This window comes from Haemaphysalis longicornis, unplaced genomic scaffold (genome assembly GCF_048455015.1).
Source record: "Haemaphysalis longicornis isolate Haplotype H1 unplaced genomic scaffold, Haemaphysalis longicornis Haplotype H1 scaffold_10, whole genome shotgun sequence".
Taxonomy (NCBI): Eukaryota; Metazoa; Arthropoda; class Arachnida; order Ixodida; family Ixodidae; genus Haemaphysalis; species Haemaphysalis longicornis.
The window spans coordinates 128705976-128775011 of record NW_027526204.1 but is presented as its reverse complement, the minus strand read 5'-3'; the positions used below and the strand labels follow the sequence as shown (position 1 = coordinate 128775011).

General features: G+C 47.1%; 5 protein-coding genes across 7 annotated transcripts in view; 3 read left to right on the top strand and 2 right to left on the bottom strand.

The window, feature by feature from the left end:
- LOC144159311 (small ribosomal subunit protein eS12-like) overlaps nucleotides 1-1432 on the top strand; it is a 3103-nt gene extending 1671 nt beyond the window's left edge. Inside the window, exon 4 of the mRNA XM_077690718.1 lies at nucleotides 1215-1432. Within this exon, the coding sequence (XP_077546844.1) occupies nucleotides 1215-1382 (168 nt within the window). The 3' untranslated portion in view covers nucleotides 1383-1432. The remainder of the gene's footprint in view (nucleotides 1-1214) is intronic.
- A 12191-nt stretch (nucleotides 1433-13623) lies between these two features.
- LOC144159307 (nuclear transcription factor Y subunit gamma-like) lies at nucleotides 13624-26651 on the bottom strand. Of its 3 annotated transcripts, none has more exons than XM_077690711.1 (12): nucleotides 26150-26338; nucleotides 25415-25447; nucleotides 24458-24571; nucleotides 22781-22852; nucleotides 22567-22680; nucleotides 21755-21892; nucleotides 19522-19632; nucleotides 19253-19351; nucleotides 17905-17967; nucleotides 15522-15641; nucleotides 14550-14687; nucleotides 13624-13956 (listed from the first exon to the last, which is right to left on the bottom strand). In XM_077690711.1, exons 1-12 carry the CDS (start codon nucleotides 26168-26170, stop codon nucleotides 13807-13809), a joined length of 1173 nt encoding a protein of 390 aa, XP_077546837.1. In that variant the 5' UTR covers nucleotides 26171-26338; the 3' UTR covers nucleotides 13624-13806. The 3 variants fall into 3 exon arrangements, with proteins under 3 accessions (XP_077546837.1, XP_077546838.1, XP_077546840.1); XM_077690712.1 differs by having other exon boundaries at nucleotides 19522-19605; XM_077690714.1 differs by lacking the exons at nucleotides 25415-25447; nucleotides 26150-26338 and adding an exon at nucleotides 26487-26651.
- A 15-nt stretch (nucleotides 26652-26666) lies between these two features.
- Lsm3 (U6 snRNA-associated Sm-like protein LSm3) lies at nucleotides 26667-27525 on the top strand. The gene is made up of 4 exons (XM_077690716.1): nucleotides 26667-26827; nucleotides 26945-27052; nucleotides 27135-27230; nucleotides 27361-27525. Exons 1-4 carry the CDS (start codon nucleotides 26807-26809, stop codon nucleotides 27442-27444), a joined length of 309 nt encoding a protein of 102 aa, XP_077546842.1. The 5' UTR covers nucleotides 26667-26806; the 3' UTR covers nucleotides 27445-27525.
- On the bottom strand, nucleotides 27518-28974 carry Dus4 (Dihydrouridine synthase 4). Its single transcript, XM_077690715.1, has 7 exons — nucleotides 28805-28974; nucleotides 28615-28736; nucleotides 28472-28547; nucleotides 28362-28403; nucleotides 28158-28298; nucleotides 27883-28091; nucleotides 27518-27798 (listed from the first exon to the last, which is right to left on the bottom strand). The coding sequence occupies exons 1-7, from the start codon at nucleotides 28897-28899 to the stop codon at nucleotides 27518-27520; spliced, it is 966 nt and encodes a 321-aa protein (XP_077546841.1). The 5' UTR covers nucleotides 28900-28974.
- Nucleotides 28975-29175: 201 nt separating this feature from the next.
- On the top strand, nucleotides 29176-65284 carry Fws (Conserved oligomeric Golgi complex subunit 5 four way stop). Its single transcript, XM_077690710.1, has 19 exons — nucleotides 29176-29235; nucleotides 29357-29496; nucleotides 29665-29777; nucleotides 29839-30029; nucleotides 33915-34045; nucleotides 36193-36364; nucleotides 37292-37401; nucleotides 39301-39378; nucleotides 43489-43570; nucleotides 46828-46990; nucleotides 47679-47843; nucleotides 48994-49207; nucleotides 50404-50466; nucleotides 56141-56244; nucleotides 57124-57255; nucleotides 57453-57621; nucleotides 58402-58545; nucleotides 59318-59397; nucleotides 64424-65284. Exons 1-19 carry the CDS (start codon nucleotides 29190-29192, stop codon nucleotides 64539-64541), a joined length of 2415 nt encoding a protein of 804 aa, XP_077546836.1. The 5' UTR covers nucleotides 29176-29189; the 3' UTR covers nucleotides 64542-65284.
- The last annotated feature ends 3752 nt before the right edge of the window (nucleotides 65285-69036 follow it).

Below are 69036 nucleotides of genomic sequence, written 5' to 3'. Positions count from 1 at the left end.
CATTGGTGTCTCCTTCTCTACCATGTCACTTGTTTCTAAACACAAGCCACTGCTTTGACTTCATAAAACCGTGGACGATGCCGCCTCATTCTCAAGCTTCTCGAATATCCTACCAGCAGGAACTGAATCTGCCGTCGACAAGGATGCCATGTTTTATTTTATTATGTTTTGATATAGAACCTATGCGACGCATAAACCCGAAAATCTACAAGTAATGCTCTCTGTTTCACGTGTTCTGGCTAATAATTTAGTAGCATTATCAATCCAAGGTTAAGGAACAAGAACTGTTTATTTTTGAATAGCTTAGCATACCTGCCAGGTTTCTCAAATTATCTGGGAGATTCCCGGATTTTGATGGTTTTGTACGATCGAAACAAAAATCTCCCGAATACACACCCGTGTTTGGCTAAACCTTTCTCCCAGTCTAGCCACATTGCGCTCGAGCTCCCGACAACCCAATCACATCCTACACCACTGGACATGGTAATAACTTATAAAGCACAGTTGGCAATGCGCGCAAATTGAACTGGTCAGTACCACAGAAATGCTGAATGCAAGAGGCAGTTCAGCATGGTAAAACAAAATTGCTCCGAGTTCCAAGCATCAAGTTATGGCACAATCCGAGCTCAGTCCCGTTCTTTTGGCGAAGTGTAGCAGGAACGAACATTGTTATGCTCGACAGTATTCCCAGGCTTCTTGAAAAAGGCAGCGTGAGCCACGTCTAAGATTTAGCAGCTGTCCAGTGGTGTAGCTCGTTAATTGTTTTCACGAAATAGTTCAGCTCCTACTCTGTTCTAAATTAGAAATGCATGTAAATGTAAATTATTCCATTCTGTTGCTACTAATTTTTCTATACCTCTCACCTTGGCCCCCCCGGACAGATCTTCCTAATGCCATCTCGGCGAACCTGGCAGGTATGGCTTAGGTTGCACCCAGCAAATTGTTTTTGCTGAACTACTTACGGTGAGATGACGTGGTTCGGCTCTGTCGCCTTGACTGCACTTCCACAGAAAGTTGTCCCCGAGTATAGTGGAGGGCTGTTGCGTGTGTGTGCGTGATGAGAAACAGACTCCCTCTCCTGAAGAGAGAACCCTGTGTGGAATTGTTACCCCCTGAGTTTGCACACACACACGCACTGTGCACGAAAGCGCCTCTGCCCTGGCTCTACCCACCCTTGTTGACGATGCCTCGTGGTGTGTGTTGCCCCCCGCCAGGTGGACAGCAACAAGAAGCTTGGCGAGTGGGCCGGCCTGTGCAAGATCGACAAGGAGGGCAAGGCCCGCAAGGTCGTCGGCTGCAGCTGCGTCGTGGTCAAGGACTACGGCAAGGAGACACAGGCGCACGACGTGCTCACAGACTACTTCCAGTCCAAGAGGGGATAGGCACCGCATGGGCTGGGTCGGCTTGCATTAAACGAAAATGCGGAACCATGCTCCCGTTTCTCGGCTACCAGGCTTCATCACGATACACGTTGGAAGTCGTAGAACGTTGCTCCTTCTTTTTGGGTGTCTGTGTGCCAAAGCGGGAGCAACCAGCTACAAACGGGTCGTATATCTGCACTTTTCTAAGCTGTGGAGTCCGGATTTTATGGCAGCAGCTGCATGGCCGTGCTTTTACCCACATAATGCAAGGTTGGCAGTGTGTGGCAACGCAGAGTACAACATAGCCAACTTTACCTTTTGGTAAAGTTGTACTTCTGTCGAATCGCATTGTGGGTAGGTGCTGTGTGTGAGCATCGTCAAGGAAGTCAAATCCGCTGCACGTAAAAAGTAATAGTTTGAAGTTTAACCCACTGTGATGGCTGAGATAATGCTGCTGAGCCTAAGGCATCGCAGCTATTTATCTGATTTTGTTGAGATATGGGCTCATGTTAAACATCTCCAGGTGGTTCGCAGTTAATCTGGAGTCCCCCACTCCAGCGTGTCTCTAGTTACCAACCACTGAAAATTGAATATTGCTAAACCGTTGGTTAGGTGATTTTGTCTGAGAAAAGCTGTGTCAAAGTCTTGTAGCTGAGGCAGCAGGAATAAAAAATATTTAGGTGAGTGAGGGTTAAAGCCCCGAGTATAAAGGGATTGAAAGTGTGTCCGACATGCAGGAAGCGTCTCTTTGGGAAAGGTTATGGAATACTAGAGGAGGTTAAAGGGGCCCTGAAAGACGTTTTGAGCACACTAAATGAACTAGCGCAATCGTTAGATTGGGTCGTCAACGTCATCTGTGCCAAGTTATTACTCTTTTACGCGCAGCGGAAAGCTCACACTTTTGTTGCAAAGTTTGTCACTTTTTTCTCACCCTTCCCTTCGTGTTTTTGGATGCCGCCGTCTTCACATGTCTACGTCATCAATTCCCACATGTTCGTCATGAGCTAGACATCTTGATATTGGGTGACTTTTTCACACACTTCCGGCAAAGAGATGAATCATTGCTCAGCGTCGGCTCGCCGGCTGATCTGCCTGCGTAGTGCCGGAGTGCTTGGGACATTTTACGACTATCCAAACAAGTGTAAACAAACGCTTAACCGTTTGTATTGAATGCAACACGGCCATAACACGACATGAATATTCCCTTACCTGAGTACGTTCTATAAGAAAGCGTTGAAGCCCCGTGGCACTTCTTTCGTGCAATCGCAGAGAACGCCCTGAGCCGAATGCCCGGGTTTGGCACATACATTTTATTCAACTTCAAAACAATCCAGAGAGGCGTTTCGAACGAACACGTCACAACGTGTCGCAAGTCTGAACCGCGATTGACAGACGATGGGTTGCCTCCTGCCTGTCGTAAATTCAGCACTCACCTCGCGCGTCGTTTGCGGGGACGAACAGCAAGTCGCTTAACTCTGGCGCACAAGCCGAGATGGCTTTTAGCCACGCACACTGCACATGCCCCATGCGAGGCTGAGTCGTACGTTGCTCGAGAAAGATAATCGAGACCATGGGAAGCACTATCCACCCGCAGAAGCACAACTTGCATTTCATCGCGAAACAAAGGCGTCCACAACACACCATCGCCTCCTGTAATGTCAAATACATCTCGCACTTCCCAATGGGAGTGAGTGGTACGTCTGCAGTGCCCACATGTCGCGAGGTGGGGCCCCGAGCTGAACAGGGATCACGAAACCGTAACTGACTTCTAGAGTGGTTCGTGCCTTGTTGCCAAGGCAACCGATGTTTGAGATTATCAAAGAAATGGCGCTCGCTCCAGCGCTAGAAAGCTCAGAGCCGCGGCAGAGCTGTTTTGCCAACGTTGCTCTCCACCACGCGTCGCCCCAAGCTGAACTGGTCACGTGATTGAAGCGTTTTATGCACGGGTTCTGTATTGGTTTAAAATGTCTTTTTCACATGCCGCCGGCAGGAATTACCACCGCCGCAAAATAAGACCCGGCACCAGCGGAGCCACATCTGATATGGCGCTTTTTGGATAAACAGTGCGTTGTGTATCAAAGGGAACGAGCGCACGATCCTCCCCGTGCGGCTGCGAGTTCGCCGCCGATAGCAACTGCAGCAACGTACACCGGGAAAGGCCACGCCGCTGCACGCATGCGGCCAGATTTTTCATTCGCTTTTCCAGCCTTGAGCGGAGTGCGAAATTCATGGTGTCAACAAAGCTTTCCAGTTGCAGACGGCTGTCAGAGCGCAATAGCAGAAGTACGTCACCGCTGCGGAGTGCAGCATCTGGGAGGGAAGGCTTGCGCGCCGTCAACAGCGAAGAATAAGTTGAAAGGAGGAGGAAACGCGGTGCGACGATAATGCGCGGTTTTTGATTTACAATTTCTCGGCTAATACGCATCGCTTTAACAAAATTCTTGCAGGAGGAGATTGCTGATGCATTGTTTTATTTGGTTACATGTGCATCCGTGCATCGGTGGAAGGTATTTCAGGACCCCTTTAATATAACTGATCAATTACCATGCAACAGTGGCTAAGTTGCGCCACTGAGCCCAAGGGCTTGGGTTCAATTGCCTGTTGCAGCGGCTGCTTTTCTAATAAGAGGCGAAAAGCAAAAACACTTGTGTGTTGAAATTTTGGTGTACGTTTGAGAGTCCAGGTGGCGAAGCGGCTGCCAGGCAGCAACCACCAACGTTATTCTAGTAACGTTGGCAACCACCACACCGTGGGCAGCACACAGAACATTCTTATTTTTATTTTATTTGTGAATACCCTCAGTGTGAATACATTGAAGAGGGGAGTGGGGTACGAAATACAACAATAACAAAACTTAGCAGCGTAAGTACAAAATATGTAAGAGTAGACATTGTACAGTGGCTCAAATTGCACGTACATGAGATAACAACAGCAAAAGGTGTTTATACAACGCACGCCGCTTTGTTAAAAATAGGTTACACAACGGTATTATGAAGAGCAGCATTAAACAACTCGGAATGAACGATTGCAGCAATGTCACGGGGAAGGTGGTTCCAGTCTTTTGACGTTGACGGGATAAATGATTTAGAAAAAGTTGTTGTACGGCATGAAATTTGGCCTACTTTGTGGGAGTGGTCAAGACGTGAAGACAGATATGACGGCGGGGTTATAAGAAAGTCGTGAAGGGTATCATGATAAAAGATTTTATGGAAAAGGCAGAGCCGAGCGATTTTACGACGCGTGGTGAGCAATGGCAGTCCCAAGTTCAATTTCATTGTAGACACACTGGATGCTCGCTGATAATTTGAAAGAATGAAACGCGCAGAGTTGTTTTGTATCATTTCTAGTTGATGAACAAGTATTTCTATGTGAGGATCCCATATTGATGAGGCGTACTCGAGTTGGCTGCGGACAATGGATTTGTAAAAAAGTAGCTTGATAGATGAAGGAGCAGACTGAAAGTTTCGTTTAAGATAACCGAGCATGCGATTTGCTTTGTTTGTGATAAAATCAATGTTTTTTCCAGGAAAGTTCGGTTGTTATATGAAGCAGGGTTCGCACAGGTCCTTGAAAACCTTGAAAACCCTTGAATTTTGAAGTATAAATTTCAAGGCCTGGAAAGTCCTGGAATTTTTAAAGGGTCCTTGAAAACCCTTGATTTTTCTGGAGGGAACCAATGACCCTATCTTTTCACAAGAATTTAAAGTGTTTGTCGTGAATTTTAGGCGTAAAAATGTAAAGAAACATTGTAACAATTTAAGTTCCAATGTATTGCTTGAAATTACGAGTTTTGGATTCTCATTATTACGAGGGAACATTGGCAGCAGCACTCCTCAGTAGAATTCATGTCACGATACAATCCCGTGAAAGCCGGCTTCTGTTCTCTATCTTGCATGTTCCATCTAGTCTGTGGACGGCTCCATCTGCGTTTCATGGTGGACGTGTACATAGTTCATCCTGCCTTGCAGCAACACTTGCCGAGATAATTTCAGCTGATACTCTTGCTGACAAAGCAGGAGATGCAGGCAACATTAAATCAGTTTTGAAATCAAACAACCTCACCAAAACACCAAGAAAAAAGAAAAACCTCTAAATACCAACTATGAAATAAAAAATAAAGCTGGGGGAGCATTCATGAACACATAGCACCTATCTAAATGTGCATTAATGTTCTTGGGTATTCGGCAATAACAAAATTTTGCATTGTGTTGAGAAAGTTATAAATAATCCCAGATAAAACATAAGATGGGGACCTTGAAAATGTGTTTCCTGGTCCTTGAAAGTCCTTGGATTTTTGCTTTTGAAGCCTGTATGAACCCTGATGAAGGCCGAGATATTTGTACGATGGGACTGATTCAAGAGCAATGTGATCCAGGTGATACGAGGGTGGGATTGTCGAAAGACGTGAAACGCGCATGAATTTACATTTTTTAACGTTTAGCTTCATCTGCCACGTGTTACACCAGTTGGAAATGGCATTGATGTCACTTTGAAGAGCATGAATGTCGTCATTAGTTGTTATTTCTCGGAAAAAAGCACAATCATCGGCAAATAAAGAATCGAAGAGGTAACGCAGTTAGGTAGGTCGTTTATGTAAATAAGAAAAAGTAAAGGGCTGAGGACTGTTCCTTGAGGGACGCCTGATATTACGGGGGCAAGCGATGAGCTAACGTCGTTAGCTGTGACAAACTGTTGGCGATTAGTAAGGAAACTTTCAAGCCACTTTAATACGTTAGTTTCAATTCCAATATTGCGGAGTTTTAGTAGAAGTAACCGATGAGATACCTTATCAAAAGCTTTTGCAAAATCTAAAAAAATGCAGTCTGCGAAAGAACGACGGTCAAGAATAGCATGAAGTTTGTGAGTGAATAGGAGCAGTTGCGTCTCACAAGAGAATGTTTTGCGGAAGCCATGCTGGGATGGGTGAAAAAAGGAGTTGGACTCGAGGAAGTTGCAGATGTGCGAATATATTATATGCTCAAGAATTTTGCACGGCACGCTAGTGATGGAAATGGGTCTGTAGTTTAAGGGTGAATGCTTATCTCCAGATTTGAACGCTGGTACCACCTTTCCGATTTTGAAATCATCTGGTAATTCGCCGGTGTCCAAAGATTGCTGAAAGATTTTAGCAAACAGAATGGAACAACATACATTGGTGTTTTTTAGAAATTTAGGACTTATACCATCAACGCCAAACGCTCCCGATGTTTTAATAGAATTAATAATCTTAGAAATACCACCGGTGTCAATTATTATTGGATACATAGGCACATACGTATTGCGCGGAAACTCTGGTAGTTGCGAACATGACGGCTTTGTAAACGAATCAGAAAACACACTGTTTAATACGGTTGAGCATTCTTTGTCGCCAATTGGTTCACCTTTAGGGCTTGTAAGAACTATTCTATTGTTTTCGGGGGGGTTGAGAACATTCCAAAATTTTTTGGTGTTATTAAGCAACATGCTTGGTAAGGTGTTTTTAAGGAAATCCTTTTTTGCGGTTTGAACCGCTGAAACATACGCTTCTGCAGCTGCGCGGTACCAAGTCCACCGGTGTTGGCTTTGGGATTTTTTCGCCAGGCGATACAAGCGTTTTTTTCTGTTTGAAAGCCGTCGAATATGGGCGTTGTACCAGGGCGCGTTAGGGTTGTACGAGATTACGCGTGCAGGAACGAAACGGTGGGTCAGCTCAAGGATTTTGTTTTTGACTAAACACCAGTTATATTCTACAGAGTGGTTCTCAAAACCTGTCAAATACGTCGTCAGGAAAGTGTGTAGCTCGTCATTGATTTTGGCGAAATCCGCGTTCCGGTAATCACTTAAAATTTTGGTTGTTCTAGTAAGCTTTTTTACTGGAATTGAAATAGAAAAATTCAGTAATGAATGATCACTCAACTTAGGCATGAACGTTATCGGAGAGCACAAGTCTGGGCAAGTTGTAAGAACTAGATCTAATAAGTTTGAGCTTGTGGGGGTTGTCCGGGTAGGTTGGTCTACTATTTGTGTTAGGTTAAATGTGGAGCATAAATTTATAAATTCCTCACAAATGGAAGAGAATGGGTTTGAATGTGGCGTCGGTTCGGTCCACGTAATCCCAGGGAGGTTAAAATCACCCAATAGAAAGAGGGGGACTGAAGGATAACGGGTTATTACAGAATTTATGGTGTCGTGAAGCTCTGCGGCAAAAGAGGAGGAGGCATTTGGCGGTCGATAGCATACGGCCAAGATAAAGCGGCGATGGGATAGTTTTACGGATACCCAGACTATTTCTAGATTTGTCGGAATATTGAGGGCGAAGGACTCAAACTGTTTACTTATCGCCACAAGCACGCCCCCACCTTGCCTCGCTTCTCTATCGCAGCGATAAATGTGAAACGTGCTGGGTGTTTCGAAGATTTCAGAGTCACGTATATTATGGTGAAGCCATGTTTCCGTTAAAGCAACGATATTTGCGGAACATGAATGGATTGCCGCGGAAAGTTCTGTACGCCTTTTTAGTACACTTCTAATGTTCGTAAACAGAACAGAAACATCCTGAAATGAGGATTGTGTAGCCACACCCCTCGCCAACCGTTATTGCAATGTGTTTTTTGTGTTAGAAGTGCTGGCTACTGGATCCCAATGCTGGGTGGAGGATATGTCAGAGGATTTTGGCTGTGTTGGTGCAGGGGATTTAGTATCTGAAGCATGAGAAATCGTCCCGGATTCGACGACTTCGGCCATCAACGGATCATACGAGTAGTATTCCCCGTTCAATAATAGTTTTCTGTATTTCAATTTAAAGGAAGGGGTACCGGGCTGGGATTTCGCGAATTCGATTAGCTTTTTGTGAGCTATGCGCGTTCCAGGCGAGTAGTCTTCGCTAACACTCACATCCAGTTCTTTGAGCTTTGGTTTTGCTTGAAAAATTTTATCTCTTGTTTTGAAACTAGCGAATTTCACAATTAAAGGACGACACTTTGCCTCATGAAACTGCCCAAGTCGATGCGCACGTTCAATGCAGCTATCGTCGATGTGAGTATCGGGACATGACGATAAGAGTTCTAATATTTTTTTCTCGCTTTCGGCCCAACTTTCGTTTTCATCGGGAATTCCATGAAACAGAAGGTTGTCGCGTCTGGCCCTGTCCTCTTGCTCATCAACACGATTTTGCAAAAGTACGTTTTGTTCCTGAAGCTCTTTTATCGTACGATCCGCTGACTTCACCACTCCGCTGTTTTCTTCTAGATTTTGAATTTTTTGTTCAGCAATGGTCAGCCTGTTCCCGAAGCTAGCTAAAGAAGACTCAATGTTTCGTTGGCTGTTCCGAATTTCTGCCACACCTTTTTTTAATTCTTCGTGGCTAGCTGTTATGGCCGATGACTGTGCCTGAAGTTGTTTTAGAATTTGTAACATTTCACTGCTTTCGTCTAGTTCGGCCGATGAGTCACTCTCGGAGGGGTTAGGAAGTTTGCTTTTTTGTGAGGGCACCTTCTTTTGAGGACCGGGGTTGGCTTCTATATCCCCAGCCATTAATAAAAGAATGCCAGTGTTAAGGCAGTCAGACAAAACTTCACAAAATACCCGTGGGCACGGGAGCAGCAAAAGACAGAGATTGTCACTCTTTCTAGCATACAGTGAAGTACAGTTGCGCACCTGAACGAAGAACGAGAGTGGATTTTGAGCCATTGCGGCCCGTCCGCTGCAACCTTGCCCACTGGTGAATTCCAAGAAGGACCGCTCTTTTAAAGCTGGCGCTGCTGGGGCTGTTGATGACGATGAAGCGCTCGGGCAAGGGAAGCGAACATCGACGGAAGAAGTCGTAAGCACGATGAATTCCGTCACTGGAACACGGTGCGCAGACTGGAGTGGTTTGGCGGGAATTGTGACTTGCAGCTGGTAACCCACGCAGGCGTAGAAGGGCGGCGTGCCAAAAGTCAGGATCGGCAGCATCACCTGAACGAAGAACGAGAGTGGATTTTGAGCCATTGCGGCCCGTCCGCTGCAACCGTGCCCATTCAGTGGCGTCGGCATGCACAGTATGTGGGTGATGCCGAAGTTTTGTGAAGCAAGAGCTCTTTTTTTTTTTTTCATGGCGAGAGGACTCTGTGAACATGCACATTGTTGTTGCTCTTTTTTTTTTTTTTTGTGGCGCATACCCACTTGGGGGATTGGCCAGGATCGGGAGCGTTATTGGGGCTAATGTGCCCAATTTAGGAAATATATGTTTTGGAGAAAAAGAAAGGTTGATCAGAATAATTGCACAACAGATACAGGCATTTGTAGAAGAAAGCACGCTATGCAGGAATTTGCAAGAAAAGGCTCTTCTTTCGTCTGTGTACAAGAAGAGCGGCTGACAGGGTAGGCGCCTAGTCTCTGAGACGTAGGTGTGGACGGCTGTAACCAGATTCCTGTGAGTAAACCCAAGCCAAATGGCACCAAACGACAGTAAGAGCGGCATTGAAAGGGTAAGTCCAAGGCGGTGAATTGGCTCCATGAGGTATTTTCTTTTCATTAAAGGTAAAACGTGGCAACGTAAGAAAAAATGCTCTATGGTTTCGGGTTCATCACAAAGACCACAATGACGAGAGGAGGTGAGCCCAGCGCGGTGCATATAGAAGTTGAGCTGTTGAACTCTACAACGCAAGCTAGTTAAAGTAACCTCGCATTGGCGAGATTCGCAACATCGGGAGTTCCACGCATATGCCAAATGGGCGTAATCATCAAAGGAAGTGGTGACGCCCTCCTGCCACCTCGCCAGATGATGCAGACGTATCCGTGCTCCACCCAATATGGAGGGAAATGGACAGACGTCGATCGGAGGGCCGTCTAGTGATGACTATGCTAATGATTCTGCTTCTTCATTCAGCAATAAACCCTTAATATCTGAGGAGGTAAGTTTTTTAATGCTATGACTATTGCCATAAACTCTGCGTAGAACATTGGGGTGAAGCCCTGTAGGCGAATCGAAAGCGATCAGTTGAGTTGTGGACTGAAAATCCCCACACCCGCTCTCTCCTCAAGTACATTTTCTGATGGCCCCTGCCCTTGCTTTTCCCCCTATCCCTCTCTTCATACAACCCCCCTCCCTCCCCCTTGGAATGAAGGTGCGGTTAGACGCTCATTTGCAGATGCATGAGGCACTAAGAATGGAACGAGCTGTTTTCTGGGGTTGTATCAGGAGTAACAGCTTTCGCTCTAAAACGGGTATGCTGAGTTGGTTCTGGTGGACACCACTGTTGTACCTGAGAGATGTCCCTCACGCTGGGAAAAGACTGGCCTCAAATCAGCATGCTTTGCTGCTGATGGTGAGCAGGGCAATATTTTCACCGCAGCTTGGTAATAGTCCTCTACTTCAATTGCGTTGATTTCTTATTTCACCCTCGACCTTCAGCTTGGTGCGCCAGCTAGCTGGGCACTAGTGACAGCACTGGGATGCCCATCTTGCTGTATGTCATGAGTATCATTGCCTTTATAAAATATGCAATAGTCTTGACGCACCACTTTATTGCATCAACACCTCCACGCAGTTATCACACGGTCTTGGGTGACTTGCAAAACACTTGCAATAACATACATAGCGCTCCAGACGACTCGGCCACGGGGCATGATCCCAGTTTGACACGACGTTCCAACACTGGCATTTGTCATTTCTTCGAGTGCTGTAGTTGTGCCATGCATGGCTCGCTGGGTAGTATTCATGTTTTTCAAGCGCAAGACGCAAGTTGTCGCCAGTGGCCCCTGTATCAACCTCATGAAAGACTAGTCTTGAAAATTTCTTGAAATTTGTGTGACCTATTTGCTTGGGCTGTGGGGACCATGTAGGTCCCCATGAAAGCCGCCCAGCGCCATTAAAGCTAACTGCCCGGCGCCGCTGACACTGGGATGCTGCCCTGGCAACAAAGCGTGCGTGCTGGCTTCGAGCGCTAGGCTAGTTGGCTGGCATTGGGCATTAGGGTTGGTTGCCTGGTGCCGCTGACACAGCAGCAAAAGCCGGCTAGTGGCCGGCTTCCCTGTTAGATTGCTCTGCTTAGGGCTTTTCTGCGGAGGTCTGGAACCGCGCAGGTTGGACAAAGCAGCTGATGTTCCTCGACCCCGAGACAGGCGAGCCTCCCCTCAGGAGACGGACCAAGTTGGCAGCCACGGACAGCTTAACGAGCTCGTGGGGACTCCGTCCTCCGCCCAATCTCGGGACAGCCTGTCCAGTGCATGTTCCATATTATGACCGAGCAATAAAGCTTGGTTTGTCGACATCGCTTGGCTCCGAGCTAATCATTGGCACCTCCTGAACCCTCAGCGGCGTCCTCGCGATGCCATGTGGTGGGTTGCGGCTTTGGCACTCGTTTTCTAGTTTGTTAGCCAAGTAACACGGTCCATTTATAGTCGCGAACCCCACATTCTGGCGCCCAAGGGCCTCCAGAGTTCCACAAGGCAAAATGATACCGGTGAAGTACTAATGCACCAGTACAGCAGTTTGACAATCAGCCTCTGGAACTCCTTCTTTTCAGTTGATTGTGGGGGCGTAGCCATCTCATAGCTTGCATAATGAAAGTAAATGGTCTCTCATTCCTCCTGATGATGTACATCTTGAACTTGCTCGTCACACCTGCAGCTGTGGCTAAGGGGTTGTGCTGGTGACCCTTGGGTTGCAGGTCTTGATACCCGGCTGTAGTGGTTGCTTTTTAGATGAAGGCGAAAAGTGGAAATGCCCGAGTGTCGAAATTGCAGCACATTTTAGAGATGTCCAGGCGGTCAAAGTAAACTTGGAGCCCTCCACTTCAGTGCACCTCATAGCCCATGCATAGCTTTGGCGCTGTAAGCCTGAACATTTCTTATAACACTTACCTTACTCCTTGTTGCATTTCGAGCTCAGTGACCCGGAACATAAGTACATGAAATTACAACAGAGCAGAGTTCACTTGAGAAAGCCGGAGTGCGTTTTTATTTACAGTTGCGGCCACTTATAACAATATATCGGATTAACGATGAGCAGCTATGGCACCGTGAACTTTGGTATTCTTTCTATGGTAAAACAAACCACTTATTACAATGCTCCAGTGCCACGATATCGGATATAACAATTGAATCCGGGTATATTGTGCACCAAAAGTGCAACAGTGACGACTCTACGTGGTTGCGCAGCCTACTCAGGTAGTGTCTTCGTAGAAAGCCCAATGCGTGACATATTCCCTCGGGGACTTTGTTTCCGCCAAGGACATTTACCTCAGCTAGGTGAAGCACCTGTAGATGCTCTCGGAAAAGCTTTGCGCTAGCTTCACACGTGGCAAACAAAGGTGACCGACTGTGGCTTGTTTTTTGCAAATTAGTAGTAGTGCGGCCTTGCTGGCATGCGAATAACATGTTTTGAGCTCTGTTCCGTCTTTTTATTTTGCAACCCGCATATAACAATTATCGGTTATAACGATGGTATTTCCTTGGCGCTTGGATATTGTTATAAGTGGACTAGACTCTATTTGATGACGGATTTGATCTTCGTCATGTGGATACTCGCAGCACTGAGCAGGATGGTTTCCCACAGTGTCCACGAACAAGAGGCCTTTGTACTTCTGCAGTTTAGGACTACAGGGAGTTTTTCCAAGTAGCTTCTCAGCCTCCTGGTCAAATATTTATTTGTTATATCCGATATCGCGCACGGCTCTCGCGGTTTCAGTTTCATTATAAAAGAATAAATGTCATTGAAATAAAGCGTGACCAGCCAAAGTTTGCATTTAGTTCGCTATAGCCGATAATTGGCTATATCAGTTTTCGTTATAACGAGGTTCAACTGCGTTTACATTCTGTACATAGCAGCCATGACCGAGCTCATGCAAGGTGCATGTGAGGCACTTCGTCATCATCATTCTTGGGTCAATGCGCTGTGAGGCGTTGCCCACCCGAGTCCTGTAACAATATCGTGGATAACTGCCACTCCCCCCAACCCACTCCAGCAGCATCGCAAAGCCATTGTGGAAAGGACAGCTTCGTGCCTGTTCAGATAAAACCATAGCTAATTAGCTCGGAAATACATTAAATTGCATTCAAGTTCAGTTTTTTAGACTCGTTTGAAGTGCACCACGGTCAATTTTGTTTCCCATCCTGCACACGTTTGGTTTCGCTGTCCAACTGCATTCAAAGTGTAGATTTGGGGCCTTTTCTTTTTTTTTAAACTGTGAAGACGGAAGCTTAACTCAAACGATGAAGTCCTTACATAAGCGAGACACTGTGTAAGCACATCCACAGCCACCGTGGCGGCAGAAGGCCAGGCGAAGAGACGTTCCAGACGCAGAGTTCTGCAAGGTGGTGGGGATGATGGTGGCACCACTTGCTCTCGTTTTATTGCGCAAAACAAGTGGGCGTGCTACAAAAGAGAAAGGCCGGTGGTGGTAGGAGGGAGGGGTCTGTACAGAGGGATATGCCTTTACAACAATGGGGTGGATGGAGCGCCTTCTCCTCCCGCTCGCCCTTCTCACTGGTCCGTGCTGTCCTCTTCGGAGGCCTGCGCTTCCTGCTGGGTCTGGATCTGCACGGTGGCCTGGGGGTTGCCCGTCACTGCCCCGGCCGGGGCCAGAAACACCGACGCTGGCTGGCCTGGGGACTGCTGGATCTGGTACAACGTCTGTTGTACAAGGGAAGAAACAAAGAACACGTCACTCGTAGAATGCGCGCTCAGTACGTCACAGTCCTGTCCTGTAAAGCGTGAACCGCAAAACGTGCCGCGCACGCCACAGGCCCACTGACGCTGACGCGGAACCACCCGCACGATGCGCGCGGTGTGGCCAGTGGCGGCTTCGGCCACGAAGTGGTGTGGGGAGCTTGAGCGACTGCTTCTAAGCGCTATCTAAAATGCCGCTCAGGGCCCACACGAAGTTGCTTGTGCGGTAAAGGAGGTTATAACGTGGGCGAAAATGGTACTATAAAACATCATCTGCGCCGCTAGTGAAAGCGCCCATCCAATATCTGTGGGGGCGGTAAGCCTCTGACGGAGCCAGCCGGCTGTCTCGACTGCTTCGAAACTGCCACCATGAGGCACGCGCCTCCCCATTGGCGCAAGTCGTCAGGCTCCTCCCACTGCTGTGCGTGACGTGCGTCATTTTCTGAGTGAAGCAGAAGCTGCCGCGAGCACGGAATCGTCGAAGTGGGTGTGAAAAAATCGCACTAGCAACACAGACGCGTGCAAAAACGTGCCATGCGTTTCACGCTTACTACTACCTGTGGCTGCTGTGGAGGGGGTGGGGGCTGTGGTGCGGCCTGCTGGATGGGAGCGGTCTGGATGATGATGGGCTGGCCTGTGCTCTGCCCCTGCATCTGCATCCTGATCAGCTGCAGCTGTGCCGGCGTCAGCTGGATCTGCACCCAACGGGGGACGACGAGAAAGGCTCAGGCCACCACGGACAAGAGTCAAAACTTCGCCATCCCTTCCTAGTTGAGAGAAGTGTGTGAAAGCTTTGAAAGTGCCCAAATAATAGAGAACAAACCATGCGACGACTTTTCGCCCACTAAGTAGACATCAACGAACAATATAAATGTACACTGATACGTGGTTTACGAGATAAAGGTGCACTATTGTACTCCTCCTTCATGATCAATGCATTTGTTGTCTCATCTAGAAGCGTTCTTTTTTCGCGGTTATCAAGTAACCATTTTTAAGACAATGGAAGCCGGTTTCACGCACGCGCCGTGTGTCCACAGATCTTATCAGAGCATTTAGGTCGACCAACGGTTCCACAGGAAAATGCATCAATTTTCCAACAGGACACCATTGGTTCCTCTTAGAAATCTTTTTGCTTTAACAACTCAATACTGACATTTCTAGCACGGTCTCAGTCTTTGCGAACTGTCAACTGTGTAAAATATGCTGGCAGGGTTTTGTCAGACTGTCCTGTTCCATATAAAGTTTGCAATGCAATAATCTTGCACTTCACAGAGACCCCCAAGCCACGACGTGCGTAGCAAGCTGCTCAGCACGGCACCACATAATGGAAGAGCAAGCTTTCACTGATAACGTATTCACGGTGGTTTCAACAGGCACGTTCTTCTACAATTGCGAGACAAGAGAGGACACCAAGACCTTAACTGGCCAAAAGCTTGTTTGTTGTATCACCATTTCCCCCTTTTCTGCAATGTGAAATGAGGAGTAAAGAGAGAGAGAGAGAGGGGAGGAAGAGGAGGGCAGCCACGCACGGGTATCTGCTGGATCTCCCCATTGCTGTTGATGACCTGCTGCACGATCTGGATGCCCCCCTGTTGAGCCACTTGCTGAGTCTGCACCGGCTGCTGCAGCTGAACCACCTGCGGCTGCGGCTGAACACAAGAAAGCGGGGGAGTGAGAGACGAGAGGACGTGTGTATACTACTGCGCTGTCGCCTCACAAAGACCTGGGTATAAATAATACCCCTGCCACACGGCAACCTTTGATGTCATTCGCATCGAATGTCCTTCGTTCAAAATGACATTTGTTTGTTGCCGCACGAGAAAATGTAATGACATCCGATCGAAATGATATTACGGATCTAATAAGTCTGCGGAACCCATTCCACTGTGTTCTGCCAGCAAATGCGGTATTATCTCGACACCAAAGACTCTGTGGGAATGCCCACCCAAAACGGATGGCTGAAGGGTTTGTAGTACTATATTTTCATGTGTATAATTTTTAGCAATTTATTTATTCATATGAAACAAGCCGAATAGAGTTGTAAAAAAGGAAAACTGCTAGTTTCGCTACCAAACCAGCCTCAGCTGGTGTGGTAGGCACCAGTCGCCACGTTTGTGTTTATATGCTCCAAGCTGGTGCGACGGCAGTGTTTAATCGTGCTCAATAAGTTGCTGCAACTGTGCTTTTAAAGTGCATTCAAAGCTCTTTCCGCTCAGTTTTCGCAAATACTGAAGCGGTTACTAAAATATTTTCTCAACGCAAATCTTTATCCATCGCAAATGACATTCAGTGGGAATGATAATAAATTTGCTGCGTGGCTGGGGTATAAGTTGAAAAGCAGGAGCTGAAATCACTTCAACGTAACCACTGAACGCGTGTGCGGCTAAAAATCGCGAAGAGCCTACTGGCAACAAACCTGATATAGTCGACTCCTCTTAATGCAAAGTCCACAGGGACTGCGAATAAGTTTCAATTAACCGAACTTCCAGCGCTTGAAAATATTAAATTTTATCGAGAAAGGACAGCAACCTCAATGCTTCTTATTCGAAACAACTTCCAACTGACCGACGTAATGGGTTTTAGCTTCGAATTATCGACCATTTTTTCTTCCACTGGATTGCACGTAAAATTCGCAGTACCAGCAATCACATTCCTTCCAATTAAGTGACTTTGAATTATCAAGAATCGACTGTAGTCACACGGAACTTAAGGCACATTCCCACTGGCGATTTGTCTCGTCGCGCGACGGCGCGCGTCGCGCGATGAGGCCTTGAGGTGGTGTTCGCACTTGCGATGAGCGATGATGCGACTGCGTTCAGCGCAGCTGCTTCCCGACTTGTACGACCTCGTTGGTGCGTCAACCATTCGCAGTCAAAGAAAATGATGTTACGCGACAAAAGCAGGTGGAAATCAAACTAAAACACATGCTACTAACCTGGAGCAATAATGAAAACATTTGCGGGTTTCGGGAGGAGCAGAAAATAACAAACTCAAGAAGGCTCTTTTCAACATATTATTGCACGAAGAAATGCACACGCTTGCTTTCACGCCACAACACCCGCATCACGGCCCACAAATGTCGCTTCTTTTCACAGGCGCAAAGTTCTGACGCCACCGAACTCTACGCGTGTTTACCAGTCGCCGATAGAACGATGAGGCTGCAAGTCAACCTACCGTCTCGCTGTCCACCTAGCTCTATACGATGATTACTTGCTTTTACAATCCATACACGCTTCTCCACACTGATGAGTTCCACGCTATTCGTTGATTAGTGCACGCCAACGCTGAAGCCACTGACCAAACAACCGATGCACACGGAAAGTTGCTTGCCGGCCCGACCCGGCGGGTACAGCGATAGCGGGCCAAGCGCCTGGCCGCCTGGCCGAGCGAGCCAGCGGCGGTGGCGGCGGCAGCTCGTCCTCGCCTGCCCGCCCGCAGCGTTTGCATACCGGATGTAAAGAAACGTTTCGTTTCCGGCTACGTCAGCCTACTCCGCGGCCATGATTGGCTTACCGGTTTTGCGGGGCCGTCGCGCGACGAGGGAATTCGGACCGAGAGCGATCGGCTCCGCCGTCGCAAAACGCCGAAAAGCGACGGCCGGCTCGTCGCTTTTCGTCGCGCGACGAGGCGCATCGCCAGTGGGAATGTGCCTTTATTCATTAGGGAACCACAGTCCAGAAGAAGTTTGTGTCCATGACAAATAGGGCCCGACTGTACTACAGCTACTTTATTATATATCTATCATTCCATAACTAAATGCGCATGCAGCCTGCCCGAGAAAACAGAGTTGGCACTGTTCACTCGTGTGCACTGAAGAGTGCCAAAAAAAAAAAAAAACGCTCAGCATCAACACTTTCGAACCGACTGAGTCGCCTGCGAGACATGCAAGCCTCTTAAAACAGGGTCTCTCACCTGAAGCTGAATTTGCTGCTGCTGCTGTTGCTGAGCTTGCTGCTGCTGCTCTGCCGTGCTGACCTGGAGCAGCGGGACGAGGGAACGGGTGAGGGAACACATGACGGAAAGGTAGCACACATTGAAGAAGACAAACGCTACTCTTTTAAGAAAGGCTAAGGTAACTTCAGAGTCTGTCTGAAACGCACGCAGATGTGGAGGGCGCCAGTGTGCGGGCGCAAGTCCGCGTACGACGTCATCATTGAATTGATGATGCTTAGCAGTCGTCATACCTCCATACTGCCATGTCGCACTACCCCTCACCCAATTGCCCTGCACGTAATGCACAGGACACCATCGCTCATGTTGTACGGTACTGTCCTGAAAACCCATTTCCCGTAACACCCAATGGCAAGCACTGGGAGGAGGCGCTGGGCAGCTCAGACGTGCAGGTTCAGAAAAGCCTAAAGGAACGAGCGGCTCAGGTCACCGGCAAGCTGCGGCCGTCGGTGATTGCGCTCTATACCGAGACTTTTAAGAAATAAAGTATTTTTGCTCTTTCCCTTTCTACGTACCCCCTACTCAGAGATACAAACGGAGCATCACAAATGGTCCTCAACTGACAGTGTTCACTAAAAGATATCAGTGGGGTGAAGACAAAAAAATTAAAGCCGTTCCAGTCAACGTGAAAGCTGTCGGAAGTGCAGAGCAGAGATTTGCCATAGTGGGCTGTAGCGCCGTTATCCGCTCACTGCTACCACGTAATGCAATTCAAATTTCCCACCTTCACAGTGCTCGCACACCCTCTGCCTGAAACTGCACCAGCGGGATTTCTGTTCTTTTTGTGCTTGCTTTTCCTCCCGCTTGTGCCGGCGTTGCACCGCCAATTAATTATGTATATGTTGCCTCAAAAGTACCTGCAGTTTTCTTTGCGCTAAACAACGGGGAGATTTATGACAAGCACCAGTGGTTCACGAGTTTCGAACGCTTATGACTATGGGCCTCCTCAATTATCTGTCCCGGATCGTCCGCGGACTGCCCGAGACGCGCTCCGGCGCTCGATTTTCCCATGTATTCCTATGGGACCTCTGGTCCGGACGCAGTCCTCGGACTGCCCGCGGACCGTCCAGGACTGGTAAATCGAGGAGGCCCTATGTAAACCGCTTGGCTTTCGAAGCCTCTGTGTTACGCTGCAATGCTGGACTGCCGTGTGGGGCGCCACCCCACACGGCGCCCAGAACCAGCAGCTGGCCGAGGTTTTGAAGGTCCTGGCACACGTGGGAATGTATTTTGGTTGAATCACACTGCTGCACTCTTTGATCTACCAGCCTAAACCAACAATGGGGGCAGCAAAGCCGCCCCATCTCACCTGCTGCACCTGCAGAACGGACGGCATGGAGAAAGACTGGCCCGCATTCTGGACTGTCAGGGTCTGCGGGCTGGCACCGGATGCCTGCACAATCTGGATCTGGGACGACGAAAAATACGACAACGGCATTCAGGCCTTGGCACTGTTTTAAGGGGGCACATTAATGCCAGCACTCTGTGGCAAACCCCAAAATGTGTCCTACAAAGTGATGCAATGAGACGAATTCAAATTTCCCGCATTTTTTCCTTTCTCTTCTCTTTCTTACTAACCTGTTGCTGTTGTGCTGCTGGCTGCTGCTGCTGTTGCTGGAGAGCTGCCTGGTGTTGCTGGGCTAGCTGGAAGTAGTACTGGACCTGGGTTCCGACGGAAAAAGACGGCTCCTGAGAGCAAGCCTTCACCATGAGCCATGCTCCAGCATTTGCACGGGAAACACACTGCTGCACAGCACATGTTCGCGACAACTTCCCAACGAACCTGCTGCCCTTTGAAATACCTGCTATGATTCTGCCACCAAAACTGGACATTTGGGCAGTGAAAATTGCGACATCATGGCCGGTGGATACAGGAAGTATAGGCACTTGCTCACCAAACATCAAGCGGCCTGCGTCGACTGGAACAAATTTACCCACATTTAAAAAGAGCACGCTGGCACCTAACAAATTCACCTAACAAATTTTAAATATGCATTCGATATCCATGAACCTGAATAACCTGGTTTACAACACTGCATTGGTTATCAAGCTGCTCTGAATTCCCTGTGCAGAGCGTTTAAAGCAAAAAATTATGATAATGAATATAATATGTCTTCCATAACAAACAAATAAGAAAAGAAAACATTTAAAGGGACACTGAAGTGAATTTGTCAAGCTCCCGTTTTTGCTTGCACTGCGTAGACTGGCTCAAATTAACACACTTTTCATCGTTTATCCGGTTGATAAGTCGGTAATTATTTTATAAAGCGCGAAAGAAGAAAAACTACCATGTGTGGTCTGCGGCGGCCAAGGCTGTGACGACGGGAGGAGATGCACCGTGACTGGACGATGTCCAAGATTAGCATTCAAACAAGTTTCGGTTTCGGTTTTGTAAAACAACATGCTTGACATCCAACGGCATCGTTGGATGTGCATTCTCGATATCTCAGTAATCGCTGTACCACGCTTCTGCCATGTTGTCGGCTGTAAAATGCTTAAGATAAGCCTCCCAGGACGGCTTGGAATTGTAGCAATCACTAGCCGAGGCCTACGCAGTGCATGAACGCCCTCCGCGTCCCCGCAGACGCTCAAATGCCATGCGCTTTTCCCCCATATTTGGAGCTTGCCTCACTCATGCCTGTATCGTAAAAAGCGTGTTCGCACCAGGCCAAGGGTGCGCCGATTTTGGCCTGTGCCCACTGCCCGCAAGCAGTCGATGCTTATGGCAACAGCACACCAATGAGAACTCACTAGCACGTCAGTGTCAGCCTGCGCGCTTTCTGTGAACTCATTCCTGGAAAAGTAAACGTTACCACCCAAAAATGGTGAACTCCGTATATAAAACATTGGCTGAAAAAAAGAAAAAAAAAAAAAGAAAGAAAGAAGAAGAAGGTTCCCTCGGGAATTCGAACTTGTGACTTGGAAAATAGCATACCTAGCGCTCCACACCACTTGGCTACGGACCAGCGCTGCCTAAGGTTGCAAACATAAGGTATATAATACATAACCAGTTTACACTTCTATTCAGTTTTACCGTTTCAAGCAGCTTAGGTGACTATTTGTTGTACAGCGCTCGTGCGGTAAGCGTCCCCCAAATTTCCACAATATCTCACGTCTAGCAATTGCATTTCTTAGAGAAAAACGTACGCAGATGTGTGGTCGTGCTGCTGACCGCTGTGCTTGTTCACTCAGCGCAAAAAATATGCTTCCTGCTCCCTAGTTTTACGCTGTACGGTAAAAGTATCAGTTATTTTATTTCCTTGGTACCTATATTGACTTCGCTGACTCTTCTCCTGCCTTCAAGTGGCCTTAGATTTTCTACTAGCGTACCAGTCAGCGAAGCGTCGCATGTGTGCTTGTGTGGAGCGACCTAGACTTGGAGCTTGATACAGTGTACAAACCAACAAACTAAAGAAACTCACATTCTTCCATTCACAAACAGGTCATGGCTTAGTTTCAACTGAGCGAACGAACTGCGACGACCGGTCTGCAGCCGGCGGACAAAACGCTGCGCCGACCGACTCTGTAGCGCAGTCAAGCCAAGTCATCTCCTCCTGACGTCACACGAAAACGCCGCAGAAAACGGGCGAGGATGCAGAGAGGAGGACAGCATTTCCCAATTGATTTTCCTACTAAATAAATTCGCGTAAACGCACTCAGAGTGGTCGAAACATAGATCTGTGGACTCCGGACTACAATTTGTGCTAGTAATCCCGCAATGTTTACAAATCACTTCAGTGTACCTTTAAGGCAGCGTCACCTAAGCTTTCATGTGACAACTGTCTTGTCAGACTTCTGTCCAGAGACTGACCTGGTCGGCAGGCATGCTGGCTGTTCGCACAGTCTCTTCCGTCCGCTTGGCAGTCGGCTTGAGCTCGTCCCTCGGTACGATGTCGATGAGGAAGTCGAACTGGTCGTACTTGGTTATCGCCATGGCAATGTCGTTCCTCTGCGTTGGCACACACAGTGCTAAGAGTTAGGTCGCAACAAGCTGGGTCCGTTTTACGGAAAAACGTTCCACTAAGCCCGTTCCACAGTTTACTTTCCTTGAATGGCATGCAATCGCGACACATTTAAACAAGGGCCGACACAAATGCAACGTTAAAACCTCTAAGCAGGCTAACCTATGCCCAGTAATAATCAGGTCAGACACAAAGAGATGTCTGAAAAGAAGGATTTAGGCACTTGCATTCTTTCTCAACAATATCACCATGCAATACGCATTACACACAGTTTCATGAAAGTGCCGGCGGCTGTCAATATCACATGTTTGTATGCTGCTTCCGACACCCTCGAAAAAGAAAAGAAAGCTTCCTTCAAAGCCACGTCACGGCATTGTCTACATGGTAATGTACCTGGCAGACTCAGATATAGATAACAATAAAACCTCTCTTGCTTCGGGAATCGCAGTAAAACTGGCACGTCAATAAGCGGCAAACAGAACAGAACTGACCAAGGAAGTCACATAGCCTACACCTTGCCAGCTACTGTTGACTTTGCGTCCTCTGCATATGGTAGGCCTTTTCCCCTGGCGTTGCCAGGAGACCTTTTTAAACAATTCCTTCTAAAGGGGCATACTGCATAGAAGGCCAAAAGTAAACTTCTGTCATCGGAGCAGCCTACCTGCAGTGTGCGTCTTTTGTTGTCCTCCGTGTGCACCCAAGCGCGCAGTGAGAGTTCGGTGATGAAGATTTCCGCAGCCCTCGCAAACAGCACGGGTGCCTCGGCGCTGATCATCTGTGGCAGAACAACAGCACCGAGCGGCGAGTTCGCCACAAGCCGATACAAGCCGGTACAAGCCAATGGACGAGGACATATCTGAGCTGCAACACCTCACCTTCACGTCTTCGTCCAGCTTCATGATCTTCTTGATGCGAGCCAGTGGCAGTTCTTGGTTTTTAAACTCGTTCTGGAAAACAAAACAAAACAAACAAAAAAAAAAAGACGCAAAACGATTTGCCTTCAGTTCTGTTTCAAACAACAAAATATATACATATATATATCTTTTTTGCTTGCGTCCCTGCTCACAACAAGTTTTTTTCATGCTTGCTGCATGTAAAATTGCACTAACTTTAAGTAACAAAAGCTTGATCTGGGCGAGTTGGTACATACTGCTAAAAAAAATTAATCGGCGCTAAAACAGGGACGAAGAAGAAACAATCTTTTTTCAATAAATTCTGGTTGGAAGTTCGGCACCGTGTTGTGTGTTACGTGTTTCTTCTTCGTCCCTGTTTTAGCGCCGATTAATTTTTTTTAGCACTAACTTTAGGAACTTCCCTGACGTGACTCCAACATTTTTTTTTTTGTTTATTGGAACGAAGAACTGGTTGAAGATCTACTCTTTGCAAGCAAGAGCTCAGTGGTGCTCTCCAACAGGGCACTGGTGCATGAAATGCACACTTCCAGTTGCACTGTAGCATCAAGTATTGCTTAAGGGGGAAATTCAGAGGGTGGGAAAGAGGGGTGCGACACGCATTTGTGGCAAGAAGTTTTCGCCACTGCTCTAAAAAAAAGAAAAATTGTGCGTATCTGCTCCTTTCATTGCAAATGTCAACGAAAGGCGATAGTTGACTGGCACCCGTGGCAAGTAAATGCCTCCCTTTGCTTTCCCGCTCACCTCTCATGCTGTTCCTCCCAAGATAACACGCTAGAAGTTTGCTCAAGTCAATTTAAATTTATTGCGTTCCATTGCTCCAAGTCGAGTGCCTCGATGCCAGTGCTGCCGTAGAGTGGAGACAGGCGTGAATCAAGGTACTACAACTTTTATAGAACCATGTCGCCGTACTCCACGAGCGTTCCAAGCAGAACGTAAAACTTATCTAGTGGAACCTTTCGTTGCCATTGCTGTTTGATTTCTTAAATGCTGCCAGGAGCTGCGCTGGCTGTAAATGAACTAAATAAAGCAGCGCGGGCAACTGCAGGCAACGGTTTTCTACAGTTGATGTAGTATTTCATTTGCTATCTCAAAAACCAAACATCCACGAATGTTTTAATAAAGGAACACTGCAAACATCACTTATGTATTGATTTTGTTTTATATTTGCGTAATACCTTGTTCTTGTTCAACAATGTCGACAAGTATGAACATTGACACCTAACTTAAAAGTTTACATTTAGCTGTGGGTATACAAGACTATTGCGCAGCTTTTGTTTCACTTTGGCTGGGTGGCTAAATCGAGTCACGGACACAGACAGACAGACACAGACAGACCAAAATTTCTGCATTTAAGTAGCCCCAGAAAGACTATCATCTTTAAAAGTGTGGAAGAAAAAGGTGGAGGCAGCAAATTGTGATGATAAGAAAGCAAACACACACTGCGACTTCACATGCTGACTGCACTCAGTTTTTTGCCCCTTTTGTTGCAACAGTATTCCATCTCCTTTACCAAATGCTATAAATACATCATGGCATTCAGCTTTCCTTTCTGAAAGTTCAGAACTAAACTGTCCCTCAGAACAACTTGCGTCTATTCTTTCCAGACACAAATAATACAGCAGTGGTGTGTGTATTTACCAGGCCGAGGTTTCTCGTCTCCTCCATGATGCGTGGCCAGAAGAACTCCAGCGCCTGGTGGGCCTCCGATTGCCCGGAGGCATTGTTGTAGGCCTGAGAGTCTGACATGCTGGCCTGCATAGGGAGCGAAAGGCAAGGCGCTCAAAGACATCCTGCACATCAGAGTTGAGCACCTTAAACTCACTAAAAAGCTTCACACAATGGAGAAAAAAAAAATGCAAACAAGCACCAAACATGCGTGGAAACCGGAAAAGAAGCAGCAGAGATACCTTCTGTTTGTTGCCTTGATAATGGTGAAATCCTTTCCATTATCCCCGACTTAAACGTACTGAACTCTCCAAATCGCCACAACTAAGGAATTACAAGCTTTTTAGTTTCTTTGACTCGGTCAACAGCACGGACCTGGGAAGTCTTGCTGGGTGTGCAGTTCAATGCTGACCAGATTTGTGCTGGCTTCATCTCGCTGTGTTTTTGCCTGGTCTTTCTTTAAGCACAATAAGTGTTTCTGTCAGAGCGCTTGAGTTCGCGTATTTTTTTTGCACCATATTAATATGAAATATACTCTCACCCCCTCCAAAATTATACATCCTGGTTCGTTTGCAATGCTCTAAAGGATGTATTATTTGGAAGCTTGAATTCTAGCCGTGAATATGGATTTGCAACATATGACGGTGAAAGGCTCATCATGATTTAGTCGCGATCCTGTTGTTCAACGGTCTCAATTTTTTGAGCACCTGAACTGGCCTGCCTTCAACCATGGATGCACTTGCTTCTAGAGCACAGTAGCCACCTCTTTGTTCGAGACAAATTTTATATTAAAGGCAGGCTGTTTACGACTTTTGGCTTAACGAGCAATGACTCATTTTTACAGCGTTTCTGCAACTTTAAGAGTAGACACATTTCTGAAGTTCTTTCCCTTATAGCGCAACTAATAATTTGGAAAAATTGTATACCAACCTGTTCATTACAACAGGCCTCTGCATCTTCCTGCTGCAGGCGTACAAATGTACATTACTATTAAAAGCAATGGGTGGACTTAGACAAGCAGCACGTTTAAAGTGAACGGTCATGATTATGGAAAATATATGTGTGATATGCCAGCAACGAAACAAAGGTGCCCGAAAAAAAAAATAGTACAAAAAAAGAACACGCGTTCTGAACTATCACATATATTAAAAAAAAAAAACATATATTACCACAAAATGCAGCCAATTTCGGATGGCGGGATTGTAAGCACGATCGAAACCTAGCCCAATCTAAAAATGCAAACATTTATCCGTCGTTAACTCCCTCATGCATACGCGGATTTGGAGATTTGGGTCACATGATTTTAAAGCCAGCAGATACACGCGCGCATGGGGAAAATGTCATTCGACGCCCACCTTTCAATGCGCGTAAGCGCAGTTTCCCTGTCTTCGAAAAAGCAAGCTAAAGAACGCGTCTGTAAACGAATTTTTACAGCATTTTCTCCTGCTAGCGTTGCAGCGGGGTAGACATCCCACGGTTAGACCTATCCGCATCCTGCTAGCAGAGTTTTTGGCGAACGACGCGATTTCGGAAAAAGTGGACCGCCTGGTGAGGAATCGTGAGCCACACATGCGATCCGGTCAACTCGATCTGACCCAGCTGACTACGAACTAGCTCAGCGTGGCTTTGAGTCGCGACCGTTATCGCGGAAGCCGAGTTCAGGACCTCCATAAACGGCGAAGTCATCGGCCGACCCGCCAGCAGGCGTCTAGGCCTAAGTGCGAAGCAACTCGGCCACGGTGCCCGTTTCGGCAGAAATGCCGCTCTGAACAAGAATTCGTTTGTAGCGCGTGCCCGAGTAGCGGCCGCGTGCTATGTTTTCAAATCCGCCGGCGGCCAATCACTCGGTTCCTCCGGGGGAACATTTCTTTCGGGGCCCAAGCCAATCACAGGAGTACTGACCGCCCCATTGGACAAAGTTGATAGGACGACAGCGGCCCGCACGCACTCAGTGGCTGGGTTCTCGACCATAGGCGCTGCGTCCCCTCTTCGGGCAACTCACCTCGATCGAGCGCTCGTTCTAGCACCGGCGAACTCGCGGCGCGCTCCACGTCGACATTGTATCAGCTGCCGACGCGCATCCACGCAGTGAAATTCGCACCAGTCAACGACACTGACGCGACGATACGATCGCCGTGTTTAGTGGAGCTTGCGTTTTCTTTGTTTACTGATTGACATTTAAAACACGTTGCGCGCAACCGCCGCGTGAAATTTTTCGGCGCGCGAGTCGAAACCTGGCGCGCACAACCGCACACCAACTTCCGGAATACTCTCGCACCCAGAACATCCGGTGAGGAAAAACGCACGCCGGTCGAAACGACGATGGCCGACGACGCTGAACAGGTGGGATTGTTTTTCGAAGTTTACAGTTTAAAGACCACGTTAGAGAGTTTGCCTACATGTCTGCTTGTTCTTCCCAAGATATGAGCATGCCCAGTTGCGTCTTTGCATTATTTCCAGGCACCCGCAACTGCGGTGGAAGAGCCGCTCGATTTGGTGCGACTGAGCTTGGATGAAAAGATCTACGTCAAGATGAGGAACGAACGCGAACTGCGTGGCAGGTTGCACGTGAGTACGCGTGCTACTGTTATTATAAGCTCATTCGAAGCCGGATTATCAAAAACTCACATTAATTACTTGTTCTTATCAGGCGTACGACCAACATCTTAATATGATCCTCGGCGACGTAGAAGAAACAGTGACAAGTGTGGAGATTGACGAGGAGACCTACGAAGAAGTGTACAAGGTAGGTCATCTCAAGTTGAAGTTACATGCATGACATCATTGCAGAGTGACGTTCGCAGGCGCCAATTTTAATGACGCGTGCAGCTGATATTGCAGATGTATTCGAATTGTCTTGCGCCGGATTTGTGCAGAGTACCCGGAGGTCCATTCCCATGCTGTTCGTGCGTGGAGACGGCGTCATTCTGGTCTCGCCCCCAGTTCGAACGACCACCTAAACGTGCACAGCATTGTCTTCCCGGCAGAAAATTCTGGACGGCGTTCATAATCACGTAATAAAAACTGGCGTCGTCACAAAAGCACCTTGCCTCTGTCTAAGCACTGCCCCAATCCGTACGTGCTGCGAAGGTAGTCCAGGATTGCAGCGTAGCTAGTTAGGGTGTTGAAGATTCTCTTCTCGCTACGTGACAATACGTGGTCGAGCATGAACATCAAGTGATGGTGGAACTGCGTCAGCGGGCACCCGAGCAGAGCACATATTTGCAGCCAATCTTCTACACACTCTGCTGGCGTGTACTTGAATCCTGAGAACATCGCAGGGTTGTCTAGCATTCCACGTGCCGCCATAACGCCTGCGCAGGGAAAGACGTATTTACAATGTAGCTGGTGTCATTTAAGTAGGTCACTACATTCAAACAATCGGTGTGTGTAGTTACCATTGACTCCAGTCGCCTGGCAGATGTCTTGAGCCTTGCTGAGGCTGGTGACGTCGCCATTAGCAACAACAGGTATCCGTAAGGAGTCTTTGACAGTTCTAATAGCTTCCAAGTCGACTGGCTCACTACGTTGGTCCTTGGTCCTACCGTGGACTGTGACGAAAGATACACCCGCTGCTTCCAACTTCTGGCAAAAGTCAACTGTTTTTCTGAAACGAAGAACACTAGATCTGTTTGCACTGCACATATGTCTAAATGTCGCACCAGGGACTTACCTAATATCGCTGCACACTCGAATCTTCACCGACGTCGTGAAGTAGGGGTCTGTGAGACGATTTCTGGTTTGATGAACCATGTCTCTGACGAGCTCTGGATGGGACAGGAGGTGGGCGCCGTAGCCTTCCGCCATAGCCCACCTGCGAAATGCAGACCATTTGCACTGTCAAGTATTTTAACCGCACGCGGGGACAGCAACATACCTTTGCGGGCACCCGCAATTCAAGTCGACGCCGTCCGAATACCTGGTGAGGTCATAGAAATGCAATGCACGTGATGGAGGTTTATAGTTATAACTGCAGTTAGGACTTACCTGTACACAAGTTCCGCAGCATTGGCTAAATCCGTGGCGTTGTTCGCAGCGAATTGTACAATCAGTGGTCGATCACCTGCCAAGAACAGACGGGCGACCTTTTTCAGTATCGACGGATCAAGCAGACGAGTGGTATCCGTTACCTTTTCCAGTGGTAAACTCCGCGTCCCTTGCCTTTTGTGATTTGACGAAAGAATCGGATATGATCATCGGAGTGTAGGCGATGTCAACGTCGTACTTTCGCACCAGATGACGGAAAGCCTGCCTTGGAGAACGATGCGGCAAGAGCGGTCCGTCAAAATCATGTCTCGGAAAACGAACGGATTCACTTACTTTGAGTATCGAACCATTGGAGCACAAATCTTGACCATATCGCCACTGTCCAGCAGTTCCAGCGGTTTTTTCCACGAATCTCTTCCTTCATTCATTGTCAAAATTGTTTCCAAGCGCCCGCTCCCACCTGCGATCACCACGAAGCGTGGAAATGGAAACACGCATGAACTTCAGGCCCCTTCGATTGTAGCTCCGGAGCGTCCGTGGACTCCCCGGGGTGCGATCCGGTGCCAAATGTTCTAACGTGTTTCTAGGAACTTTTGTTCCAAAGGCAGTCCTCGAGCTGTCCGAGGTTTACCCCAAAAGGCCATATCGAAGATGATATTAAGATCCGGCTTGTTCAAAAGTTGCTGATCCCTTACTCGTTCCAGGATGGTAAACAAACATGGCGGACGACACGTCGGGCGTTCTCGAGCAGTTCGCAAATGACGGTAATACCGGCTTCCTGGTTGCGCAGATTTTACGCATGCGTCTGGCTTGATAAGATTTTACAGGTGCAGTCTGACGACCAGTCTACTCAACGCTGTGACACCTTCTTTCTGTATCTTGCAGCTGTTTACAACCAGTTCTTGCGTGACGACTTCGATGCGAAAACAGTAGCTTGCAGCGCTATCCAAGATCTGTCTATCTCGCAGCACCTCGCGAAGCTTGCTACAGGAATCTCCCTTTTGGACAAGGAACTACATAGCCAGGTAATGTGCTAAAATGTTTTTCTGCTGTTTTGTATGATGTCGTTGGGCCATGGTTGTACTTCCAATGCTTTCGGTGACATCCGTCGATAACTAAACTTCGTTTGAAAAGACCGAAGCAAGAATTTGTCCTTCATGTGCAAAGGGACGTCATTGTTTAATGAACTTCAGGTGTCTGCTCATTATGAAGACCTCCTTGCCCAAGCATCTGGAATTGAAACTTTGGAGGGTGCGCTGCAGACGATGTGCACCTCGATACAGAGCCTGCAAGCGACGTCGGAACGGTGAGCAAGGCGTCACATTACGCTGTCTAGCTCTGCTTAACCACGCCGGGACACTTTCCAGGCTGCAGAGCAAAGTTGTGGAGCCGTACAACAAGAGTTGGACCCAGACGGCGATGCTTGCCAGACTGCAGCAAACTTGCGACATGATCCGCCGGATGGGCAGACTCTTCCAAATCGTCAAACGCTTGCGAGCGCAACTCCAGGGTGGTACCAAAGACATCACAAAAGCTGCCCAGAGTCTTAGCGAAGCAGGTGTGTTGGGTTTCCGTTTTAATATATTGGATGCAAATTCTTGCGGTCACGTCAAATGCAAAGTGTAACGTTGGGGTCTCGCTGGAAAAGCTCGCGGGTGATGTCGGAACCAGAGTTACTGGATATAGGAGTTGCGAAACTCCCCATAGGCCCCATGTATCAAAAAGTGGCCCTGAGATTGGTCCACTGCTTTGGATCTTGTTTTACAGTGGCGCCATCTTTTGGTGACAAAATAAACTATACAACTTGCTTCGCTGCTCGACGACCTGGGCGAAAAATGGTATTTGAGTGCTTACGTAAATTTGTTATGCCAAAGGAGCCCAATGTATTGAACTATGCAAGTGTTTTATATACATACGGAGCAAAAAGTAAACAGAAATGCGACCATGGGGTCAACCGTCGCTTACGCACTGTCGTCTGCTGCGCGTCCTCTTCGGTCTTCCGGCCACAAAAAAATAAATAAGTCGCTTCGACGGCTTTATGCCACCTGAAACTGATTATTTAGAGCCGCTTGATTGGCTACTGGATTATTTTTGGCATACAATGAGCTGTAGGTGAAACGATAACTCCGAATTTGGTATTTCGATTGATTGATTGTAGGGTTTAACGCGCCGACGCAACGCAGGCGATGAGGCGCGCCGTAGTGGAGGGCTCCGGATTAATTTTGACCACCTGGGGATCTTTAACGTGCGCCGAAATCTCGTACACACGGGCGTTTTTGCTTTTCGCCTCCATCAGAAAAGCGGCCGCCGCGGCCGGGAATCGAACCCGCGACCTCGTGCTCAGCAGCGCAACGCCTTAGCCACTGAGCCACCGCGGCGGGTAATTTGGTATTTCAGTTCGGACCTATGTTGTGCCGGAGCAGAGTTACTCTGGTGCCGGAGTGCCCGCACAAGCGCGCGGACGCAGAAACAATCACCACCTAGAAACCGGAGTTAAGATAGCAATGAATAACTTAAGAAAGCACAAAAATAAAGAATTATGCACTTTAAAACAAAATTTAACCTTAAATTGTCAGTTTGAATAATTATTTTGTTTTTGCAGGGGTGAGACAGCTGCGCATATTGCGCAGTTTTGATACAAATTTGTTTTCCTGCGCCAGGCTGCTCCAAAAGCTTGAAAATCGCAAAAATTGCGCCAAACTGCTCCAAAACAGTCTGAGAGCCAAGGATTTTAACGCTCCAGTCAGTCTCAGTGGGGAAAAATGATTACTGACGGCATAATTTTTCAGCACCCCCAAGGTGATGCTGTTTGTAAAGGTTTGGTTGATTGATCATTCAATAAAACACCGCATGAAACTGCCTCAGAGATGGTTTCTTTCTTTTTTTTTTTTCGAAAGTCGCGTCAGGTTGCACATGTTACATTCTGCGAGTTTTAAAGTTTCCCTATCGAGAACCATTCCAAAGTCCTGTAGAAAAAATGCTTATGCGTACTGAGGCGACGAACTACTTGTGCAAGTTGACGAAAAAACAGCAATTTTCGGAGTGCCTTATCTCCGGAACGACATCAGCGTTCAGCGGGCGCCGCCATCTTGGTGTGGTGAAGATTGGAAAACATGGGCGCCGGGCGAAACAGTTGCCCAGGCTGAGTGCTCTTCGCCGATTTGTACCGTGGTTTTGGCTATGGGGGTGGCTGGGTTTACATTTAGTCGTTTGATCTGTTGCGGGAAGCTGCGCGACTCGAAAGACGGGAGTTCATCAAAAAGAACATGGTGCCGGCGAATTCGCCGTGTTTCGGCGTTGAGTGTGAGGCGCGGTGCGTGCTTGAAGTGAAAATTCGCACTCGTTGCGGTGTTATAAAACGCTGATTTATTGCTGCCTCTGACAGCAAGCTTGCGAGCGGCGGGAATGGGACGATAGACGCTGCAGAAGTGGCAGCGCAGGCTACATCGCCGCAAAATATTCAAGCAGTGTCTGGGGACGAGCTATTATTGCACACTAGTAATAATGATTCATCTATCTGAAGTGAAATTTGGAGCCAAGGGGGAGGTGGCTGAACATACCAACGTTACTCAAATTACGATCGTAGTGAACGTGTACCTTGGGGATTGAAATGGGGAGGGGGGGGGGGGGGGGGGTGCGACGATTGTCACCTCGCTTTGCGCAACTTTTGCCGTCGCTCTACACTTGTGCGTAAAGCCGGGTCTTGGATTGCAAAAATAATAATTTAGGCATTCACATGATAATAAAAAATGCCTTGGAGTTGCTTAGTTTTTTAATTCGATATTCTCAACGGCGCTCCACGCTATCTATGCATAGAGCCTAGAAATTGAAAAATGATTTGTAAAAATGTCATACCAATTGTGATACTCTGATAGAAAAAAATTCCCCGCATTTCCCCGAGGGAAAGAATGTGAAAGTGCGAATGCACGAGTTGAATTTGCGCGGTTCGGTAATGTTCGCGAAAGAGAGATCACACACACACACACACAACTACAAAGAAAGAAAGATGCATTTATTCACAGACACCTATTTGTGTTGTCGTTGTACTTGATTGCTAGAGCGGATCTCAGCTTTGAAATTTCGTGTCAGTACTCCTTTAAGCAGGTGCATTAGCCCTTCTCACGCCCGATTCTTGGCCAATCCCCCACGTGGGTATGTGCCATGTCAGCGGCCAGGCAGCGCGCGCCCATCTCCCCCCGTTGCCAAGGAAGACGAGGAGATTCCTTGCCAATCCCCCACGTGGGTATGTGCTATGTCAGCGGCCAGGCTGCGCGCGCCCATCTCCACGTGCGCGGACATCGCCGGTGGACGCAGGTTCAGGGTCGCTTAAGAAGTGCATTGCACTTAAAACTTTATTGATAGCTGTTTCAGAGTTATGTACGTTCAAAACCAATTAAAAGGTGCACTTCCCCCCCTCCTGATTTGCCAGAAATTTGTTTTTTTAGGCTCCTAAGGTGACATAATAAATGTCGTTCTTCTGCTCCAAATCAAGGTTCTCCTGCTCCAAAATCGAGATTTTGCTGCTCCGAAAACTGCTCCCAAATCTGGTTCAGCTGTCTCACCCCTGTTTTTGGATAGTGCATGCGGCGGCCACAGTAGCGCCACGGTACGCACGATCCAAAGCAGGGGGGGTCCAGGCGCGGGCCGTTTTTTGATGCGGAGTTTCGCAACTGCCTACATCGAAGAGCTCTGGTCGGAACCGGAAGTGACGTCATTCCTTCCCATGACGTCACTTCCGTTGTGTCACAGGCCTTTCAGCAAGCATCTTAGACTGCTCACTCACAAGAAATCGTACCTAAGGGCCTGCCGTCGTGTGCTTAAAGGAGTACTGACACGAAATTTTTATGTTACGTTTTTTTCGCTGCTATGCGTGCCTACCAGCCCACTAATCATAGAATGACAGATTAGACGGTCGAGCGCAGCGTAAACATTCATTTACGGCGTCGTTTATTCGTGCCAGTTTCGGTTTCGACTGAAAAACGCCGAGTGGCCGCCATGACAGCATGTATAACATGACGTCACCATTCTTGCCGTATCGCTGCCCCTCTGGAAGCGCGCGCGAGCGAGCGCACGCGCGCGCCCAGACCGGCCGAGGTTTTCGCCGTCCCCACAGGCCCGGGCAGCATGACGTCAGTCCCAAAACCATGACGTGTACACACGCCCGAGCAGCGCGCGCCAACCACAGCCAGCGCGTCGGCTTCGTCACGGGAGCCCCGACGTCGGCAGTTTGGGGCACGTAGCAGATGATGTCACGTCGGCCCGCTCTGGGCTTTCTCGTGCGGGCGAAGATTAAAATGGATTTTAAATATGTTTCGCTGAACGGTTGCTGTTGAAACTTGCTGGGAGATATCTCCTGATGAAAAGGAAGCGTTTTACATAGTTATCTCAGCTTTGAAATTTCGTGTCAGTACTCCTTTAAAGTGTTGCTGCTGTCAACTCGCAGATCAGTTGCTGGAAGGTGTGGATCTGAGTGGTGTGGAGGTGGTTCAGGACGAGATCGCTGTGCTGGCCGGTGCGCGACAGGAGCTGGAAAGGCAGGCTGAACGCATGCTCGAGAAGGGCACCGAGTCGCAGGTACCACCACAACAAGGCTTGCAATATTTTGTTACAGCAAAGCTGTTTTAAAGGCAGAATGAATGCCTTTACGATTTGCCAATGGAACTGTTGTGATTCTGTGATCAAAGGATAGGCAGCTTCGTTTAATTTTTATTGGTATTATGTTTGGTCATTAATCTGAGCGTTAATTTCAAAAGGGGTTAGCAGAAACATCTGGGAGAGAAGCTTCAGTTCCAGAACTTGCTGTACCATGGCATTGGTAGCTAGAAATGCCGAATAACTTTTGCGTATATCACGGAACCTACAGTTGGGTTACCTTACTCCAGATATTTGTCACCTTGTTGGGCTCCGAAGTGGAGTCAGTGAAGGCAAACCTTAAGTGGCAGTGTCCGCTTTCATGCAAGTTAGGTGGGCGTGTGCTCCAAACGAAAGCTTCAAACAAAATTCAAGTGACTGCCATCACAACTGGAGAGCAGTGGAATGAGGGCAGAGTGGCATTTGTGAGTGCGAGCTCCACTCGCAAAGACAATTTGCCACTCGCGACGATTTGCGCCACTCATGGTAAGTGGGTTGGGTCTTACGCAAACAAGCGGTCACTTGCAGTGAACGGGGCTTGTGCTTACAGTTGCATTCAATACAAGGCGAGGGCTCAAAGTTGTTGGTGCACTCATACAGGAACTTGGACTCAACCATGTTGGAGCAAAACGCACAGCACAGCAGACAAACCAAGAATGAGTGGTATCCAAAGTTGGTCTTGTCGGTGTTATGACCCTTTGTTATGTGTGCTGGCCTGCGCAAAGGGCAGGACACGGCAAGGGACTTCTACGAGACAATGCCAGACGTATTTGTCAACAGCGTGAAGCGCACAAGACATGGGGCACGTGACGTGGACACACTTGTCTGGCTTGTGTGACTCCAGCTCCAGAGTTTTGGCTCTGTGTTCTCAATGAAGTGTGCCAGCAAGCCCAGGTCCAAACACTGTTGTGCTGTTTCATCCTCTTTAGCACTGAGCTTGGATACAGCAAGCAGTATTTAGTAGTTACAAAAAAACGTAAGCTGAAAAAAACACGAGGGCAACGGAAGAACGAAACAATACGGGTACCCGTATCTGTCGTTTCATGCCTTTTGTTGCCCCTATATTTTTGTGCCTAATGTTTTTTCTCAAAGGGGTCATGCAGACGAAATGCAAGTTTCTTTCATTCGAAACATTTCGTGTTTTATAGTGCCCCCAGCACTTGTCCGGAAGCAAACGATGCTTTGTTCACTGCGAAATTAATCAATTTATGTTAAAAATTTTGATTCTCCCGCCAAATCATGTGTTTTAATGACCTCTGCAATGACATCATGAGAACTTCAAGCTAAAACTTGGTGCGAAGCGGAGATTTGTTTACCGTTAGTCAACCTAGATGGTGCCACCATACTGCAGCAGGCCGTTTTCTGCTTTTGCTTTGTTTTTGACCATATTTGTACCTGGCTTGTTTTTGTAAAGGGAGAAAATAATTGTTTTGTGAAACATTGTGCTTGCTCGACAAACATGGTCCCGTACACCGATTGGCCAGTGTCGTCTGAGAACCCCAAAGCGCCGCAGTGCTGTGCAGCTAAAACAAGCATAGTGCGCGCAGTACCAACAGCAGTATGCATCGGTACTTCTATGTTTGCATCTACTTTCGTAACTTCCACTGTTTGTCCCTCCATTCTTACTGCTATAAAAAGAATGTGCCCTAAATTTAAGCGAAAATAGCTCGTTCGGCAAGCTTGTAAGACCCGTCTAATTTCCGTGTGCTTTTGCCGGCCTCAGCCAGTCGCACAGCTGGGCATATGACATCATGGGTTCTGTTGCGGGAAATGAGCTAGTGGGTCGCATGGCCATTCCCTTTTTCCTAACTACACAGTTTATTTGAGCGAAGTTAATGTTAAAAGTGGTACCAGTATGATTCTAAGAGGCAACCTTTCGAATGAATTAAACTTTTGTGTTTTGTGTGTTTTGTCTGCATGGCCCCTTTAAAGTCATGAACCAACTAGCTCAGTAACAAGTCTTGTTAAGTAGTATTCAGTAGCATCCATGAAGCAGTTCTGCTTTCAGTGCATCCAGCAGTGTTGTAGGTACTAAAAGCCCGTGCAAGTAGTACTCCTCGGTGATGGTGCCATGTTGCTTCTTGTTGCAGAACCAGAACCAAGTGGGGACAGCACTGCAAGTGCTCTTCCACCTCCAGTTGCTTCAGCCACGCGTTCTTCAGCTTGTGCGCTCAACGTTGGAACGGCTTCGTGACACCGTGCAACAAGCGCTCTCTGTGGGGAGCCTTGACCAGCAAGCCACAGCTACCTTTGGGAGCAGAGGTGAGGATTGATTTCAATCAAGTCATTGTTGTCATTCAGGGAGCCTTTCGAAAGGTTTGCTTACTGCTGAATGGGTCTTCGTGCTTTGTGAACTTGTAATATGAAAGATAATTCCTCGGTTAACGTAGTATCCATAAATAAAAGCTTAATAGGTGGCTACGTGAACTGCTGGGTTGATCTGGTATCAGCAAATAAAAGCTTACTTAGTGGCTCTAGGTGGACTTGAGGAAGGGTGATAGGGAGAAATGCAAACCGCGGAAGGAGTTAGTAGAAACTTGACGTTTGGTCTGGTGAAAATTGAAACGTTGACTTTTAAGAACTACTACTGCTGTCGGCATTGCTTTGTTTCATTGCCAAAGGCTTGCCCTTATTAGACGAACTTTTGTTGCCAAACTCTGGACTTCAGGGCCCACATTGATTTTGTATTTGTAGCTGTCTACGTGGAGCAGATGTCTGACTTGACATGCGTTCTGCCTAGGCCCTGTAATGCACCAGTCTGTCGTCAGCCAGTTTTGGGCTTGAGTAGGTCCATTCAGCGCTGCTGAGCACGAGGTCGCGGGTTCGATTCCCGGCCGCGGCGGCCGCTTTTCTGATGGAGGCGAAAAGCAAAAACGCCCGTGTGCACGAGATTTCGGCGCACGTTAAAGATCCCCGGGTGGTCCAAATTAATCCGGAGCCCTCCACTACGGCGCGCCTCATCGCCTGCGTTGCGTCGGCGCGTTAAACCCTGCGATCAATCAGGTCCATTCAGAAGCTTCAGCTGAACTTTGGCTTAGAAAATTGTCCCTGCCGCAGTGAGTGGCTGTTTGGATTTTGTGACTGCAGTACTAGCCAGGCTGAAAACCTAGCGAGCCCCACTTTTTTCATGTTGGAAGGGCTACTGTGCTACTTACTTATCCCATACTTATTGCGGCGGTTTAATTGCAGTGCCTGGGCGGGCTGCCATGCCAGTCGCTGGGAGCAGTGCGGCTTTCCGGGCAGCTCTGTGGACCAGCATGGATCGTTTGGTGGACAGCGTCTGCCAGGCCTGCTCCCAGGTCAGCCCCAGTGCAAACCTGGTGCAACCATGGGACAAAAGGGGAGAAGAAAGGGGAAGGGTGTGAGGGGGGAGGAAGGGGGGGCAAGTCCTGCCCCACATTTTGGTATAGAATGAATTCTGTGAATTGAGCATAGTTGGGTTACTACATGAAATTAAAGTACTGGTTGTACCCTTTAGCTGCTCACCGTCCAATAGTTGTGTACCAGCTGGTCCAAATAGCCATCTTGCTGCAAATGTAGGAGCAGCCAGTCTGCTTACCTATTGTCAGGTGACCAGAGTTCGTGAAAGAGGAGAGAGTAGACTGAAGGGGCTTTCTTGTAAATCTAGAGCAAAGACAGGTTCGTCCGACATCTGAGTGCTCGGTCGAGTGCGAAGTTCCAGATGAATTCCTGAGCAAGGCATTTCGTTGGCTGTGTTGTGCACTCTAGCTGTGTGTCAGCTCGTAAGTAATCTATATTTTCTTTCTCTAAGAGCGATAGAGTGTGCTGCCAGGTTCTCCCTACTGTGAACGCTTGTTTTGACAGGACTGTCTCTTGGTTTGTTCTTATGGGGCTGACTGCGCCACATTTTTAGCTCGGAAATTCTTTTTACAGCGCAGTTGTTTTAAGCTGACTCCAGACCCATAATTTTGCGTCCGTAGGATGAGAAAAGCTGCCCATTCTCACAGCTCACTCTTATCCCTCTGCGCGTGCCATAGCTGACCGCAGGTCTTCTCCTGCGGTCAGCTATGTCTTCCCAGCAATGCATGTGGGAGGTGAAGCTGACCTTAAGGGGATTGGTGTAGGCTTGCTCTTTGTAAGGTAAGCTGGCTTTTCCACATTGGGAGCTTTTTTTACTTCGTGATGCCTACTCTTAAGAGAGCACATGGGTCTTTGATCACAAACTTTATGTTTGCAGTTATGACGATAAATATTGGATGACATATGTAGTTTTTCATTCTGATATAGATATAAAATTTGCTTATTTGATTACATTCAAATTTATCGGGATTTTTATACCTGATTTTTTGACAGCTTTTGTAAAAAAACTGCTGGAGTGATGCAGCTAAACAAGGTTCCAGTGAACTGTGCACAAATCAAGGAGTGCAATAAGACTAGCAGTATCATTCTGTCCGGTCTTTACCAGAGGTTACGATCGTTTCAAGTTTGAGCTTGGGAGGCGAAACCGGTTTTTCTTCCCACCTTCCAAGCCCAAACTTCAAACGGTCATGACTTCTGCTACAGACCAGATGGAATGATACTCTTATTGCACTCCTTGATTTGTGCACAGTTCACTGGAACCTTGTTCGGCTGCATCACTCCAGCAGTTTTTTTACAAAGGCTGTCAAAAAATCAGGTATAAAAATCCGGATGAATTTCAGTGTACTCGTTTTACACAAAAACAAATTTTATATCTACAACCAGAATAAAAATTGTCATCATAACTGCAAACATAAACATTTTTGGTTCAAGGCCAGTGGGCCCCCTTAAAAAAATACATTGCAGTGGGCTCAAAAATGGCGGAAGAACACCATCAATGGTGGGGTCGTGAATGGCAAGTGTAAACATGATGCCTGTCGGGACCTCAAATATTGCGAGGTAGAAAGTGCGAGACGCTGGCGGGCTTACAATCGCGCTGTACGCTTTCCCCCCCGCACAGCTTGAGCAAGAGTTTGTGGCCGACCAATTCGGCGTCGCTTATGCTCTGTATGATTGTTTGTGCTTTTCTGGGTACCTCAGTCCCGTTACCGCGATAACGCACAAACAGCTCTGCTGGTGATCCGCCTTCACAGATTGGAATGGCACAGATTTTTTTCCTCCGTTTATTTCATATTTGGATGACGTAGTGACCTAGCATTGCGAAGAACGAAGCGTGCTTTTCTGTGCTTCATTTTTATCTTGTTTGTGTGGTTATGCAGATTCAACAGCTGGAGCAGGTGTTGGCCAAAAAGAAGGACCCCGTGACCCACGTGGTTTTCCTCCAGGAACTGCAAAAGGTGCGGGATTTCCCTGGGAAATTTCCCGATATTTTGTGATAGTATGCTTGCGAGTGGGCATGCTTGCTTCAAGAGGAAGTGTCTTCGCGGTGGTTTGATGTGTCTTTCCATACCAGGCCACAAAAAAGGTGCAAAACTAGTTGGGTCCTTGTAGTCTTGTTTGATAAAAAGAACTTTCAAGTTTGTGTAATGTAATCCAACATTCCTTTAAAGTAAAGGTTGCTGCTGTGAAACCATCACCTGGTACTAGAGTCGAACCCCGCAATAACGAATCCGTTGCGGAAAGTAAAAAAAAAATCGCGTTTGCGGGAATTTTGTTGCTCTGAGAATGAAACATAAACGACAGGAAAATTGCTCGCAAACCGAAAAATTATTTCCAAAAGTTGGTTATATTACTTTGCGATCCTTACCTTGCAGTAACTTCACAGTTCAGCTCTCACACTAGAAGATGAGCTTCATTGCTAGTCGTGTGCGCCTAAGAACGACCAAATTGGGTCAAACGCATCCAGAACATCCCGCGGGTTCGCCTTCTCTGCATGTTTTTCTCCTTGGTCCTCGGCACCGAGTATGTCCGAGCATGCAAGCAAAGTCCAACTTCTTTTGTTGACGAACTTTGCCAGACAGTTGCACTGCGTTGCTCCAATGCTGCTCGCAAAACTCGGCGAGCATTGCTTTGTCGACATCCAGAAAGGCCACAGCCATCACTGTTTTGTTTTTTGTGCATGCGCACCAATAAAGAGTGGCATTCTTGCTTTTCAAAATGGTAGAGTGAGCTGTAGGTGGTTCCAAACTCATTGGCCGCCCGTGTGTATGAGATTTCGGCGCACGTTAAAGATGCCAAGGGGGTCAAAATTAATCCAGAGCTTTCCACTACGGCGCGCCTAATCGCCTGCATTGCGTCGGCGCGTTAAACCCTACAGTCAGTCAATCAATCAGTCAGCCAATCAATCAGTCAGCCAATCAATCAGTCAATCAATCAATCAATCAATCAGTCAGTCAGTCAGTCAGTCAGTCAGTCAGTCAGTCAGTCAATCAATCAATCAGTCAGTCAAATGAAACTAATTGGCGCTATCTTCTCTTCTTCCACCTTGGCCACTGACGTGGGCAGTGGTGGCTGCCTTGTCTTGTAGCAATAAAAACTTCCGGTTTTGATTGAGAGCAAACGTATCGATTGTTGCACCCAGAATGAATGCATGTGAGTTGTTCAGCAGTAGCCAGGTAATGTAGCTTAAGCCGAAGACTTGTCGTGACCTGCCATGCGTCGCTCCCTGGTGGTGTTGCTGCGAGGCTGCTTCCACAACCGCCTGTTGCATGGTCTTTTCTCTAAACAAATATGGCGGAAGCCATGCAAGCGCGCTGTGGCAGAAGTTCATGCACTTTTCAGTCTGGAAAAAATGCATTTAAGCACTTTTTCGATACTGTCAGCCTCAAATGGGTCAATAAAATGTGGACCGCACTTTCAGCGAATTTCGTTAACGCTGGGTCACTTTTCAGAAACATATTATATGAAATGCATGGGTGTCTATGCACGTTCAGCGGGGATCCGGAAATATTTTGTTGCCGTGGGAATTTCATACTTACCGGCTTTCGTTATTGCGGGGTTTGACTGTATTTAGCAAAGTTCAGTTGTTCTTCCTTGGCTGTTGCAAAAGTGGGATATTCGTTGAGCATGATGAAAGAAAAAACTTTTCAAGTAGTCAATTTTTTGAATCGGGACTGCTGTGGGTCGAGCCTTTTCATAAGTCTGCTGAAGGTCGTGCATCATGCAGAAGTAGGAGCAAGTTTCCAAACACGCCTGCAGCCTCGCAGAAACGTACCATATTTTCGTGCCTATAACCCGCCCCTGCATATAACCCGCATCCCCTCTTTCCGTTGACGAATAAAAAAAATATATCCCCGCGTATTATCCACATATATTATACATAAGAGGATGGACAAAATCTACTACTCAAGCAACAATACACATTTGTTAATGCAAAAGAACTTACCTAGCTGACTACGTAACTTGATGACTTGCCGCATGCATTTTTTCAGGTTGGTATGTTGTTGGGCTGTGTGTGCAAAATAAGCACAGTCGATGGGATAACAGTGGCTTAGTCGCTATTACTGCTGTAGGGTCATCACGGCCCAACGGCATTGCGGTGAAGCTGCACCAAAGGAAATAGCTCGCATATAATCCGCACTTCTACTTCCCCCCTGAAATTTTCGCATTTCTGGTGCGGGTTATACGTGCGAAAATACGGTATTCCCGGGCCCACTGATAGAGGGCGCAGTGGTCTCGCAGGGCCTGGTTCCTGTCCCTCAGGTTAGGGGAGGGAGCCTTCCACCGCTGTCACTTGCCTGCTGATTTCTTCACGCGAACCATAGAATTTGCGCAGCGATGGCGCTGCTGTTCTCAGCCGAGTGCCCGTTTATGTATGAGCCGACAGTTGTGGTGTTTCAGCAGGTTTCACACGGGATGGAACTGGGTTTAGTTTTTCATCCCAGTGTAGCATTTGCAAATCCATTCGCAGGATTCCTGTTACAAGTTGGTTAGGGCATAATTCCAAAAGTGTGCATTTATAGGCTCACGCCGCTATTATGCGGACAACGGCTGCATCACAGCGGTAATTGACTGTTTGCACTATTTTGTTCTTACTATTTGTGAACATTTTGGTAGCATCACCAGTTTTCCTGTTGTTTTTGCATAAATCGGTAATTGTGGGCTGAGTTAAAGCTAAGGTTAAATCTCTTTGCCCATGTGTATGCATGCATATGATATACAGTAGCCGACCGATTTTTCAGACTTGGAGCGGAACGAAAAATAGTCCGAATAAAGGAGCAGTCTGAAAAACCCGTGAGTCATTACTCCTATGGGACAACTGGCGGTTCCTCGGGAAAGTCCGGAATATCCAGCAAGTCCGAATTCTTGGAGTCCGAAAAAACAGTCAGCTACTGCATACCTACATGCTTTACATGCACCAACTTGTGTGTAGAATACGAATGCGAAGGATTACGCAGTTTTGGCCTAGCTTGTTATTGTTCATGTTTAAGTATTGCACTGATACCGCAAAGATGCAGACGGAAAAGGTGGCAGGGTAAATTGGCACAGAAACACTGAATTTAAACACTGATCTGCAAGCAGCGATACACCAGGGAGAGCTTGAAAAGCTCAGGTTTGATGCTTATTAGCTGCAGCTACGCATCGGCTATTTATTTACCGTATTTTCTCACGTATAACCCGCACCAAAAATGCAAAAATTTCAGTGGCAAAGTAGGGGGTGCGAATAATACGCGGGGTTTTTCTTCAGTGCAGCTTCACGGCAATGCGCGTTGTGCTGTGAAGATGACCTTGTGTACAACAGTGAGGGCTGCGACTCAAGTTATAGCTCTAGCGAGAGCAGTCACACTGAGTGAATTGCGACTTTCGCCTTCAATTCAGTGTATTCTACTTGCTAAATATACGCTTTTTCTGTCTACATAGTATGTGATGTGTTGAGCAGTAGCTTTGGTGCAGCCTTTTATGTATCAAATGTGCGGTCAATATGCGAGGATTTTTTTTTTTTCCCGGCGGGCTGAAAGGGGGGTGCGGATTATATGCGGGGGCGGGGTATACATGCGAAAATACGGTATTTGTTGTAAGTGCTGACCAACAACACTGGGCCTTTCTCGGATGATGCACCGTGCACGTGAGGATTGTGAGGCATATAAGTAGGCAGCATACAAGGAAGGTTAGTAATCCAAAAATGGGTAAAAATAAATGTGCAGGTATTTACGAAAGTGGAACGTGAACAAAGAAGGTAAAAAATACTGTATTTATTCAAATATAAAGCGAGGCTTTTTTCCAAACTCCGTAGTCTCGAAGTTGTACCCCGCCTTATATTCGAAGCTGAGAAATACACTTTTTTTTTCTTTTTTGAGTCCAAATTGCACCCTCACCTTATAATGTGACCGCCTTGTAATCGAATAAATGCAGTAGTTTTCTGAACTAAAGCTCGGAGGTCATGTGCAGAGTATGCACGAGTTAACACAGACAAGTGTAAGCATGGTGGTCCACTGAGACGCGCAAGAACAGAGGGGAAAGCGCGGGTACAACCACTCCACGACCCGCGGGTTGAATGCTTTGTGCAGAGTGGGCATGGAGACATCCTTCACTCCTTCTGGCTCTCCCTGGCCGAGATGCTGTCGGACGAACTGGCCAAGGCTGCAGCCGGCAAGTGGCCCGTCCCTTGACCCCGTGCATGCATTTTAACTTTCTCCTTATCGTGTTGAAAACGTCAGACACTAAGGAGGAGGTGTGGAGATCTAAAATCTTTGCAGCGTTCCTCTGAGCTTCATTGTTTGTTTGTCTTCGCTCATTCCCCCACATTGCCCTTTTTTTCGTGCTCTAAATGCATTCGCTGTGCCTCTGAAAAGTATATGCTACGTTTATAATGCAAAGCGCAGATGAGTAACTCGGTAGACTCGTCAGCATACTTAGTATAGGCTGACTTTGAGCAGCCGTGTATTTTTGCGGAGGCTCGTCAGACTGACGGGACATTATATTGGATTTTGGAATTCTGGGCATTTTTACAGCTTTGCTGGACTGCTAGATTATGGAACTGGTTCGCTTGATTCAGCTGCAAGGATAGCTTGCCGCATCATTTTACTTTCCCCATTAGCATGGATTTATCCATAGCAAGTTATGCTAGCCTAACTTGTCGTGGTATCAGAAGTATCGGGAAGATTACTTTGGCATGAAGAGGTTTATTTTTGGACGATACGCAACTCCAGTTAATTGAACCGGATGCGGTTCTTCAGAAGGGTTGTTTCATCGCACTTCACTTTATCACTGCCTCTGGGGGGACTGGTGCCATCTAAGAATTTCACGAGGAGGAGGAACATAAAGGCAACATAACGCAACTGCAACAGTTCATCTTGTCCTGCCATTCCTGCTGTGCACTACAGTCGAACCTCGCTATAGCGAACACTGATATAGTGAATTATCGGATATAGCAAGCTAAATACTAAGTTTGTTTTGTCACGCTTCACTTCAATGGCACTTATTCTTTTTATAGTGAAACCAAAACCTCGAGAGCCGCGCGATGTCGGCTATAACGAAGAAATATTTGGTTCCTGCAAGGCTCAAAACTCGACAGCTAGCATAATAAAAGCAAAATTTTAGGGAAGTGAGACAAAACAACCGTTTTTTTAGTAGCTTAAGGCCCTTTATTGCATGGACACTATGAAAAACTTAATTCCGCTCACACTGTGAAGTGTCACCAGGGAAAGGCCACATCCTCCTTCAAGTAAATAAGAACGCAGGCCTGTTTTGCTGAATGAACTTTGTTCTGTTGTAATTTCATTCTCACGTTCCGGTCTGTTTAGTGTGAAAAGCCACAAGGATACAAATAAGGACTACCTCGTTTATAGTGGGTTTGAAGCCTAGAACAATGCGTTTTTTATCTAGAATTGTCGCGCGAGCCAGATTGCTGATTTATTAGAGCTGAATTTTACCTCTACGGTTATAATGAATATCAGATATAACTAATTAATTTACCGCCCCGACACTACTTCGTTATAATGAGGTTTGACTGTATAAGGCTACCTTTGTGTAGGATGGTGTGGATTTTGTAACGAATTAGTGTGTTAGGGGGGGGGGGGGGGGGGGGGCTGTGTGGTTTTTAAACTTGCTCTGCCCAGGGCACAGCAAGTTTTTGTAAGGCATTTGTACCTGCTTTACTTTTAAAAGCCAGGCTGGGTTTTTCCTGCAGTTGTGTGCCAAGTTTGCTCCCTAATGTGAAAGACATCCTAAATGGAATTGAAAGGAATAAGAGGAGTTGGGCCGGACATGTGTTGCGGAGAAGTAACAACTGTTGGGCCACCAGGGCACACAGGACTGAAAGTAAAGGAAGGCAGATAACTCGATTGGGGGATAAGATGGGAAAATTTGGGGACAAAGAATAAACTCATGCTGCACTGGGGGGGGGGGGGTGCAGTTGGAACCAAGTGGGAGAGGCCTTTGTCCTGCAGTAGACATGAAATGGGCAGACGATGAGATTGTGTTCCGGGCCAGTGCAATTGTTGCTGTCCGTTGTGCTATTCGTTGTCCTAGAGAACCATAGAGTTTCATACTAATATATACTAGAAGAAGATATGGCACTGGTGTCTAGGTGAGCTGCACTTCAGTGAGCATGATGTCATATACCGGGTAGAAACATTCCACTTGTTCTTGTCATTACTTGCCAACTAGCTCAAAAATTTCCTGAGGCTGAAAAACAAGAAAACAGCAATACAGTGTAGACCATTTATAGTGTAACTGCTCATAGTGCAGGATTGGATATGATGTGGCTATTTCTGGCCACCGGTAGGCCTCCCATTGAACTCACTGTATAAGAGCACCACTGATAAATGCGGTTGCCGGAAGCACAATATTGTTTATAGTGCGGTTTTTTGCAAGGTCCGCTGACTGACCGGTGCAGATGCGGCATTGTTTTAGGGTCGCAAAAAAGAAAAAGAAGATGGATTCAGCCACTTAGACACAGAAAATAAAAAAAATAGGCACTCTTTTCCTTCACTTCGCGTGTTCCACTTGTGTTCGCGGGATAACCACTACTGCCCTTGCTCTCGGCACACCTCTGAAGATAGCACCCTCTCTTTAGATGTAATAAGTTGTTACGATTACAACGTTGTGCAGATGAGCAACCACCCTCTTCCTTTTTGAACAACTGGAAACAGCGAGCTGAACCACGACGCCAGAGGTTTCCACTACTTGTACGTTGTGCTGATAAGCAACAGCCTTCGGCATTGCGAATGCTAGGCGTGGGTGAAAACAAATCCGGTTCGCGTTCTGATCATGTTGTCTCGCTGGCAAACCAGGCTGCGTCCCTCTCTGCAGCATCCGTTCTAGACGTTGAATGCAGATCTTTTGTAAGGCCATGCAGCAGCGTTGATGCAAAAGAAAAAAAAAACAGATGGAATAAAGGCCGTACCTCTGTTTTTAAGCAGTGTTTCATTTGAGTGATGATAAACAAGCAATGATTGAAAGGTATCTTGTGATATGGTTGGATTCGTGCATGGTTTGTTTATAGTAGTGCGGTACCGCTTATAGTGCGAATTTTCGCGACTCCCGCGGCATAGGTCATAAGCGGTCTGCACTGTATTACTGTAAAGGGATTATATAAATTTGTTTTAATTATACAAAAGAGGAGCTCCAGAAGGTCAGGGGTTATTGGAAGCTTCATGCAAGGCAAACAAGAAAAAGAAAAGCAAGCCTTTTTTGTTGATTTTGGCTTCAGGAGAGAAAGAAAGCCATGTGGCTAGCCAAGCCAAGTGGGAGGGGGAACGTTGCTAGCTGCTGTTGTGGTGCCCACAATGGCGTGCAATTGGCACTGACAGATTTCTCTCTGGTGTGTATTAGCCTGCAACTCTTACGCAGGAGACAGACACCGTGCTGAGAAGACCGTGCTTGCCCTGTTGTGTCTGTCGCAGAGTCCACCTTCCTGCGGCAGGCGTTTGAAGGGGAGTACCCCAAGCTGCTGAGCCTGTTCAACGGTCTCTGGAAGAGGCTGGACCAGATCGAGAACCAGGCTTCTTCCGGCGGGGGCGAAGGGGAGCCCACCGGACACTTTCTGGGGCAGCAGGGGGACTTCAAGTAGGCATTGACTTCATTGAGTAGAGTAGAGACTTCAATGTCACTTTGGGACTTACTGTGGACTACCCGGGAAGCGATTGGGCACTCGTGTTTCATTTATATTTCTGTGGCGTGGGTAATCCTCGCACTACCCACAGACTACCCGCAGTGAGTCTGGGACCGGGAATTGGGGAGGTCCAGTGTGACGGGTCACATTGACGGGGCTGCTTTCCCGCGTGAGAGTTAGTTTGCCGCATCATAATTACAGCGAAACGAGCTTCAGTATGGACAACACCATGACATAATTGACGCGATTGACGTGACCTTGTGCCCACTGAACCTTATGCTGTAAACAAACTTTTGTTTTTCTTTTTTCTTAATATAATAGAGCCTTTGGGTAATGATGCCTTTGGCAACGGAGTGAAAGTAAATTTACATGGAAAGAAAATTTCTTATTTGCAGTGCGGTGTTTGAGACAAAATTATTGCTCCCATGAGGGACCGGGGGCGCCCTCCACACGCAGCATCTTTTGGACTGGCCGCAAAGAGCACATGAGCATCAGAGGCCACCAACAATGCAGGCAGCCGTGGGGTGCAACAGAATGCTTGCCTGTCTATGCGGTTTACTCTGTGTGTTTCGTTATGTTTTCCTTTCTGCCTGCAACTTTTTTTTTTTTTTCCATCTGTGCTCGCTGTGGCAATGAGTGCAGGCTGGAGGAGGCGCTCTGTGGAACCCTAGCTCCCCTGGAGAAGGCCTACCTGTCGAGGTCGGTGTCCCGGCTTCTGGATGCGGTCAACGTGGCTCTGTCGGGAAGCAGCCGGGAGAGCCGACCGTCGCAAGATGACCTGGAGGGCATTCACCGGGCAATCTCCAGGTCAGTGGCTCGCTGTGCACTCTACAGCACTTGTTCTTTGATGTCTCCTGCTGTTCAGTAATATGGGGCTTAGAAACACGTGAGCAATCTTGCTGGCAATGACGCAACCCAATTCAGGATCGTAGCCACTGAGTAAAACTGACTCACTCAGAGGTGTATTGCTGCTACACATCTTTGTTCAGTCGCCGGCCGATTTTTCAGACCCTCAAGGGGGGCCGAGATAGCATCCAGAAAATCGGATTCCGAACCAAAAACTGAAAAAAAAAAACAAATACATGCAAAAAAAGTAACTCTATTTACTCATCAGTATGTTACTGCGGGGCGCCACGTTGCCATACGCATAGGTGAAACGACGATGTAAACAGCACAATAGATCATATGACTGATCACTGACTTCCTCCGTGTGGCTAGCGGGACGGCGTAGCCAGTGGGGCCTGCTATCGAGGTGGTATGCGAGGTCAGCTGACGAGATCTTTGACTCGCGGTTAAAAGAGAAAGTCTGGAAAATAAAATGAGGAGGGCTTTGGAAATCCACAATTTTGGTCGGTTTTATACATTGACTCTATGGCGCACGTGACGGTGTCCAAAAAAATGAAGGAAGTTCACACTAACGTGTAGTAAGACTTGAAGATAGCGAAGTTGTACGCAACCTTCACAACCATCATGAAGGTTGAAGTCCACGACTGCAGCTGATTTACTCCCTTTTCGCTGCCGCAACGACCTCTACTCCATCATTGTTGCTATAGGTGTGAGCTTCTTTCATTTTTTTGGAAGTGATCGTCATTGGACATCACCTTGGAGGGGCATACGCTATGACGTGTCTTTCTCGTTGCGAGGAAGTGTTGCCACGATTACAACAAACGCTGAAGTCTTTTTCCTTTTTCCCTTCCCAATCTTGGCCAATCTCCTCCGTATGTAGGTATGCTTGGCTTGACAAACATGCACTGGGGACACTGGACAGTTGCTGGACACTGGACAGGCCCACACTCACGTGCATGCACTCGGCAATTTCTCGGTATTTTTAAGTACGGACATGAAAAATTACGATTTGCTAAATAGCTTCGCTGTTAAAATTGTTTGGCAAATGTAGTGCGCCATCAGACTGATGCTGGCTAATTGTGGTGTGGGTGTTGTTCCGTGCGTGGTGCAGTGAGCTGCGGGTGTCGGCGGTGGACGCCCGGCTGTGCCGCCTGGTGGCCCGGAACGTGGCCCAGGCGGTGCACCAGCTGTGCGCCCGGTGCGAGCAGCTGGCCTGCCTGGAAGGGTCGGAGGCGCTGCAGGTCAACGGCCCCGCCACCCAGGCCCAGCAGTGCAACGCGGCCCTGCTGCACCTGCTGCACTGCTTCCAGGCGCAGATGGACTCGGTGGGTGTCTTGTCGCAGGGCCCACTTTCTCCCCTTTCCACACACGCACAGAGCAGCTGACCAGAGTGGATATGATAAGGCAAACCTTTTCTGTCTTTTTCCTTTCACGAAAATCTCTCTCTCTTGCTTTGAGCAGGAATTTGCTCATTCGCGCATGCATGACGTCGCTTTGGCATCACGACCTGCTCCTCACTTATTGGGGGATGATGCTAATTGCCAATGTAGGGGGAATGGGTCAGTAAAGGATGGGTTGGTAGTAGAGTAGGATGACCCCCTTCTTTCTTTCCTCTTGAGAGGGATGAGGAGGAGAAGAAATGTGTGACCAAGTAGAGTGAGGAACGGGCTCACGATTCTCCTTTTCCTTGAGGAAGAAAAGTGTCGCGGCAGATTAGAGAAGAGGGAGGGGGGGTGTGTTCATACTTGTTTCCAATAGCCCCCCCCCCCTTTCCTTTTGCTTGGCTCACTGTACTCTGTTTTCTCTTATCTGTCTCTTCCAGAGTGGGATTAACCGTGCCTGCACCTTAATCATGACCTGCTATGCATTTTTTTGCTTAGCCCACTTGCCTCTATCCAAGCTTTGGCTAATGACGTTTTGCAGCTTCATTAAGGGGACACGCGGGTCGAAAAATCGCCATTTTTTTTTAAATATATATATATGTATATATATATTTTTTTTTCACTTGCATTATCATCTTTGACTATCTTTCTTTCATGAAAAACTGTCTTTGAGTGTTAATGAAGTGCAACAAAAAAATGCCCTGTTCATCTCGGGGCTAAAGCCCGTTTGTTATCCTGTGAGGAATATAAATTGCCACAGCAATATCTTTAGTATGAATTTAGGTTTGCAGAATTAATGATACACATTTGCTGCTTCTTTATACCATTATAGTATTCCTTTGTTATCACACAGTGGACACCCACTGCACTAACTATGCTGTGTTGATACCTTTGTGGTTTATGCTAGAAGCCGCCGGGGCTTAACATTTTAATAAAGCCCCTTTTTAGCAGCGGAAGAGCAGTCTGAGTACATGTTGTACCAAACAGAGCAAGACAGATATGCAGTTCGGCTTTTTTTTAATCTTTTTTTCTTCCGAGTGAAGGTTCTTCACTTTGGACCATTGCAACTTGTTAATTTGCCTTAGTGTGACTTCATGAACAAGTTCTCGAGTGAATTTGCGCTCCATTGCTTTCCCCAGTTCCTGTCTGGCAATGCAGTTGAGTCAGCTGAGGCGGCCTCTATAGTCAAAGGGTCTCTAAAGGCAAGTGTGTTTTTGTTTTTTCCTCGCTTAGAGTGTCATTGCTTCTTCTGTGTCATGCTTTCTCATGCCCTTTTTGATTCTGCATGACCCAATTCTGGTTGTAGATAGCAAGTCATGCTGCCGCAACAATTCTTAATGGGCTAAGTTGATCTTGTTGGTGTTGACATTTCAACAGTGTGTCTATTTATATGTACCAGTCAGCTCAAGGGAGGCAGTGCAGATGCAGACTAAACTGCGCAGGCACTATCTTCACCCACATTTGGGTACGTGTGTGTTAGCTAGAAAGGCCAGGAGGCATAATATTTTGGTTGGCAGAATTGTGTACGGGTAACCCTAGCTTGAATTTTTCCCCTCTGTACTTCCGCTGTAGTTGGACAGGCTTCAGATAGAAGGAAATGAATGAGATTGTCTGAGCCTTGCTTCTCCTTCTTTGCTGTCTGCCACAGAAGCAGAGTGTTTCCACATTATTTTCAGACCGTTTTTCTACATCTTCATTCGTCGTCATGCAGCATGAAGTGCAATATTGTGTAGTATACAGTCGACTCTCGAATTGGAATTTTCAGTTTATTGGAAGTGATGTGCTGGTCCTGGCAATTTTGCATGCAATGCAGCGGCAGAAATTGCTCTATCATTCGAAGGTAAACCCCATTATATTAGATAACTGGGAGTTATTTTGAATAAAAAGCATCGCAGTGACCATCATGTCTTGATAAAATTCAAAATTTTAAGCGCCAGAACACTGCCGTGCTCTGCACTATGTCGGCGCCATCACAACTGGGCCAGTACACAGTCTTTAAATCGGTAGGTCAGTTGAGACTAGCACCAGTGCACGCAACTATCCCTTTTCAGTTCCTCAATCCTTTTTTTTTTTTTTTCTTCTCTCCGCACAGCACTGTCTGAGCAGTTTTTGTGGCGGACACTTGAGTCTTGGTCGCGGGTTCGATTCTCGGCCGCGGCGGCCGCTTTTCTTATGGAGGCGAAAAGCAAAAACGCCCGTGTGTACGAAATTTCGGCGCACGTTAAAGATCCCCAGGTGGTCAAAATTAATCCGGAGCCCTCCACTACGGCGCGCCTCATCGCCTACGTTGCGTCGGCGCGTTAAACCCCACAATCAATCAATCACTTGAGTCTTCAAATTTAGTGATGTCCGAACTATCATGGACAGCCATGTCATACACTCCAATGGACCTCTCCCGGGGTACGTCACGCAGCGGCCATGACGTCACGGAAAGCGCACGTGCTGGGTGTGGCCGGGAGGGTGGTTGGCAAAACATTCGGACCGGCGCGTGGGGCGTATGCAGTGAGGCTGCATTAGACGCACGCAAAAGTGGAATTTTTGTTTATGTGTTGGCTTTTTTGATGCCGGTGGGCTGCTGTGCTCTCGGCTACGCAAATCTTGCGAGCAAAAACAGCGGCATCAGACTTTTCGGGTCCCCAAAGAGGTAAATTCGGCGTGTATTGTGGATGCGCGCAATGTGCTGAAGAGGCTGGCAGCCAAAGCAGCGACATGGCCTGCTCTTACTCGTAGCAACATTTCCCATTCTCGAACTTCTGCTGCCCGTGTGTACAAGGTTTTGGCGCACGTTAAAGATCCCCAGGTGGTCAAAATTAATCCGGAGCCCTCCACTACGCCGCGCCTCATCGCCTGCGTTGCGTGGGCGCGTTAAAGCCCTACAATCAGTCAATGAATGAATTGAACTTCGGCTGTTCTCCAAAGCGCAGTAATACCGTCTACATTGGCAGTCCGCGCTGATTCTTGCCATGAAATGATGCTGTTTATCAACCATCTGCTATCATGCAGCACCAGCAGAAATTTGGTCAAGTGAAATAGTGCCGGGGGTAGGGGGCTCACGGAAATTTTCTTGCTGCGAAATATTGTCATGTTTTGAGGAGGTAGAGCACAGTATTAAAAACACAATGAATGCATAACCTGCTTAGGCGACGCGAAATAAATGTTTCGACGAGGGATCGCTATAGCCGCCTGCCGCCAGATCGACAACGACAAGTTTGGTCTTATGGGGGGATCTGTTCAAGACGAACGAAATTCATTGCTTGTAAGTGCAATAAATTTTTACCTTGAACAATTATATTCTGCCTTGAGGATGCGGCAAAACAGAGATGCTGACCGTGCTGAAATGTAGCATCGTGCCTTTGGCGCGAGATGGGCCGCTCACGCGACTCGAAAAAACTCGAAAAATGTGTTTGCCCTAAGCGAACAGACTCAGTGAATGTATTCTTTTGTTGCGGTCTCCCGACGCTTTCGTATTCAGCGGGCGTACAAGGACACTAACTTAAACTATCATGAAATAATGACTACAGAAAATTATTTCAGTGCATGCACTGTCGCAAGCTATGCGCACTAACCATATGTGGCTGCTATGTTACTCACACAATGACGATGAACCGTTTCGCGATTTCACTGGGGGAAAAGGTAGCAAAACAATCGGTCAATCACGTAGAGAACGACATCATCGCAATATTTTTATTGGAATAATTTTTGGCTGTTGCTCTTCATATTTTTGTTTCGTTGCTGCTTATTTTACTTTTTAATCCTTCCATGCTTTACCTTTCCTTTTTCCCTCGACATGAAGTCGTGTGTACGCCACTGTCTCCGGGCGACGCAAAGAGACCAAGAACGGGGATCGTATACGTACGCTGCTTGAGGCACCGCGCTTATATAGCTTAAGCAGACCTCGAAATCAACAATGAATTAGCTTTCCTTGGAATCTATCCGAACACAAAGAATCTTAAAAAAACATTCTTGGAATGCGTAGCAACAGCACCAACCTTCAGAATGACTCATTTAGGCTGTCGCGCACAGATTAACCGAAAGCGTCGCCCTTCAGTTGACCGTACGGTAAACGAAACTGTTGCGGAGGTTGTAGATGCGGAAAGCTACATGGAGGTGCGACGGGCATAGCTAGGATAGCTAGACCGCCACCTGCAATGTGGGCGGCCAGTGACGGCCCGAACCAACGGCACATCGTTCCTTTCGGGCGCCGCGCGGCCAGGCCAGGTCGTCGGAGCAGGCGCGTTCTGCCAACCGCCACCGCACTTCGCCGCCGCGAGCGGCGCCACCTGTCGCGCACGTGCGCTTCGTGACGTCACGTTGTTTACATACAGGGAGAGGTCCATTGGTGACGAAAGTCAAGCCTCCAAACGAAATCAAGAGGGGTGACGTGATGCGGACTAGTAACAACGCTCTCATAGTGATTTTTGTTTAATTGGAATTTCGGTTAATTCAAAAATTTTTGTGGTCCCCGTTGATTTTGTATTAACTCTTTCGCTACGGCCGGAAAATTGACCAATTTTTAGGGGTCCAAGAAAGCTTTTTTTTCCTGCTAAAAAATTGGTTAGGCACTAATTGCAGGAACACAAAATGCAGATCATTTAACGACCTTTCCAATAACACCAGTTTTTTAAAGGTTTTTATACATCATAGTTGTAAAAAAAAATATCAGAATCAAAATTTTTGTCAAGTTGTCGGAAAAAATGATAAGAAGGGAGTTGTGTATATCAAACCACTGGTAGTAGAAAAAAATTAGAATATACATTTTGTAGGGAAACATTTCAAAAACACGCCCTAGGAAAAATGTCGACTTGCACGGAGCAGTTTGTCAGATATAAAAAAAAATGTTAGCACGCACGGTGCTCGTGTCATGCGGTGAAGCCCAACCTCCAATTCAAAATGTGCAATTTTGGGTGGTTCCCTGGAATAAATCTGGCAGTTTGACATTATCAGACGCACCAATTTGCCCCCACATAACGTAAAAACATCTTGTCAATGACTAACTTTGCATTTACAGCAAGCACAATATTTGGGACAAGCACGCGATGCGGGAAAAAAACATGCATGAAGTTGGAAACGGAACGCCGTGGCTGATGCTTGTTGTCGTTCACGGTCAGTTATCTCTCAAAACATAAAGCTGAGCTTTATTCTCATTTTCTTACTCGCAATTGTAGCCTTGCTCTCAAAAATGAGGTACGATGAGCTAGAATCGTGCCCTGCGATCTTTGGCCGAGTAGCAGTTGCGCGATGATACAGATCAGCACAACGAGCCTCCTCTATTGCAGCGCCACCTAACATTTTTCAAATGAAACAGCAGAAAAACTTATCGGAGACTCCGTTCGAATAGACAGTTCAACTAAGCAGCAAGATTAGACACGTGGATATACCCTCGCATGAAAACGAAACTGGAAGGCGAACAGCTGGCAGTGTAAGGCCGGTTTGAAGCGCTGTCCTCGGCGGAACAGCTATCTGGCGACTGGGTGTGATCTTTTGGCTAGCATCTGAAGTTCTTATCACAGAAATCGGGTTAGGGTAAGGGGAAATCAGGAGCGGCGTGCTTTGTTCGAGGAGCACGCGTGCTTTGTTCGAGTCGCGGACGCTCCAGGCGCCATGGCAGGTAGCCTTGAAGTTGGGTAACTGCGTAGTAGCGCTAAATATGAATTTCGCGACGCAGAAACGAAACTGAAACTGTTGTAAACTGTTCGCGAATGGTCCTGGGGTAAGTAGAACTACCACAGTACTTAGAACAACGTGCGCAAAGGCAATAAAACTGCCTAAAATCATAAAGTAGCTTTGCAACCAGGCACTGCTTGACATTTTCAGCCGATTTCTGGGATTATTACTCTCAGAGCGTGAACCTGACGATTGAAAATCGTTTGCTAGTTCCCCATTCACGCCCTGATAGCAAAAAACAAGCGCTGGTGCAGAGTAATTACGAGTTGCACGCATTCTTCGTTGGTAGCCGTGACGCACGATGACCACGCCCCTTTTCCCCACCCAGGTGATTCAAAAGCGTGTCAAAAATCACGTTTCCGTTGCAAAAATGAAAACAAAACTGATTTTAAAAGGCCATTTTCTGATCTAACTCCGAACAGCTTTACTTGTTCGAGAAACGCCTGGAACGCTATGAAAAGGCGCTCCCAAAAGTATCGATCAAATTGATCGATTTTGATAGGCGCGGTAGCGAAAGAGTTAACGGGAGGCGACTGCATATGTACTAAATTCTTTACATGGAATGAAATTGGAATGGTCATATAACATGCTTTCAAATAAATCATCCTTAAGCGGTGGTCTGGTGACCGTTAGTGTTGTCTGAGGCATTTTTGTGGATTGTGAACTCTGATCCTCTCAGAGTTAGATGTTTCTTCCACCAGACTTGGAGTGATGCAAGAAGTTGACTTTGTGATGAATCATGTGCACCATTTTAGCTTTCATTTAATTTTTCCCACAGCATTCACTGTGATGTTGGTTTTTCCCACACAATACCGAACCTATGTAAAGAAGCCCAACATGCGCAAAGTGTATGAAAAGGAAGTCGGCTGCTTGAATTTATAGAGACCATAAGAGCTATTAGGGAGTGGGTGTACTTAGAAATTGGGCGAAGGACTCTGAAGGAACTCAAAAAAGAGAAAACAAATCTTACATGTCTAGTTCGAGCAGTTCACTAAAGTTTCTTAGCAGACCCGTAAAAAGTGTTTTCGTGTCCACTCAACAAACTGCGGCAATGGCTGAGGCTGACGTCATCAGGTTACATGTTTGATTCTCGGAGTGTCTTTTTGGAAGACCGTGCGATCTGGAGGTGCCACAGAGAGCAGCCTTGGCAAAAAGAGAGAAACCGTGATGCGTATCTCTCTTCAACGCGGCCCGCTCAATTGCTCTTTGCAGTCTGTGGAGGCTGTCATCCAGAGCATTGTACAACCCCTGCTTGCTGCCGTCAGTCAGTCTGTCGAGGCCATCATCCTCACCATGCACGAAGAAGACTTCAACACGTGAGGGCCCCTTTATTTTGATCTCTCTTTTTTATTATTATTATTATTAGGTTTCTAGGTTTCAAGCAAAATGCCATCTTGTTCCAAGTCAGTGAGCTTGCTCTGTGTGGCTTGATGCACTGCTCGGCCAATAGTGGCTTTTGCAAAGACACAACTAATGTGGCTTCCTTTTTTTTTTTTTTTGAGTGGGCTTGTGCATATTGCAAAGTAGGAGGGGATTGGATTTAACAACATGTCACTGCTAAGGTAATGGTATGAAAGTACGTGATAGTGTGGTAAGGAGTTTCCCTTTTAATTGGTGAACTCTGAGGAATTCGGCTGTGTGCTCCGTTTCATATGATTTGCTGCTGCAGCTTGGGGTGGTGTTGCTTTCTAAAAAGTGCAAAAATATGTTTTGAACAAAAATGTTCTTCGAAAACTATTGTAAACACGAAATTCTGAACTTTTTGTGTGGTATGAGTGTAGCGAAGTACAAAGAAGATACTGTTGTTTTATTTGTGATGCATAATTTTTTCATCTGACTTTATTTCATGTTATAAAGCTATAGTTGGTGCAATAGGTTTAAGCAAACCAATTTGTCGAATAATGAGCTAAGATTAGAAATGTATGATTGTAGCCGGAAACATGTCTTTTTCCATATTAGCATGCTTGTTTTCAAAACAAGGCGACAAACTGCAACTATCATTATAAGGCCATGATAATTTGGTGGTTGCATGGCTAGTACATAGTGAAGTGTCAGAATATGGGAATTCGATGGCTCACAAAGAGTAATTAATGGGTAAAAAAAAGGAGTTAAAAGGACCTGAAAAGGTGTCATCTGGTGTAATAAAGGGAGTTAAAAGGGTGTCAAAAGGGTGTCATTTTTCTGCTCCCACACAGGCCTGCGGTGGAGCGCATGGCGACCCCCGACGCCCCGTGCTCGCTGTACATGCGCGAGTTGCAACAGTTCCTGTCCCACTGCCAGAACGACTTCTTCTCTGCCTGGCCACCCGCCCCTGCTGTCACCCAGGGGTGAGTGAGAAAATGGATCGCCTCGACAGGGCTACCAGCTAACTCTCTGTTCACTGTCTTGACTGCTGCATCAAAGCAAATGGTGTACTGCATGTGTTGGGAAGCTTTTGGGCTGTGCACAAACCACGTCAGTCTAGTGCATGGGTGTTTTGACTCCCTTTTCTTTTGAAAGCCTGGGCACAAACGTTTGGACGCAGGGTGCGTGACCTGGCGTCACGTTCCCTGGAGCTGCTGGTGCGCCACGCAAGCCTCGTGCGCCCGCTGTCCGAGGGCGGCAAGATGCGGCTGGCCGCCGACTTTGCCCAAATGGAGATGGCGCTGGCGCCCCTGGGGCAGCCCCTTGCTGATCTTGGGCGACCCTACAAGGTGAGGCCTCCTTCCGTGCTCGCTCTGGAAGGTAGTACGGCACTTTGCCACTTTCGGGGCCAAGAGTGTGTGCGCGTCAGTCGTATGTTGTGTGAGTGCACCAAACAAACCACAGGAGGTTGATGGCTTGTCCCATGAAGTTGGGCACTGAAGTTCCAGGGCTTTGCTGTGGACAGATATAGATGTTAGAGCATTAGAGCAGGTCAAACTGTTTGAAGGTATGCAACAATTTCTTGTGTGGTGGTGTTCTTGATTGTAGCCGGAAACATGTCTTTTTTCATATTAGCGTGCCTGTTTTCAAAACAAGGTGACAAACTGTCCAACTATCATTATAAGGCCATGATAATTTGGTGGTTGCATGGCCAAGGATAGGGGAACGGAGGTGTTGTCAGAGTCCAGTATTATTGCTTTTTAACTACTTCTGTCCTGGGGCGTCTTGACTCTTCATAAGGTTGAAAGACTGTAAGCTAACCCCTTTGCTCGTGCGCAAGTGGGGTCATTTCGCGATTGTAGGGAAGTATGCAGAGCAGATTTACTTATAAACTTGCCAAGCCAAGAGTACAATTGACAAGGCAAGAAGGCATTGGGATTTGCCTTTTGCAGTTGCCTGAGAGAAGGGATAGGAAGAGTGCAGCAGTCGGTCACCGTGGTTTAGTCACCACGGTTACCGAAGCTGCATTTGGCCACCGTTGCCTTAGCAGCATTTGGCCACCGTCGCCTTAGCCACAGTAGCAGATCAAGGCAAGGAATTTAACGGCATACACGCGCATGTGCGTACAGGTGCTGAGGGCTCTGCGACCGCTGCTGTTCCAAAGTCCCCAGCATGTGGCCCAGTCCCCCATGCTGGGCGAGGTGGTGCCCCACTCTCTGGTGCTGCACTTCCTCTTCGCCAAGGCACCGCCCGAACTCCGGTCGCCCTACGAGGTACGTCTCTTTTCAGCGAGGGGGGACAGTCGCCCTTGAAGCACACTGGGAGCTTTTAGAGTAAGGTGCTTTACACGTGTGGGTGATCTGTTGTAAGGCAACAGCTGTGGAACAGCACATTTGTTCGTATCTCTCCACTGACCAGTCAGGGCGTGTTGAAATGGAGACTTCACTTTGCAGCTCATGAGCCTGAGTACATGATAGGTGTAACATTGAGGGACAAGAAGAGAGCGGAGTGGGCTAGGGAACAGACGCGTGTTAAGGACATATTAGTGGAAATTAAGAGGAAGAAATGGGTGTGGGCAGGGAACGTAATGCAGAGGCAAGATAACCGTTGGTCATTAAGGGTAACAGAGTGGAACCCCAGAGAAGGCTAGCGTGGCAGGGGGTGGCAGTAAGTTAGGTGGGCAGATGAGATCAAAAAGTTTGCGGGGACAAATTGGTTGCAGCTAGCACAGGACCAGAATAAATAGAGATCCATGGGAGAGGCCTTTGCCCTGCAGTGGGCGTTGATATGATGATGACGATGATTAGCCTGAACACAGGGGCTGTCTGCTTTGCTAACAGGCGTTACTGTTGTTGCTACGCTCGTTTACAGGCACAGTAGGAAGATCCTATGGTGGTTGGGAAACGGTTCTGTTGCCATTCCTAATTTGTAGCCAACTGTGGTCCTGACATTGAAAAGCAGGGCTAATAGAAATTTTATGCGTCTTTGATGGTAATGCAAAGCATTGCTGATAGCAGCTGACGTTGCTAAAAAAATCTTTTGCAGGCTGCGTCGTGGTCTCGCAGCCGCTATTCAAAATGGCTGGACGAGCACACGTCCGAAAAGGAGCGCCTTGTCCTTGTGCGGTGAGTGAACGAGAACTGGTCGCTGCCTTTTGTTTCGGGTGAGCTTGGTACAGTGTGAACGAGTCACTTTTAGGTACACAGAAGCCCACAGGCCTTAAATATTTTAATGTTGGTTGACTGCTCCCTGCCTGCTTGCTTATCTGTTGAGCGGAAATGGTGTTAGCAGGGGGCTGGCTGGGCTTCAAGGTAAGACAGCTTGCAGTGATCGGAGTATAGGTGAATTGCAAGGGATCCTGGCGTAAAAGGCATATCTTGCTTGTTTTTTCTTACCATTTGGCTTGTGCAATTTAGCTAAAGTGTGAGGGACCCACGCTGCCTGAATAGGAAAACTATTTGCTCGAACAGTGTGCACTCATGGAACGTGTCATTTCAAGTGCAATGAAATGGTATTTGTGGTTGCAACGTACAATTTTAGCGAAAACTATAATGCAGTTACATTTGATTTAGTTTTGGTAATCGTTGTTTGCTGGCACTGACAAGTCAGTTAACATTCCTGCCGAGGCAGTCAAGCTTGAGTTCTGGACAGCTGCCTAAAAGTGCATCAGCTAAATTTTTAACAATAACAAAAGATAGAGTGACGAATTAGTCCGCATGGAAAAGACAGGAGGAGGTTGTTGGAGCTAAATGTCAAAATTTTGTACTGAAGAAAAGGACGATACAGCATAGACCATTTATAACGTAACTGCTTATGGTGCGCGACTGGATATAACGCGGGTTTTTGTGACCACCGGTTTGCTCCCCGTAGAACTTGGTGTATAAGCATACCGCTTAAAACGTGCTTGGCCGAAGTGCAACACTGTTCATAGTGCGGTTTTTTGGCGGGCCTGCTGATCGACCGGTGCAGCTGGGGCATCGTTTAATGGTCGCGAGAAAAAAAAAAATACGGAAGCAGCTAGCTGACAGCGCACACTCCCTGCTCTCTTCTTAACTTTGACACACAGAAGAAAATCGGCATTCTTTAGTTCGTGTATTCTGTTTGTACTCACGTGATAACCACAGCTGTCCTTGCTTGACGCATCTCAAAAGGTAGTGAGCTCCACCCCCACCCACCCCCTGCGCGGTAAGTTGTTTCTATTCGAACATTGTGCAGATAAGCAGCTGCTATTTCCCTTTTTTAACATCTGGAGATAACAAGCCGCAATGCCAGAGGTTTCCGCTACCTGTTGTAGCCTTTACTGATAAGCAACCGTCTTCGGCGTCGCGAATGCAAACTGGGGGAAAAAAATCCCACGTGCGTTCATGGATGCTAATAAATGCAGTCGTGCTTCCTCAAAACCCAGACACAAAGGAAGTTAAAGCCGCACTTGCGGTTTGTAAGACCCAGCGGCAGCTTCCAAGACCCTGCAGCAGTGGCTGATGTGGGAAAAAAAAAAAGGTGAAATAAAAATCGTGCCTTTGTTTTTAAGAGTCCTTCATTTGAGTGATGATAAACAAAGAATGATTGAAAGGTTGGTAGCGATGTGGTTGGGACCGCGCATGTTTTGTTTATACAGTCGAACACGGATATATCGAACACGGGTATATCGAATTATTGTCTATATCGAACTCATAAATTATCCCCTTGAAAATTCTGTGTAAAAGTATAGGAATTCGTACGTTTATATCGAACCGTATTTTTCCCAATATCGGGTATATCGAATGCCGCTGGAGCTGGTAGGTGCTCTTCGGTGGTCGCTGCACCCCCGATTGAGGTTGAGGAGGATGTGGAGGAATGCGCGGGCATGGCAAAGGTCGGGTACAGGAGGCGACTCCTCGATAGGCTTTTGATGAACTTCCGCGTGGGCACCGAGCTTAAGGTTGACCTGCTGGGAGCCATACATATGATGACAAGTGCTTGGAACGGTGTGAAGAAGGAGACCGTGGCCAACTGCTTCCGGAAGGCAGGCTTTGTGACGGCCGAACTTTCCGAAGCTTGCGAAGACGGCGACGACGACGACGAGTGCATGGGCGACACGTTTCGTGAGTTGTCGTCCCTTTTCCCGGCTGCTGTTCCAGCCGGAGTGTCTGCCGACGACTTCGTGAACGCTGACACCAATTTTCAGGATGTTTCGAGCCTCGGTGACGAGGATATTGTAGCTGCGGTCACAGGAACCCAGGCCAATAGCTCGAGTGGTGAAGATCGTCCAGACGAGGAGGCGGCTACACGATCGTACTCCGCGGGTGAAGTGGCCACTGCGTTCAGCTTGATTCGCCGTTGTTGCGGCGACATGGAAGGAACTGGGCTGTCGCACCTGGACGGCCTCGAGAAGATTGAGACATGCGTCTTTAATTTCATTTCCAGGACGAAGAAGCAGGCCAAGATCAGCGATTTTTTTTTTTCACGGAAATAAAGCGTCCTGTTGCGTCGTGAGTGCGGAATTAGTTGTCATTCTTGAATGCGCCCATCGGTATGTGATCGTTCGCCATAGGTGAGGTCTCAGAGCCCATATTTTTTATATCGAATTTTTCATATATCGAACTATTTTGCGATCCCCTTGGAGTTCGGTATATCCGTGTTCGACTGTAGCGCGGTACCACTAATAGTAGTGGATTTTAAGTTCGAAGTGAATAGAGATTTTGGCTGAATATTTTCGAATTGATTCATATCGGTTAGTTGCCATTCAAAGATCTTGACTGCAGAATGGCAGGCAAAATAATAATGAGTGTGTGCATGTCTCGAGTAGACTAATTATTGGAAGTACGACCACGTAACATATTTACTCGGCTCTAACGTGCCCTCAGTTTTAACATGCACCTATTTTTCGCAAAAGCTTTTGCAGGAAATGCAAAAGATTTTTTTTTTACAGGACAAGCCATTTATGGGTAGAATACTTTCACTTATTATTGCACTAAAAGCAATGAGGCCGCCCGCATAGGGATTGCCTTTCAAAACTCAAGTTGCGAAACTAAAAAAAAAAAATCCCCCAAAAAAATGTACAATGAGAGGCTGCTATACGAGCAGCAATTCGCTGCACAGTATGCTGCATGCCCTTCTTCCTCTAATGGGGAATATGGGGGAAAAAAAAGCATGAGCATGCTATCTTCTGTTTCTCTATAAAAAGGGGCAGATCTCTATAAATGCTCTATAAGATCTCTATGATTTCTCCATGAAAATGGGCATATAAAAAGTGGAAGATCTACCCGCTAGATCTTCTTTTGAACTTTAATCCCACAAAAGCCCTTGCAGGGCCTTGCGGAGCCCATCTAATCGGCTGCACGCGACCTTTGCGACTTCCTGATAACACGCCCGCACCCACCACCGACCGGAAGGCTGGAACTGCCTCCCATGCTCATATCTTCATTTTCTGCATGCTATTTGTTTTTATCAGAAACTCTTTTTTCTAACTTAGTGTCTGGACGTGGCTGTGGCGAAAGGGGTGCTGGCAGCCAGGGCACCAAGACTGGCCAAGTTGGCACCGGCATGTATGGGTGTATATGAATGCGGATGGGCATCGTTGCTCAGTATCATTTGCTTGTTGTTGAGCAAAGCTGAGGAAATGACCGCGCTTCCTATATTTTGAAGATCCCACCGTTACATTAGTACAGTGTTTCCGACCGTGCGAGTCTAGTTTTGATTTTATAAGTGGCGCCACGCTGATTTTTATGCAGTAAACAAACTCACGGTCACGAGTTTGCCGACACTTTGAAAATCACGAATATTACGACTGCTGTGGAAACAAATATTGAATTGTGTAATATTCAAACTACTATTCGAATATTAGCACAACACTGCCAAGTGCAGTTTTGCCAAAACACATAGCTCTCTTTTCGGTACTCAAAAAACATACCTGACTCAGGGGGAATACAGTCGGGGCGACTTTCAATTCTTAACCCTTTGAGGGTCCAGTTTTTTTGCCAAATGAGACCCCCCAGGGTAGTTCTTTTTTTAATTGCTGATTTAAATTATTAGGACAAGTCTATTTTTAGAAAAAATTGTCGTAATTCTTTTAGGGTGACCATAAAGTGACAAAAAGATTGTTTGTGCTGTTTCATACACGTGATTTATTCATGAGTAACACAAGAAAAATTCTAAAAAGTTTTGCGGGTGCAAGAAAGGGGGAAAAGCGCAAGAAGCGCATCAGTTTCACGGGCGCAAGAAGCGGGAAGCACTTTGATCCGCTTCCCAGCGGATTTGGATCCGGGCGGATCCGCTGCGTGCCCGCGCATGACCGGATGCACAAGCGATAGCCGGCACACTCCTGTAGCAAAGCATAAAGAAGAAAAAGAAGAGCCATTGGTGCAAGAAAGAAATTTTACGTATTTCCGCATTGCGGCAGCACATGCCAAGCAAGAGAAATGATTGAAGAGGCGTGCTTTTTAGACGTACAAGCGATGACCTACACGTACGTAATTGGCCATTTTGAAGGTGTTTGCAGGGGATGCACATGTATGTCATTGAGCCTGAAAGGATTAATTTTTTAGAGTTGGGTTCATTCACATAGTGTGCGACCACCACTATAAACGAGCAATCGTGGGAAGCTTTGTTTATAACGAAAATGGCTGGTGCTCTCCAACTGTTCGCGAAGCTTGCATTTTAGGATCTATTTCTCGGAAAATAACACCGGTAACAATAGTTCCCCCCGCTTCCCCCCCCCCCCCCCCTTTTTTTTTGCAAATGCTTGCCGTTTTTTTTCCATGGGACTAGCTAAGCCTTTTTAATATTACTGCACATAATGCACGAAAATGGAATTGGTGGGATATTAAGTCCCGAAAAGTTTATGCCCATAGACCAAGCCTGGTTTTTTATTTGATTTCACAAAGACCGAGAGATCGCAGCCACCTCTGTGGCTTTTGCACATAACCCAAAATGTGGCCTTTGCGCGAAATTACAGTGCAAAGGAGTGGTATCCTTCAAAATTTGTTTGAAGTTCACTTTTTGTTGAATGCCCTGTATGCAAGTAACTACGAGTTTACTTAGCGCATGTGACGATTACGGGAATCGGTGACTTTGAAGTTTTTGCTTGCTTGCTGTTGTTGCAGTGGTGCACATGTGACGATTATGGGAATCGGTGACTTTGAAGTTTTTGCTCGCTTGCTGTTGTTGCAGTGGTGCAATGGAGTCCTACGTGCAGACGGTACGTCAGAGACAAGGCAAGGAATTTGCACCCATCTACCCAATCATGAAGGAGATCCTGCAGAACGCCATGGAGCTGGAGAGGCTCTGATGATGGCTTCCTGTCGGGCCAGCAAACTGTTCAAAGGGAGGGAAGTGGGGTGGGGTAGAATTGCTGGGTTTTCCTGTGATCAGCATGAAAGCACTGTTGGGATAGTTTTTCAAGCATGCCTCGCAGAAAGTGAGGCTGCAAACTTCAGGGGCGTTCAGGATAGCGAGCTATTTTAGTTGATACAAGTTCTTTTTGTTGTCAGTTTATCACAATGTCTTTGGGAGCTTATCTGGCATGTCTGCTAATCGCATGAGATGAGTTTTGCAATAAATGCTCGTTTGCTCATATCCCACAAGACTGGAAAGGAGTAAAAATGACCTGATTATATTTGATTTCAAATTACTCGGTTGGTGATAGTGAATGGGAAAGGCTTACATGCGCTATAGTGGCAGGTTGATCTGTGCAAATTTTCAAGTTTACAATCGTCAACTCGACATGCTTGTGCTGTAACTTGTTTCAATTGCCGCTTGATCCATACATTGCCTGAGACATTTCAAACCTAGCTTGGTGTTTCTGGAAGTCCTTTTTTTTTTTGGTCAAAAAAATGCTAAAAGTACTTCGAATGATGTAAATAATGTGCTCTTCCAGATGAGACATTTGCCCTTTTTGGCTAATTTATGCAGATTGATGTAAGATATAGTGCAGAGATTGGGCAGTTCGAGCTGGGATTTATTAACTCCGTCAGCTCCGTTCTGACCAAAGTCTGTAGATGGAGTTTCAATAAATGAATATTTTCTATATTTTCCCCTGTCTCTTCTGTGTTTCATTGTTTCAACACTCACATCAAGGACCGTGACCATCATGTGGCCTTGCCAAGCACTACGTCAGAAGGGTGACTAAAGATGATGAAGAATGACATGCGCTGTGATGTCTCCCAATTTGGGACCCCACATTGATAAAGTGCAAGTGTTCCTGCCAAACACTTCTGAGTGCAGCCATAGTGTGTCTCCCTTTGCATAACAGATTGAATAAACTTAATTTATTCAGGCTTTGACAGCCAAGTGTGCAAAGGCGTTATGTCCTGTCTCATTTTTTCAACACGTGGTGCTGGCATTAAAACGTGTTCACTAGCAAGCACACAAGCCACTCAGGCTAAGATAAGCCTGCCACAAAAACCATTTAAAAGCCCATTAATCGTGACTGTATTGCAAAGCACCTCTTTGTTGACACGACAGACACAAGTGCAACATTGTCCGCCCTGGAGACCTGGTTGGTTGTTGAACCAGTTTGGTTTAACAGTCTCGCGACGTGATGTTGCAAACTGCATATGCACTTCACTTTTTGCTTTAATTAAATGTCTGTTCCTTTTTCCATTCTCCTTTTGAGAATCTCAACTCCCAATGCGATTCAAATTTTTTCAAAAGTACAGAGAGCACAATATGAAGTTCTACAGACTTTGAAGCTACGATATAACGCAACGGAAGATTAATTTTCTAATGCAGTCCAACCTAGTTATAACGAAGTAGTATCAGGACAGTAATTAAATTTGTTGTATCCGATATTATGTGTAACAGTTGAGCTAAAAATCATTTCAAACCAATCGGTGATCTGGCTCCCAGAAAAATTCTTGATACAAAAACGCATGATTTTAATCTTCGAACCTACTTATCTTTCATTTCAAGTTCAATGAACCAGAACATGAAATGGGAAATTACAACAGAACAAAATTCATTTCAAAACAGGCCTGCGTTCCTATTTTTTCAAGGAAGAATGTGATCTTTTGTATCGTGGCTATTCGAAGTTTTCTACAGTGTCCACGAACAAAAGGGCCTTTTCTACTTCTGCAGTTTCGGATGCCAGGAGTTTTTCCAAGTAGCTTGTCAGTGTACTGGTAAAATATTTCTTCGTTATATCCGATCTCACAGTTTCATTATAAAATAATAAGTGTCATTGATATGACAAATGCCAGAAGTTTCATTGGCGCGGATGGGGCTGCCGTCTAGGAGAGATGAAGCGAAGTAGTGCATCATGATGCTAACGAACGCCAACAGTTGGCATAAGTTGCGTCGTAGCGGTGCCGACGGGCGAATGGCGCGAACGTGACTGATTTGGTGTCAAGAGAAATGTCAGCGGGAAGCGGAATGCATTCATGCGTTCACAGTTCAAGCTACGAAATCTACCTCTTAGTTCCACAAGCTGAGTTCGTCGCAACGCAACCGTCTGCCGTACACGCCACAGAGCAGGACCAAAGTGGTCGCACCTTTGCTGAAGCGACCCGCTAGCAGGGCGTCGCTCGCCAAGCACACCCACAAGACACACTTTCGTGTTTTGTCGGTTATATGACAGGAATCAACCAAAGTTCTTTTTTTTTTACTGTCCCCCCTGTTACGTCACTGCTGACATTGTGTAGCACGAAATTTGAAAGTTGTAATAATAATTGTCACGTTTTTTTTTAAATACTTTTTGCGGCTGGAATGATGATAAATTCTTTTATTAAAAAGGGGAGGACCGAAGGTCGCTGGAGGGGGAATATGGAGGGAAGTAGACGCCCACTAAATCACGCTCACCAGGCCACTGGCAACGCCAAACTGGGCTAAGTGCACCAGGTGTTGAGGATTTTCGAGAATGTCCCTATGTAATGATTCCATATCGGAATTTTGAAAAACATTGTGGGTCAGTCTATGAACATCAAAAGCGGAGCAGTGCAGAACAAGATGGTTCATGTTTGCTTCACACAGAGTGTGACAAAAGGTACATGTGCAGGGGGCAGCGGTGCCAATGCCCTTCTTCCGGCTAGCAAGTGTCTGCAATTTATGGATGACATGAGGAGTGGGCGTGTTGGCGAGTACTTTGTTGATAAATATTTCTTGCGATCGGCTGAGGGGTTAATCATTAAAGATTTGTGGAGGGGTGATGCTTTTTAATCTCGCGGTGAAGAAACCGGAGGTAGCGTCGCAATCGCGCCATTTCGAAGTGGCTGCCTGGCAGCGAGTCCGCGTAGGGGTGGTCGCGGAGGTCGGGAGATCCGTGCAGGAGAGGTTGGAGATGTACAGGTAGAACTCCAGATTGTAAGGTGGCAAGATATGTGCACCTCGTTACCACCCCCGCGATCCCCAACGTGTCCCGGCGTCCATGTGACCCAAGCGTCAACGTCGTTCCTCTGCTTGTGCTGGAGTATCTGGTGGGTGCGTTGAGCAGTGGCGTCGTCTGTTTTAAATGCAGAGCATTTCTTTAACCCACATGTAGCGTCCGCCGTCCGTCCGCAGCAGCTCAGCGCGCAGGTGCGCTCCCTCCCCCACTCCTCCTCTCCCGCATCACGCTACCCTCCTCGCTCTCAACAACAGGTCCGCACCCCTCCCCCTACACTATATAAAAAATAATACTAACCGGCGCCTGGTTTCGATCCCACGACCCTGTGGGCGGAACGCAAGGTACATGGTGCTCTACCCACTGCGCCACAAAAGCGACACAGAATCAAAGGGTACGAACGCGCCTTATATCCTTGACTCATTCAAACTACATCAAGAAGCTGCTGATACACGGCAGCAGTTGCATCGATCTCGTCTTCACCAGTTGCTGCAACGCACGACCACTGATTAAAGACCCCTTAACAGTACACTTTAGCGACCACGAAGCCGTCGTTCTCAGCGTCCAATACAGCAACAGCAACAAATAAATAAATAACGACTTACAACAACCTACTCCTTGCCTTCACTTCTTGCGTCACAAAAAAAAAAGAAAAACCCATCTCTCCACGAGGGGGGATTCGAGTCGCAAAATCACGAAAGTAATGAAAGAAATAATAATAATAGTAATACGCAATAATAGTTAACACATTCACTACCACTCCACCACCACCCCCCAAACACTAACGTTAACGCAATACACCCACCCCCTACGCGACGCATTTACTCGAGTCCCCCCTCGTGGGGAGATGGGCCCAATTTTTTTGGGGTCCTCAATGCTACGTAGTGCCTCAAATGAGTCTGTATATATGACGGAAGGCCCGGGGTTGTCCCTCAGAGCTGTCCAGATAGCCAAAAGTTCTGCTTGTGCAGGTGTTGCGTGGTCCAGTGTGCAGACGTAACGTCTGGCTTCTCTGGTCGAGGGTTTGTACCAGGCCAAGGCCAGACGAAATCCATCGAGAGCGGCGTCAGTAAATACTGCATTGGCGTTGTGCGGATTGTGCCTATGAGAATGAGAGATATTCTCTCTGGTTGAAGTGGCGTCATTTGGGGGGGGGGGGGGGGGGGGGGGGGGCGTGCAAGTCTTGGAGGGGTGGAGGGTAGGGAAACTCAAGGTGGTTGTTTCGTGTGGAGTGACCCGTCGGGTGTCCCAAAGCAAGGTGTCTTGGCCCTGTATTGTGAGGTGCAGCGGCAGCCGGTTGTCCAATGACGACTGAGCGCGCTTCTGAGGATGTCCTCGATTGGCGGTAGGGGTGCAAGGTCCCGAAGTTTCCGTAGATCGGTGATGGGAAGGCCCGTGATAGGCCGAAGGACGTGTCCGTGGAGAACTTGCTAGAACTGAGTGAGTTGCCAAAAGCCAGCTCCTTCAA

Bases quoted from the DNA above. Each gene is read 5' to 3' on its own strand.
- LOC144159307 (XM_077690711.1), bottom strand. From the start codon at position 26,170: ATGACTTCGCCGTTTATGGAG. The intron at 19,352-19,521 runs GTTAGTAAGAAA...TCGTCGTCCCAG, and splicing joins CAGCAGCACAACAGCAACAG to ATCCAGATTGTGCAGGCATC. The intron at 17,968-19,252 runs GTGAGATGGGGC...CCGCTGCTCCAG, and splicing joins CCGTTCTGCAGGTGCAGCAG to GTCAGCACGGCAGAGCAGCA.
- Lsm3 (XM_077690716.1), top strand. From the start codon at position 26,807: ATGGCCGACGACGCTGAACAG. The intron at 26,828-26,944 runs GTGGGATTGTTT...CATTATTTCCAG, and splicing joins TGGCCGACGACGCTGAACAG to GCACCCGCAACTGCGGTGGA. The intron at 27,231-27,360 runs GTAGGTCATCTC...GGATTTGTGCAG, and splicing joins CCTACGAAGAAGTGTACAAG to AGTACCCGGAGGTCCATTCC.
- Dus4 (XM_077690715.1), bottom strand. From the start codon at position 28,899: ATGAATGAAGGAAGAGATTCGTGGAAAAAACCGCTGGAACTGCTGGAC. The intron at 28,548-28,614 runs GTAACGGATACC...TGTTCTTGGCAG, and splicing joins GGAGTTTACCACTGGAAAAG to GTGATCGACCACTGATTGTA. The intron at 28,092-28,157 runs GTAAGTCCCTGG...TCTTCGTTTCAG, and splicing joins CGAGTGTGCAGCGATATTAG to AAAAACAGTTGACTTTTGCC.
- Fws (XM_077690710.1), top strand. From the start codon at position 29,190: ATGGCGGACGACACGTCGGGCGTTCTCGAGCAGTTCGCAAATGACG. The intron at 29,497-29,664 runs GTAATGTGCTAA...AATGAACTTCAG, and splicing joins ACAAGGAACTACATAGCCAG to GTGTCTGCTCATTATGAAGA. The intron at 29,778-29,838 runs GTGAGCAAGGCG...GACACTTTCCAG, and splicing joins CTGCAAGCGACGTCGGAACG to GCTGCAGAGCAAAGTTGTGG.